The sequence below is a fragment of the Rhyacophila brunnea genome, unplaced genomic scaffold (genome assembly GCF_057557595.1).
Source record: "Rhyacophila brunnea isolate RB1 unplaced genomic scaffold, BYU_Rbru_1.0 scaffold_5, whole genome shotgun sequence".
NCBI classification, from domain to species: domain Eukaryota; kingdom Metazoa; phylum Arthropoda; class Insecta; order Trichoptera; family Rhyacophilidae; genus Rhyacophila; species Rhyacophila brunnea.
This window is the reverse complement of record NW_028233170.1, coordinates 1,476,113-1,537,060: the sequence shown is the minus strand read 5'-3', so window position 1 is coordinate 1,537,060 and position 60,948 is coordinate 1,476,113. Positions and strand designations below refer to the sequence as shown.

Below are 60,948 nucleotides of genomic sequence, written 5' to 3'. Positions count from 1 at the left end.
AGTGTAAAGTAGATAGTAGAATTCTTAGAATTAAATAAAAATACCAACAGCAACAACACATTAATTAATATAATTTGAAATCACTCTTCACGATTAATTCCCAACCCTCTAACTAGAACTTAGAAATCGAAACACCATAGAAACATACATTTTGAAAAATATTGGTGCCGATGTTTTGAATTATATATCTAAATAAAACCTGATACCTAAGTAAATAACTACATTTTTAAATTTTGTGTATTAATCATTGAAAATGGCAAACTGTCACCACCAAATAATTTTAACATAACATGAACTCAATTATAAATTTCTGTACACATACTTGATAATACTCATGACGTAAGTGAAAGCGCAAAGAATTGTTATATGTGATACATGCCAAGTGAAAAATTCAGTTTATTAATTTTATTTTACAACGTTTTTCTTAGCTCGTATTCTTTTTTGTCTGGTGTTCTTTGTCCGGTACAAATCTTGCAATCGATTTTAACTAACTTCCCGACTTGCTAGACATTTGAAACTTTTAGAATATATCAGAACACGATGCCAATGCACTTTTTTAATACTTTTAGCCAACTTTAAGCAGAATTGAATTAATTTTCAGTTAATTCTGTTTTGTATGAAAAGTTATTTCGACACCATTATTGGTTGCTAAGGCTCTGGGGTCCTAGCAACTAAATTATTAATATATACGTGAATTACTATGGAAATCAATATGACATGTCAAGTACAAATTTTTTTGGTCGTTTAAGCTAGTCAAGTCAAGTTTATATGGTTCAACAGAATTTAAAAACGTTGTATGTAAAAAGTTCTTTTTATCTTGTAATTATTTGTACTTTGTCAGGCTCATTAAAACGTTATTTAAAATTGCATTTTAAATAGGTTTTTATAGAAATGGGTATAAATGTTAAATTTAATATTAATAATAAAAATAATTACAAGATAAAAATAAATTTTTATATAGGTAACCACGTTTTTAAATTTTCTGTTGAATCATATAAACTTGACAATTCTATGTATTAATAAATATAGAATACTGAAATGTCATTTTGACATTTCATATTGATGTCTATAGTAACGCACGTATGTATTAATAATTTAGTTGCTAGGACCCTCTTAGCAACCAATAATAGTGAGTAGTAAATATTACCATTAACGATCTTTTTCCGAAACATATAAAACAGAATTAACTGAAAATAAATTCAATTCTGCAGGTGGCCAAAAAATACATTCCCGTCGTGTTCTGATATATTTTAAAAGTTTCAAATGTCTAGCTAGTCGGGAAGTTAGTTAAAAATCTTGGACAAACAAGAAAAAATCTGTACTGTAGCTTATAAAAACATGGTAAAATATACCCTTTTATTCGAACAAGCGTATATCATGTAACATTGAGTAGGTGCCAAGGGTAGAACTTATTTTGGTTTTACATTCATATTCACTTTTCATGCTATATATTATAGTACAGAAAATCTATGCACTTGATTAGATTATTTTATATTAAAAAATCAACCTTTTACTTTTTGTGCACGTATACATCTTTCTACATTATTAATAACATTTAATGATATTTTGATGATGACATTATATTACAGTAAAACCTGTATAACACGAAACATGAATGTGGAAATTTGGATAATATTATGAAAGCATCTTTAATCTAGACCAGCGTTGACATATTGGCGTGTTTCTTACCAGACGTGACGTAGAGACGTAGGTGTCAGAACTCGGTGTCAATATTTTTTTTTATCTTAATAGAAAAATATTTTATTCTAAAAAAGGATTTCAAAAAATCCACTATTAATTACGGAAACAACGGTCCAAAAAATCATCGATGAAATGGTAGACATGCGGCCGCACTCCGAGAAGGCTGTGGGCTTCGTCAGGATAACTCTGTGAACAAAAATATTAAATTATGTACTGTTGTTAACGTATTGGAATTATAGATATGACAAAGGCACTGTATGACAAATTGTAATATTACGTCTAAATATACTAAACAGTTCAGTTGGCTTCTTTTTCAAAGTCCTCTTAAGTCAACACAGATGAAGTTGAAATTATTGGGCAGATGAATAATTTAATATGGTAGTTTGAGTGACGTAACGATGTAGTGCATTCATTAAAGTTAATGCTCTGCCTACCAGACGAACATAGCGGAAAAATGCAACAAGATAATACAATATTTACTGTCTAAAACTCAACTAGTATCAAAGATGTTGAAAAAAAAAATTATATAGCGATTAAATTGAAACAAAAAGATAGTTACGAGTCAAACTCGTAAATTTTGAACAGAGCTGTATTCATTCATAAACGCCCATGATATTGTTTTCGTATTTTTGATACAGAAAATAAAGTAGAAGATAGATTTAGAGATCAATTAAATAGATTAGTACCTATTTAATAATATTTAAAATGAGCGAATTTTCTCTTTTTTAAATGTGAGTTAACTAGTTGACAATGTCCCTCTGAAGTGGAAAACACCGCTCCAAAATATTAAAAAAGTGGAATTACATAGTACTTACTATACATTGTATTTTATTTTTATTAATACATTGCATTCCCACACTGAATTGATAGTTAACACCATAAAAGAAACTTATATTATTGATAAAACAGCTTCATACATGTCACAAATGGCTAAAATATTAAATATAAATTTTAACTATGTATCCTAAACTCTACAGCATCCATAGATATTAATCGCAACATTAATTGACACTGCTAAATAAATTGGAAGAGTTTGTTTTTTGAAAATATTATGTAAACTCACATGTCACGGATAAAATGGTGTATCTTAAAGCGATTTTATAAGGAAAACTGCTTTTATTATGCGGAGATGTTTCAACATTATATTTAAATATAAGTGATATATCAAAAAGTGACAGCAGAGAAAAACAAACGAAATACGAAAAAAAAGAATGCTTATTTGAAAAACAGAACAAAAGAGCGTCGAATTCTCCAGACTGCAGTGTCGCCAACTGTATAACCAAGTGTGATATTATATATAATACATAAATTCAACATATTATTATAACTAAATTTTAGATGACATCACTAGCGATTTATGTTGATATGAAACATAAAATTATTACCATTTGTTCAAAGTCGATTCCAGCCGCTTGCAGCTTGTGGAAGAGTTGTAATAGTTTTCCAAACTGTGAATTTTCATCTGCCACCCCGTGCAGAACGGCAAACTTTTTCCCACGCAATTTAAGCGCGTAATTTAAAATATTACTATTTTCGTATGACTCCATATTGTCCGGCGTTCTTAGGCCCAAATATCTTTCGGATCGCATCGAAACTGAAAACATGGGAAAACATTATTAGTCAACCAGGATAGTGAAAGCATTCATATTATTCATATGAATGCTTTCACTATAGTTGAAGTTATACTTCTTTTGAAGTTATAATTCATTGAATATTGAAGTTATACTTCTTTAGGCGTGTTTGGGAAAACAGATCAGAGTGTATTTTTGGCGTGGGACGAAGTTGAGCGCGCACATATAACGCATTAATTTGGCGTAGGACGGAAGTTTTTCCCGCCGATGCAACATAATTTATTTTGCGCGGCAACGTTCTAAATGCTGGAGGTTTGTAATTTTCAGCTATGCTATTGAGGGCTCTGGCTTGGGCCGGTTGGGTAAAGACTGAATGTTGCAACTTTTATTTATGAGTAAAACTATATATCAATAAATAAATAAATTTTGTGAATGTTGAGTTGGTAAATAATTCAAAAAATATAAGTATTAAAATTTGATTTTTTATTAATTCATCATGGGCACTTCTGAATCGATTATAACCGCTGTATGGCAAAGATGAGTTTTGGTCCAATACAATAATTAAATTATAATTATCATGTGCTATATGAGACACAGATGAATCGCGTACGTTTTCATAAACCTAATCCACTGTAATATTAATAGATAGTACACTTCATCCACAAAATACATATTTTTTACAGTTTATCATAATATTTGTCGTTTTTTTTTTTTTTTTTTTAAATTTATTTATTAGCGGCTTATAATAATTGAAGACAATAATAATTATTATGTTTAATCTCAAAAGCCAATATCACGTTTCAGTTAAACCATTAAATAGGGCTATGTTTTACTTTTGATTTGTAAACGTTGTTAACGAAAATAGTTGTACAGTCATCTGTTTGAGCAAAGATGGTCGAAATAGCGGTTTGCTAAAAATTTTTCAAACACAGGTTTTGAGATTTTTTTCTTCCAAAGTAGGTACATTCTGCAATAATATTTTGTTTTGTTACGCCAAAGAAGTATAACTTTAAACGCGCGTAAATAAGTACACACACCGATTTTTTTAATTATCTCCGTCTATTTTAGTTTCATTGCAAGGCCTTTTTTAAATTTTGATTTTTCTACAACGAATTTTATAGTACCAACGTATCAATTAATGTATTTCTTTACTATTATTTTAAAATGTATACTATCAATATAATTTAATTGTCATTTTAGTTTCACAAAAGATTTGTTACTAAACCAGATAATTAGATTTGTATTAGATCATTTCACGTTGAAGGCCTTTTTTTTGTATAAAAATTTACATTTTGTGGTCTGAGATTGATTTGCTAGCAAAAAATGACCTTGGATTAGTGATATAAGCTTAAAAAAACATTATTTAATTGAAAAATCACGTAGAATTAAAAAAAATACTACGTAGGTAACGAAATCAAGATATCACATGCAGACCGCCATTAAAAAAATACAAACCAAATTTGCAATTATACTAAACCAGTGAATATTCATGTTTTAATAGTTTAGTCAATGCTGTATCATATTGCAGATAAAACAAGACCATATTCTTTCCATATCAGTTCAATAATTTTGATTATCTACCAATCTCCGTAAAATACGATTAGTATATAGATTTTCGTACGAAATTCACCAAGATCTACTATTGGTGCAACTGATAGTCCACATTTGTAGATGTTGTCATGGTCTCTGATCAGTCCTTGCAAATTTCCATAACCTCCATAGCTCCATCCCCATAAGGCAACATTATTTTTATCAATCCATGGATAAGTGTTGAGTAGGTGCCTATAAGTAAAAAAAGTAGTTAGTAAATATGTTGAATATAAAAATATAGGTGGCTCTCGTGGTGCAGTGGGTAAGGCGCTGGTCTTCCATCTGGGAGCTCTAGGCTCGACCCGGTGGCCACAAAATATATATTGGATTTTCTCAAAGCCTGGGTGTTTGTGATTATTCAAAATTACCAACAACTACCTTGTACGATAAAGTAAGGACACAGTTATTAATAATTACAATATATATATATATAAATGTAGTCAAAAGGGTACGAATTTGCGCCGCAGTCAGAGGTTGATATCACATTCTATAAATAATGGCAGGAAATAATAATATACATAAATAATTTGAGAACACACTAGAGAAAAGATATAAACACTAAAAAAAATAAGACGCCCAGCGGTATTCGAGTTCGCGCCACTGGGATTCACGCCCATGTGCTCTTTCAACTAGCTTTGTACATTCTATCGAATTGCGACGGAATTAAGTAGTATTTTTATAATGCTCTCTGTTAAATAAAAAAAATAGTTTATTAAATAAACAAAAAAATGATCAATAAATAAAATTATAATAAAATGTTTTATTTATGCGATATTTAAATACAAAATCGGAACAGTAATTTAAACATCCTATAACGAGTACATAATAACTGTGGTTACGCACTTGTTACTTTAACTAGGGAAACCTTTTATAATAAAATACCTGGTAGCATTGATGACGTCGTCTATCTCAACTGTACCAAGCTTACGATAAGCTGCAAGGAGCAAATTATTTCCTTTTAGTGCTGAACCTCTTCCTTCAATCTTGCAGTATATATAGCTTCGATTTGTGGAGCCAAATACCCCGTAATCTAAAAAAATGTATCTTTGTTATATATATATCTTTTAAGATTTGAGAATGTAAAATTGAAAATACGTAATTTTTTCAAACACTTGTTTCAAATCCTGGGGAAAAAAGTTGGACTGAGCCGGATTCGTACTCACATCATTAAATAAAGTCTAAAATAATATTGTAGAGGAAACAGAACTACTGCTAAAGTTTAGGTGGACGATATATTTACAACGTATGCTGAACATACGGGTACCAAAAAGATTTCTCAGTATTGGTACATCCAGACGAAAGATGAAAGGTGAGAAGCTGCTGTTACCTTGCTGGATCGATGGTAAACCTTAGAGAGAATCTGAGAGTGCAGAACTGGAAGGCAGGTTTTCAAAATGGAAATTAATTGTGTCACTATTATTGTCGATGTTTTGCTTTTTGTCATTTTACAATTACTAGGTAATATTTATTTATTTATTTTTATTAATTAATTAATTTAAAAAAGACACATTGAGCACATAACAAATTATTAATTAAAGACGTTCACAACACGATGAGTTAGAATAAAAAGTACAGGTAAATTAACTTAGTAAAGAAAAAACAACAACAATAATTCGAGAAAAATACAAATTAAACAATAAAATAGAATTTAAAAAACAAAATACATAATACATGCTAAAAATGTCTACATCTCTAAGAAGTGCATTGACCAACCGCACAGCCTTCGCTATTGGTATGTGGTAAGCTTGACATGAGGACACAGCCTTCACCCAAAATAGATGCATAAAAATTAACATTTTCCCAAAATTTCAGGAGCCACAGAGAGCAGGGGAAATGCTTTAAGAGCAGAAGTGACCTACAAGCTTCAAGAGAATGAAAGGTGAGCATGCCTTAAAGAAAGTTAGTCGGAAAATATTCGTTTGGGAAACTGCCAAAAGAAAAATAATTATGTTTATTAAAATTATATTTAATATTGTATTGCAGCCCATATGCCATGTAGTACCTTGTTCACAAATCATATTATTGTTGGAACAGGCAGGGCCAGAGACTCACTATTTACCAATTTACTATTCGATGATTCCGTGTAGCGAGGTTAAACACAGATCACACTAAGAGGTCACTTTATATTCGGGAATTTAAAATGAAGTTTATTATATTCACACAGTGTACCTACGTACCGTATAAAGGTCGAAAATTAAGAATTTGGGGTTTCTTTGGGAGTTAAGCTTGACCAATTTATTTTGTTGAAAATCTGTATAATATGTTATTAAAATTCTTTATTTTTTTTCGTTTATAATATAGAATGGGAGCTAACCAAAGATACCTTTGACTCTTAATTTCCGACAATTATACGGTAGGTGGTCTCATAAGCAATAAACTCTTAATTGCATGGTGTTACCATTCAGATACAAACTGTATCATTCTTTATATTTTTTGTCCGAATGGAATTTTATTTAAAAACACTCGCGAATATCTGCACTGGATAAAGTGTGCTCACCAAATAGTTATAGATTTTATTCCCAGGCGGCACTTTAAATTTATAATAATATTAAACATTAATTATAAGGTAATACGAGGGTTGTCCAAGAATTAAAGACCTTAATTATTTAAAAAATCAGGAAAAATTTATTTTTACAAAAAAATATATGAAATTCTAGGTACATATCTCCACTATTTTTTGACGTAGTTCCTGTTACGATTGATGCATTTGGTGAGTCGTTTCACTAGGTTCTTGATTCCCTTGTAGAACTCCGGCGCCACTGTCCTGAAAAATGTTCTCATCTCTTCCTCCACGTTCTCATCGGTTGTTTTCCGGCCAAATGTTGCTTTAGGTGAATAAAAAGAAGGGAATAACTTGGCGTCAAGCTATAAACAGGATGACGGAGGACATACTATTTGAATGAGTCCAAAAACGCGGTGGTGACGTTGGCTGTGTGGGGCCGAGCGTTGCCGTGCAGCAAACACAAGCTCTAGGTCAGCTTTCTTCGTCACTTATTTTGGATAGCCCTTCAGAGGTTCGAAGTCGTTTGTATGGTAGACTTACTGACGTCTGGGATTAAAATTACGAGCTCATGTACTGTCAGACGGCGATCTTCACGAACTGTATCATTGAATTTCTTTAACAAAACGTCACCAATTGAAGACCTCATTCCTCTCCCCTCCACATCACGAATATTCTTTCTACCACTTGAAAACTCAGCACACCCCTTCCTAACATTTCGCTGATTCATAACATTACCATAAATGGATGTGAGACGACGATTGATTTCAACAGGGTAGACTCCCTCCTGGTTGAGAAAGCGAATGATTCAACGCACTTCGCAGGCGACAGGATTCGACAGCGGAGCATCTATTTAAAACGGACGCAACGGTTACACTGAAGCAGTTATTGAGCCGGTTCACCACTCGTTCTGGAGATGAAAGGCTGCGCTATACGCCAGTGCTGCCATCTTTTGAGAAATAACATCCGCGTCGCCGAAAACGAATAAAGGTCTTTAATTCTTGGACAACCCTTGTATGTACATAATTTAAAGGGCTACCATCGTGCGTTTAAAGGTTAAACGTAAATATGAATTTATTAATGAATTATGGTTCATTTCTGTTTCAATCAAATTATTTCAATGTAAAAGAGTATAAGTCTTACCCAATATTTGTTGTGATAGGACCTTTGCAACGCTTGGCGCAGCATAAATATCGACAACCATAGGATATGTCACATTTGTGTCTTTAGGATCAAATTGTGGAGGTAATGACATTTTAATGAATGTCTGGGATCCTGGTATAGGGAAACGGAAGTATTTTATTTCTGGAAGATGGTAGGCGTCGATGGCCTTTCGAAGAGCTTCATTGTCTTGCCACATAACGACAGGCTTCACCGTCTGTAAAGGTGATAAAAATACAATTGAGAAAAAACTACATGTTCGATATTGACAATTTATGGATACTGATGATATCAGTTGTGTAATTACCTGAGCATTGTAAATAACTGTGTAGGAAGGCGCTCGACTCTCGCAAGTGAGTGTAAAGTATTTGTCACCAGGTGAAAATTGTATTTCCACATAACTGCAGAATTCTCCGTACGGAGATTTCATGTCGCAGGAAACGCACTCGAAGCGGGATCCAGCCACGAACAAATGTTTCTCCCACGGGAGTTTTTCAAGTGTGCCCGAATAGTAGCTGCAATATTATATATTAATATTATTTAGGTAATTTGTGTTTCATTCGAATCGAAAAAAAATTGATAAAAAGCAAATCCAAGGACGGATAACAAAACCATGATCAGCATCTTCTTCGTCTGATGATACTAATAATTTAAAAAAATTAACTTAGATCCTCTGTTCTGTAGGTATTTAGGATTCGAGTCTATGAAGGGACGGGAGAGATGATTCTCGTTTAATTTAGATTGTTTAAAGAAAAGAGCCCCATTGACCCATTGTGGTAAATCATTCTCTTGATGCGCTATAGACGAGTCGCAGGTGTATTGGAATTGTTTGCTGCAATGCCCGTTTCAATGTTAGCAAACGATATCACTACAACCTGCGCTCGAAATGAAAAAGTTTACGAACCGGAACGCTCAATAATTTTCCAAATATATTAACACTACTATCTAATTATATGTACTTAAGTATATTCTATAAAAAAGTGTGTTAAATTTTTTTCTTAGATTATATTTATCTTGGATGGTCAACTGAAATAATAAATAGTCTTTTAACTTGTGACATGCAAATTTTGTCAGCATCGCAGGCGAAAATGGGGTTGATGAATTAAACTTTTTAAATATAGATAATATCGTCTCTGTTCTGGCAGAACACACTAACTGGAGAATACTAGTTTTGAGTAATTTGACTTTGAAGTTGTTAAAATGTTTGAAATGGTCTATCATGTGAGTTTATTAAGTAATCGTAAAAAGGATGACTTTAAAATAAACACTGTTTATTTATTAAAAAGGTTTCTAGACGGTAAAGTTTGAAATAAGGAATAATTTGGTATAACTAACTCAATATGTCATTTTTTCGAATTAGCGTCTTCTGCCAGAACAGTGACGATATGAAGTGAATTTAATTATTTTTTATAATTTATAAACCAGAAAGCAGTATTTAATTCTTCCACGAAACGGAGCGATAATCATGGGGATTTTACGAGCTACACTCTGGTGTGTTCCAGTCCATTTCGATCCCTGAGTCTACAACTGCAAGCTGATTTTACCATAGCCATAGTGCCACTTTATACAGATTTACCTATATATGCCAGTCCATATTGTATTTAAAATGACGATTTATTTTTATTGCGATTGTTAGTTAGTTGATTGAATATACATTTGACTCCCATATGAAATCCTTTATGCCCCATAAACGGGGCATATAACATCATGTAGTATATTTACTTAACCACATAGAGAAAAATATAGTTGTATATGGTACCATATTCAATTATAAAATGTTATTAGATGTTAAATAAGTCTTACATATATATTGGCCTCCGGGGAAGGCGAATCAGAGGAAGAGCGCCTGCGCGATGGAGCGACCAAGTGAAAGAGCTGATTGGGGGCACCATTCATTCTCTCCTGAGAGAAGCGGAAGATCGAGAAGGATGGAAAGTCTTGGTCACTCAAAGGATGGCAAAATTAAAAAGTGGTCACGATCCTCAGCCATAAGTGTACGACCAAGAAGAGAGATAAAATTTTAGTGAAAGAAAATTTTACATCTAATTTTCTAGTTGTAGTTATAATAATATAAAATAACAATACGATACTATAACAAGAAGAAGAATAGGTTAGTAAATAAAATTACAAAAATAATATCACAGAACTAGTCATATAACAAGTAAAAATCCCAGTGCAACCAGAAAGGCATCAATCCATGCAACAGCCACCTTTGGCCTCCTCTGGCGTAAGGCATTCATGACTCCACTATCTGAATAGCAATGATTTGGACATATTCGATCTGAACTTTCACGAAGTTGTTTTGTAGACGTTTACTCAACCCTACAACAGACGCAGTATTGTCTATGCTCATTTATAGAGCATAGATAATAAAACGAACAGGAGATGACAGGAAATAGATTAGTTGCATTCCGGCTCTTCAACTGTACAGTAGAATTATGCGCGCAACTCCGCATAACGTTCAACTTAAAATCAAATTCCAAATTACAATGTAAACATATCAACTCAACGTAAAAACTAATGTTGTCAGTCCTGTATATTGCCGTTTGTATCCAAACTTATTATCTACAATACAAAACCAAGAAATGCAACCACTGTGTATCATTCCTCACTACCCGAAGTACCGTATCACGCACACTCAACGCAACCTTCCAGAACAGATAACATTAACACCGGGGATTACATCAGCATCTCAATAATTGATACCCCCTATAGTTTAAACATGCAATCTACCAGTGGCAAAGGGTGGAAGTTGGCTGTTAAGATCCCACATATTATAGTGCCTATTAATCATTGTCAGTCAAACGTATGTATTTTCAATGAACCAAGACTACAAATGTGTAGACAGTGTTTGTTAGTTTTTAAAATTTAATTAAATCAAAGCCGTAGTAGATATTAATCAAAACTTATACGTTTATCTATAAAATATCTAAAACAATACCACTAAAACATACATCATTTTACATAATTTTATAGATAGAAGAATATTTGTATCGATTATGGTTTGGTTAGGCAGGGATTATTGAATTTAAAAAAAACTTACCAACACCATCTGTAATATATATTCTTAATTCATCGAAAACAAATAAGTATATCTGAAAAAGTGTGCACTATTTTGTAGGATCGCCCATAGCATGCTTATACTATTATGGTTTGTTTTAAGCAGGGTTTATTTGAATTTTAAAAACCAACCAGCGCCATCTGTAAAATGTATTCTTAGTTCAATGAAAACAAATAAGTATGACTGACAAAGTTTAGTGTACACTATTTATAGCCTACCTCCACCCTTCGCCACTGCAATCTACCATAATATTGTAAGATACATGTATTATTTTTCGCCACACTCACATCAAATCAGAGTCCTCGACCCATCCTTCCACTGCGATTACCGTCCGCAGCCCCGAAGTCATAGTTTCAGGATATATTTCTCCGCGAGTGTATTTCGCCAAGTGATACCATTCTCCTTCAGATTCCTCTACCTGGGGCATTGGAATGATGTCAAGAAATGTTTTGCGGTCAATGCGAGAGAAGACAGGTGTCGTTAGTTCAATCCAACCGTCGGACTGCTGACGAAACACCTCCTAGAAAATATTAATTGTAATAATAAAAGCAAAGTGTATTATTCTCTTTTGTAGTGAACACAATATTTATTGTATTGTTTATATAAAACGCACCAAAATCATTAATACTCCACAATTCTATCTGGTTCAATAGATTTGTAGACTTGACATAGTTAAAAGTCGGTTTACAGAAGGTATTCCAAAACCGGTATTTAAGTATTTTTCGATAACGAAATACTGGTTTTCAAAATCAGACAATACCGATATATTCGGTATAGAAACTGGAAGCAAATCTTAACGGTTAAATACTGTTCGTTTGTTATCATTAGTAACCTCAGCCCTAATGGCCAATATTTAATGATGAAATAATAATTACACACTATAATAAACTTGCCTGTGCCTAATTGTGCCTATTTATTAAAGAGTAACTTGTTAATATTGTGTATGGTTTTACTTTTTACGGGATAAAAGTAAATAAATTGCTAAGTGTAAAAAGCAATAAACTAGTAAAACATTGGATGGAATTATCATTGTGGCACATCCGCACATACACATCTAAGAATACTCCATAATATAAATTGATTGAAAAATCATTCGAAGAAAGTGACAATAGTTCAACTACATACTAGGTATTTGTAAGCATCAGCATTTCTACCATATTTAATCTTTGCCTATTTTTAAAGGTTAACATAATATATGTACATTTTTAGATATGTTTTCTATAAAATATTAATATTTTAAAGATGTTTTTGTATCTATATCTATTGGTAAGTTTTTTCCATATTATATTTAACGAATACCGGTATTCAATAGGATATACCGAAATACCGGTTTTGGTATTTCCATTCGGTATTGCAATCCCTAGTTTACAGGAAGCCAAGAGGGAACAGCGCTAATTTTCATGGCCGGTTTTGGCAAAATTTATGAATTCGAGAATGAAAACCTAACTTAACCCAACCTAATAAATTTAATAATCCAGTATATCGGCTATTTTCAAAATTTGTTTGCCGCTGGTTTCCTGTAAACCGACAAGGACCAAATTAGAATAATAAAAATAGAATCAAAGATTAAACGTATTTTAAACGAGTGGTTACGTAAACTGTGGTTAAAATGCTATAAGATATCAATATTTGGTAACGTATTTTTTTCTATTTATACGTGGAAAATGACATGACATTGAAACATGAAAACTCTGCCATTCTTGGTAATATTGACTTGTGTGTCCCTGATAACTACCTTAGAAACCTGGAGCATCAGTTGTTTATTCTCCCGAGGAGCATAACTAACCTGCCATTGGTGATGCCAATTGGGAGGGCAATAACTCTGTTCAAATAGGTGGACGTTGTTTTATGAATTCTTAAAAAAAAATCGGTTAGGTACATGTTCAAACACGCAGTTTGTCAATTTATGGCTACGGCCGTATGTTGTAGCTTAACCACTGGGGAATGCCAAAAGAAATGGCGTATTTCAAAAAAACACTACCTTATTCTTAGGTCAATAATTATTATAAAGCAATCATTATCCGTAGGATGTTTATCACACTTAAATGGTCAAAGACATAGCTTATAATTAGTATCTTTAGAATTATCTTAAAATGTGTTAATCTTGCCAATTTTTTGAATAATAAAATGCCTAATTCTTGTCAAATTTGGGATCACAGAGATTATCAATATATTTTTTTATCGTAAATATTTCACTATAACAATGTCGGTATAAATTATACTGATGGTTTTATAAATGCGTTTAAAAATTAATAAATGTAAAAAATCTTAACACCACTGTACATTTATATACTGAAATATGACTATATTCTAAAACATTAGAGCGAGAGGTTTAAAAGAATACTATTTTATGTAATAAAAATACTTTATGCAGTCATCAAATATTTAAAATAAATATAAAAGATAATAAAGCTTCAAAATTATATAAATAGATTATCTACAACGTTTTAGGTATGTCCAGAATCATGCTTTGAAAATAGAACAAAAGCTCCATTTTGACCTACGCTGAGCATGTCCCGCTCACGGTATGTATGTAAAAAAAAATTAAATTTAAATGAATTTTGATTTTTTTAATATTTACCATAACATTGTAATGTAATTATATTCAAATAAGCTCATTTTAATCAATTTAAATATCTATCTCATGAATAATAAAAATTATCATCTACTTATTTAAAATAAATATCGTAGATTATTTTTATGAGAGTTACTGTAGTCTGTGGAAATTATGCTGTTATTGTAAAACGCACATGCGATAATACGATACATAATCTGAGCATACGATATTTACTTAACTAACAAAATAATTACATTTTATATCGTGATTTTTAACAATAGTAAGACCGACTACATTATGTAATTTTCTACGAAAAAAATCACTAATATTAATTAAATAATGAAACTTGCATTTAAATAAAACAAACGATAATCCATGAAAGTCTATAGCAGTTTGTAGATAGAAAATAAATTATTATATCTATATTTTTCAAAATCACAATAATTAATGAGTTTATCACAAAAATTATAAACTTGACAGTTCAGCTAATTATTATCCACTCCCACTGGCGAAATTGAACTATTTATTGAAAGTAAATTTCACTATTGTAGCGCCTATACACGTGCAAGGATTTACTGGCCGCAATAGTGCGTATTTTAAACTATCGTGACAATAACTGTTTACACATAAAAGTGCTGACTGCATCTCCAATCTCATTCTTCAAGAGTAAGCGAGACGCGATTGTCATTTTATGAACTATTTCAAACTATTTGACGGGTAGTGAAAATCGGTCAACCTAAAAATTCATTCGTTGTTCGTTTTTTTTTTGCCGGCAGGTTCGCGACTATCGTTCTACTGCGCAGGCGCAGATCGAAATAATCTTGCTGTCGCATGAAATTTCAGAAGCTTCCAAAGTTTCTTTGATTTATGAATGCAATCTTGTCAACTGAAAGATAATAAATGTTTATCCATACATTTTATTACTGTCAACAGTAAATTCATGCAAGTGTAAACGGGGTAGGTATTATATTATTATAATTTAATGAACCGTACATTCTCACATTTATGCGTAATCACGTCGCATACAACGAGGACACTCTCATTCTGGGCCCTGTTCATCCAGAGGATAGCCAGCTCATCAGCAGCGGCCCATGTGACTGCTCCCAGGAGCTGTTCATTTGATGAAACTGCCTCAGGTGGTTTGAATGTTATCCATGTTGAATTGGGTACATTGTCCAGGTTTAACACTTTCACTAAAACATTTGGGTTTGTCTTTCCACACTAAAACATAAAGATATGTACTTCTCATATTATTAACTGTTCAAGTTGATAATCACAATATTAACTAGCATACCTTAAAATTTAAAACACATACCTGAAAAGAGAGTTCAAATAAAGAAAGATAAAATATGGCTTACTTCCGGATATCTAACATGGCGGGTTGTAGGATATTGATCGTCAACAGAATTTGGTTTGCCGTAGGTATAAAAAATCAAATCGTCCACATCGGAATCATCAAAATAAGCAATAGCAATCCAATGACCTCCTTCGGAAATCCATGTCACTTTTTTGAGCTTGAAAAATAAATCTAAAACAGGAAAAAAACCATCAAAAATATACACTTGTTTTGAAGTAACATATTATTATGATATCTTTGGAGTGTGGGAAATAAAAATAATGAAGGAAGACAAAGTGTATGTTTCGGTTTTCTTATTTGTCATTATGAAGATATTTCGAAATATCTATCGACTATAGTAACATAAAATGTTTTTTTTCTCGTAGTAGATTTTTGGGTTTCCACAAATGTTTGGGTTGGTGTGTCCTTCCTTCTTTCCTCGACATTTCGGGCTCGTTGCAGATGCCATTATAAAGAGTAGCATGCTGTTTGATGAAATGTAGTGTAGGTATATGCATGTAAACGTTGCTCTAAGAGAGCTCTTAGTTAGTATTGTTATTATAAATGTTTGTAAAAAGTTATTGTATACATTGCTAATTATTGTTGATGGGAAGATAATATAATATCATGGCTCACTAGGCTTTGAACTCTTTGAAAGTTGTGTACATATTTTATATACAGAAACTAACATATTTAAAAATACTAATATTTTATTAAATCTAATAGAGAAATAGTATTGGTTGTTATTGGCTTACTTCCGTACATATAGTCCGCTACTCCATTATAGATCTTTCCTGGTACACCATCAGTTGTAAGCGCAAGTGGTTGCGTCGTTTTGGAGATATCCTCGAGATAAAATATATTGTTATCATCGGCGTATATGATAGAATGATCCCGTGTGAATAAACACAACCGTAGACGACGATGTTCCGCCAATTGAGTTATATTACTAAATTTAAAACAATGATAATATGGTATATTATTTAATAAATAGTGGTTAATTTATAATTTTTTGGGTCTATCTGAACTGAGCGGCTGACACCAACATGCTTAGAAAGAACGTGATATTCAAACTACGGTAGAAGAGAAAACAGAAGAGGCACATTAGTCCATGTGATAATTTTTTATTGTTTTATATTTTATTTTATTTATTAAGGAAACAAACAGTTACATATTGATTACAAAAATTCAAAATAGAATAATGAAAAGTCATTGCAACCAGCATAGTTTCCATGTATAAATTATAATAATATAGTTAAGCCTAACAAGATAGAAAGTAAGAATAACATAAATATAAAAAAAATACATAATAAAATTACATGAGGAAAATGAGGCAGAATAAGCTCTGTTAATTACTAGTTACTTCTGTTGGTCTGTTCGTTACAATTTGTTCGGTTATAACACTTATAACTAAAAAAAAAATTAAGCTAACTTTGATCAAATTTATTCAGCTCACAGACTACATTGATGGTACCAACCTAGTGTATTTTTATCTTCTTCTAATGTCCAAAAATTAGGACCCCAACAGGCCTACAACTATATTATTAAAAAAACCCGACTTTCTAGCCTGAACATTCACCGATAGATCCATTATTATCAGTATATTGACGAAAATGCAATAAAATTGGGTATTGTCGATTTAAACTACACGACTAAAACTAATTGGCAATGAACATTTTTCTATTCGATATTTAAAAAATAAAAAAATAAATTATAAAATAAATCAAAAAGCATATTAAACATGCACCAAAAATCGGATCAGAATAGAGCTGGGCATTTTATATCTGTCAGAATAAAATTGCAACACGTAGGTACATCATGGGCCCCACATCATGATGGTGGCCCCCAGTCTAGGTTCTTTGGCGGGCCCCTCCGGTATTCAGTGTATTATTAGCGATTATTGTAATTTTAATGCACTATCTTGAATTGTGGAGTTGTCTAGTATCGACACACAATAATCAAAAATTAAATCGCACCTTTTTTACTAGTAGGGCAAATTTGTGATGTATGTTTATCTCAGTTATCTGGCTACCCGCCACGCCACGCCACGTCAATTATAATTTTAAATGCTGTATAGATAAAAGTAATTTATATAAAATTTATTGAACATAATAGATTTGTAAATAAACTTACCCATTCTCAATGTCGTATAATACAAATCGCCAGTTAAATGCTTGCACGTGATCCTAAATATAAAAATATATATTATATTTTATCATATATTATATTTTATATGTTGTTAAAAATACAAAGTTATTAACGATAATTTTGCTTTTTTTGGTTCCGACTTTCATCGAAGGTTGTTGACTAAATTGCAGTACGTCACCATATCCTGGTCAAGTCGTATTATATCACAAACGCCTTAGACGTTGCGCCATTTTAGGAGATTGCGAAGCCGAGTGATTTTCTTTCTGCATGTGACTCAGAAAGGTGGAGACTTTTCCTGCAATATGAGTTGAAGTAATGATATAAATATATTTAATATTTACCCTTAGAAAATCACTACGAGCCAGCAAATATTTTCTATCGGGAGATATAATCAAATCTCGAGTGCTTAGTTTTTCCTGAAAATATGTAAAAAAAAAACATCTTTATTTATATTATATCTATAATCTTTGACCATGTCCGATCCTAATAGGATCATATGGGCCTCCACGGAGTGGAGGTTTGTATTAACAGATTTTGTTTTTACAAGAAATGGATGTCAGCCACTTGCTCAACCTATTAGCGCCATGCTCCGACTCATATACAAATTGAAAAACAATATGTGTACTCGTCAGACCCAGATTTCGAACAGGAGCGAGCTCGGAATATTGACTTCATTGGTATGGACTAGGCTTAAGCGACGTTCTAGATAATATGTATATACATATAAATTTATTGATACGCTATCGTTAGTGTATTTATTATAACCAATACTTTTGACAAAAATGAGCAAGATATTTCTTTTATATATCAGGTAGGTACCTACTATAACAAATCCATTATAAATATTTTTCATATTAAGGTCAAATAAATGTTATCATGATCAACTGGGAAACTCAAATTTCCCGCCCTTGAACGTAAATCTCTATTTCCCCAGTCCGAACCTCATTTCCTACAAATTTCTCCACGATTTCACATAATCACAAGTAGTAAATCTATATGTATCAATTCCGTATGTTCACACTATTTATATAGCTTTCTGACGCATTAACCAGGAAATAGAAGTTGAACCGTACATTATAATGCATTGAAATATCCTGGTAACTTTATAATTAACTCAATAATATGATAATATATATATTATATATATTTCTACAATACTTTTTATTTTAATATTATATTTTGTTTCTTACCACAACATATTCAGGAAGGAATAGTGTTGAATTGTGATTCGTCAGATTATAAAGAAAAATTCCACTTTCATCGGTTTTGGAATAGATGAATTCAGTTTCTGAAATCGTTAAAAAAACAGAATGTACAGGTGTATTTACAACATTTATTTTTAAACCAAAAATATAGTTTTATATTCTTCTAGACACGGGCAATTTTTTACAAAGATATTTGCTTCTTCAGAAAGTATTTTTCAAACCGGAGCGTAAAAAACAATCAATGTATAAGAAAATTTTGGCAACACAACACTATTACGGTATCTATGCGTTTTTTTTGAAAGGAAGCCTCCAAATCTGTCAGTTATTTGGACATCCAGGTTTCCCAAATCGGCACTTATACGACGGGATTATTTACTTACAACAAGAAAAAAAAATATGACTTCATTAATATTCTCGGTGTTACTTAGAAATAAATTGACAATAATTTTCGACCGCGTCTCCTTTGAAGTAATTTTGCATTCCACCAGGGGTACGTGGTATACTAGTAAATGGTCTTATAAGACGGACAATAATAAGTACCCGAGTCAAATGTTAATTTTTGAAGAATTGCCTGAAACTTTGTTGGTTGCAATATAATATCACTATTCTTTTAAATACATTGGACGCTAAAGACGCGCCCAGCGCGTAACGATTAAGGTGTCCATTCAATATAATTAGCATGCTATTTAAATGTGGTAATTATAAAGTAATTACCTAATTATCTAGTCAGCAGTCAATGTGCATATTTTTGTATTCAAAATGTAACTGTTTGTTTCCTTAATAAATAAATAAATAAAAAAAAAATTGCTTCGTAAAAAAATATAATTATTATTGTATCCATTCTTACCATATATTTTTGTTCAGATTACAAAGATGGAAAGGTACTAATAAAATACAAACCTGATATCCAAGTTCCATTGAAATTTTTATTTTGAAATTTATCGTTCCCAATCAAATCATCGAGATGGAAGAATTTTTTGTTTGGAAGTGTTTTTAATGACAGACCACCGTTGTTTGTCAAAACCAAGGTCATCACATACCAAGGGACACAAATAACCTGCGAGAGAATTCAAGTATTTAAAAAAAAATAATGATAAGTATATCGTATTTACTGTATTATTTATGAGCAAGAAATATTACACTCACTATTAGTTGACTTATTATAATAGAACTACTGTTTTTTTAATTCAAAATACGTAATTATGTGTTTATTTTCTATATACAGGTAACACTTTACGTAGACAGTGAAATAAAATAATGATTATAATATAAAACAAATCAACATTCATGTATACTGTAATAAATCGTATTTTTTAAATTCATAATAATTAGGATACTACCAGACCAACCCTTGACGTATTTGATTTATTAAATCGCTATCAGAATATTGTTAAAAAAACATTTATGTTTGACGGTTAGACGAGTTGTGGATATATATATTTTTATTATTTTCTCATAATATGCTGAACAAGTTAGTAAAATGAAAACCTTTGGATAAATGCAGTTATACAGTGGTACTCAAGATGCCACAAACGACCTCAAAAACCAACTAGATTCACGAATTCATTAAGTTCAGACTAGGGAATCCAATCCCGGGATCCCGGGATCCCGAGCTATTTTCGATACCTATGAATCCCGGGATTGATAAACATAATCCCGGGATTTCGGGATTGATTTTTTTATCAATTTTTATGGAAAATATAACAGAAAAAATACTTTTAATACAAAATAACTACATTACAAATAAACTGAGTTTGAATGAAGTTTGATGTGTAGGTTGCCGATTCATTTTATTTTTTCACATAGATTATTAAAAATAAGAAATATTGGTAAAAAACAATGCTTCGCACTTTTAACAAAGTAATTCCACCATGATATCATACGTTTTACGGCAGTTTCATATTTGGCTGACTAATTAGATTTATGAAGCGGAAAGGCCATAAGTACGCCATGATTATTTGCTTTACTATTTTAAATCTCGCTGATCTATTCATTCTGTCTTTACTATCAGAAATAGCAATCTCATATTAAATTCACATTATTATTTATATTACAATATTATTTACTCCATTAAACTTGTGTATTTCCAAGATTTAACGTATACAATATTAACAATAAATGTCTTAAATAGTATAAATTATACTAGATTTATTTTTGACCGATTTTATCAATGTTATTTGTAAATATAAAAATTTTATATTAACAATGGAAAAAATCCCAATCCCGGGACCAGTCCCGGGATCCCGGGATTGTCAAATCGTAATCCCGAAATCCCGGGATCAGAATTTTGGCTCGGGATTGGATTCCCTAGTTCAGAATGATAAAAATTGAATGAATTTTGGGGGAGGCATTTATCTAGCAGTGGATTGACACCTGCTAACGATTATAGATTTAACAATAAAATTATCAAACAAACAAATAATTTACATTTAATTCTAATTCCATCAAGTACCTTCGGTCGATAGTATTAATATTATAAATAATTGACAATTAAAAAATAATTTTGGATAGAAAATGTAAAGACGTAAACTCACCATAGATTTTTTTGACGCCATTCTAATCAAAAACCTTATATTTTGTTGTGTTGGTATTTATTTTATGAATTAAAAAACAATTACTATGTGTCGGTTGAAACACGTGTTTCGCAACTGACAAACAGAATATCATTATCATCGCACGAGGAATTGAGGTGTAATACAGGTTTTAAAATCTTATTATAGTTACGTAATAGATAGTCAATAACCTCCAGTAGATCATTGAGAAGATGATTATAAGGAAGTTTTTTTTAAGAGATGGAAGGTTATTTGAATTAACTAACTTTGATTGAGGCACATTATTCATTTATGTGTATAGTATTGCATTATATACGTGTAAACGTTGGTTTCCTTATATTTATCACATTGTATAATATTATGTATTACTATAAATACAGCCCATTTGGTAACTATTCAATATAACGATTCAAACAAAAATTATTATGTTCCACAAAGATAATGTAGCGGTGAAGCATAAACATATAGAAATCCTACTCATTTTTAATTGAAAGTAAATTCGTTTTCCCCATGTATTTCACTCATGATGTTTTTAGAGGCGCCAAGGTGGAGTATTACTAGTGCAAAATACCCGGACGTTAGGATTCAGGAGGGGGGGGGGGGCAAAAAAGTATAAAAACACTTTTAATGATATTATTAAAATATATTATATCTTATTAAATTACACAATCTCAATATTATGATAAAATGTATAAAGTACTTACGTAATTTGCTTACTGGCGAAGGGCGTTACCACAGGGTGGCAAATTGAAGAGTTAAGGTGAACTCGTATATAAATATTATATATAATATTATACCATATTCTTGTATACAACATACCCAAAAGCGTCATAGCAATAAATAAAACAGTTTAACAGAAATTTATAGTTCTTTATAGGTACGACAAATGGTGCCAGGAAACAAAAAATGAGCAATAAAGCTTCATGAAACCACAATTTATTTGTATCATGAGCTCATTTCATGGATAGTAAAAAAGTCGCCTGCGGTGCAATTTTTATCGATATCATTAAGTAGGCATTTCTTTATTTATGGTGCTTTCGTACTCCATCGTTAACATTGACAAAACATATAATTAAACACAAGTTACCAAAAAATTGTAGGTATTGAGTTTATTTTTGAATTAAAACAGATTGGTTTGCTTGTGTTTCATAATGTTTTGAACACTTTGCAGTTATTTATGCAGTAACTCTGTAGTTATTATCATAAAAATAGTCTAGAGTAATTTATAATATCGTAATTATCGTATATTCTGTTGACACTTACTACTCGGATAAAAACTAAATTATAATATTTCTTCGACAAAGACAATGTGATTCGGGTAGTTATTGATAAGTCTCCTAATTCTGTCACTAGATGTCAACAATGACTATAAACGTTCATTTTTGTTCAGTTGGAGTGTACCTAATGGAAATATTATTTCCATGATGGGCGATATTTGAAAGATTTTTATATGGTTAAATTATATTAAACAGTAGATGAAAGAAGGAGAATTTGGAGATTTTTAATAGGTACATTTTTTAAAAATAAATATTAGAATAAACAATATCTCCGAAAAGGCGACATCTAACAATTATGATGAAATGCTTTTGTCGTTCTGTCGATAAAGCTTTTTCATATAACTGTAAACTTGCGGAAAATGTCCTTAGATGTCAATAAAAGAAAATTTTATTGAGTATAATGTCTTATTACAATAATTAATATTTAATTGCTAATATTGTAAAAATCATTATGTACATGTTGAATATAGTTATGTTTGTGAGTAGGATTTTACACTAAATCTGCATCAAAAGCATCTCTGCACATAGTTACACAGAAATCCTCTAGCTGACTCATAGAAATATGAGAAAGTTGACTACGAGACATAGCAATATCTAGCACATAAGCAATATTATATTATTATTATTTTATTATTAATATTATTATTATTTATTAATTATTAATATTATTTTATAGTCATCCTTTGACAACGTATGACATCATAAGTTTAGTAAAATAATGGACCCATTAATGTAGGTATATAAATTCTCGTACTTTTTAATTTTATTCTATTCAATTCTAGAAGCAAATCTAATAAAACCTAGCATAAATATAAATTATAATTAATTATAATTAATAAACAAGCCGTAATTCTAAAACCAATATTATATATAATTTCAAGTAAGCATTTCAGCATAAAACTTTTGATAAAGTATAATAAATAATATCATTTTTTTAATTATCTTATTCAGAAGTTAGTCTAATAGCATTAAAAGCATTAATAAATTTTGGTTGAACCAATATTATGGTCGCCCTCAACCCAATATTTCCCGTCACCTACTTATAATCCAAATTATTGTCACAAGTCCAGGCACAACTTGGTAACGGATCATCAGTCGACCGTAATTGATAAACAGTTAGTTACATCAATACCACGATTGCGTTAAGACTTCGTGACGAACTCCATACAGGGGACTTACAAATGACGGTTCGACCATGTTGCAAAAAGACCGCGAAGCGTCATCATGAATTCATTACCCACCAAGTGTCATCATCAATATAAAGAAATTGCCTGTTGATTTATTTAAGTGTAGAGTGCTATACTTAACAATAATTAGCAACAAGTGTGTGCGTGCAGTATCCGGGAGCAAGAGGACCGCCTCAAGAGCCTGTAGTCCGGACCAGCTTAATATCAAAAATCAGTGCCTGGACATATCCCTGCTTCCGCTGTCCCTTACCGATATCTAAATCCTCAACACACCTTCATACCGTCCACAAAAGGGTAGCCAAGTTTTAATTATTATAAGATTTTATATACATGCAATATGTGGTATTGAGATTTTGTTGTCCACCACCATTAGTCCATCATATAAAAATTACTTCAGAAGCGTATTATTATTAATTTTTAAAATGAATTAAAAATTTAAATTTGGTAGGGTAAATAATTAAAAAAGTAATATATAATTTCCAGAGGGAGGGGCGGCCTCTGGATGTTACTGGGAGCATACGGGATCCCTCCTAAGATCATTGCCATAATCAAAAGCCTGCACGAGAATAGCGAATGCTGTGTCAGAATTGGAGACACTGTCACGGAATGGTTCGGGGTCACGACCGGGGTCAGACAGGGTTGTGTCCTTGCACCGTTTCTCTTTATCATTCTCTTTGACTTCATACTACGGAAATCAATACCACCCGACCGAGGCATACCTGTTACCCCCACGGTGAAGCTATGCGACCTGGAATACGCCGATGATGCTGTCCTATTCGACAACTCAATCGAGGGCATTCAAGAGACAATCAGCAGGTTGCATAACAACTCCTGTTGCGTTGGATTAAAAATCAACGCAAAGAAAACAAACGTCTTGTGCAATAGCACCTGTCCTGATCCAGATTTCCCTCTGATTAGCGATGGACAAAACATCGAGAGCGTCGACAGCTTCAAGTACCTGGGGGTACACATCACGGGAGATGGCATTTTGCATAAAGAGCTCGCTATCCGAATGGGAATGGCTGGAGCAACATTCAACTCGATGCGAAATGTCTGGGACTCACGATTGTACTCGGTCAAAACCAAATGCCGCCTATTCGACGCTTGCATTCTTACAGTGCTGCTTTACGGTAGCGAATCATGGCACCTTACGAAGGCTCAGAGCAACCGTATACTGAGCTTCGAAAACAGATGTTTGCGACGAATACTGGGTGTGCGGTGGTATGACTTTAGGAGCAACGAGGAGATAAGAGAACTTTAACCTGGCTTGCTTGTTCTTCAAGCCGGCCGGATTCCGGCGACCTGGAAGGCCGCTAAATACAATCTACAGAGTGTATATGGCGGGGCTACGGGATGCTGGATTGACCTGGAACGAAGCAAGAAGACTGGCGAGCGACAGGGATTCTTGGAGGCGCCCCGTGGTGTCCATATGCTCCAGCTGAGGGGCGGATATGGCCAAAGAAGAAGAATATAACTTCTAAATTTTTAAGTAGGTCTCTATATGTGATCATTTTGAAAAATAATATCTGGCAGGTTGCCACCTCTAATCGTTGTGCAAAGAAACAACCCTTTTATGTGCATTTTCTAACACTTCCTTCAAGATTCTTAAAATCTTCGTTTATTAAAAAAATGTTATTTTTAAGATTGGATAGGTGACTGCTATAGTAATTGGCCGTGTTATAGTAATTGGCCATTTCAACTTCTAGTTGATAAAATAAGATGTTAGCCATCCTTTTCTCACATTTGTCGCCATGTATAACTCCCCCGTCCTCTTCTTAGTATGCCATATTTCAGAAGTTACCACCAGAAGGTGCTAGTGTCTTCTTGGCTGTCAAACCTCAAAGTCTGTGAATTTGTGTGTCATTTCTTAAGAAATCCTTAAGGTAAGCTGCTTTATATCGGATTATATCTTTATGCCAGTATATCGGCTATTTTCAAAATGTGTTTGCCGCTGTATAGAACAAAAGTTAGTGAGGTGGAAGTTTGTCGAGGCTGTTTTGATCGGGTTAATTTGTCTTTGAATAATATTGTGACTAGAAATTTTAACAATTCTTATTATTTTTAACATTGTATATTGTTCATAATTTTCGCGACTACCACGTGAATAGACGATTTTTTTTTTACTTATAACATTTTAAACACTTAACATAAATATGGATAAATTGTACAGTTACTAGACAAAGATTAAATTTGATGTGTGTCAGAAGTATCTTAGGCATTTTCGCTCGTATGCTTTCTTTATATTATTATGAAACTATATTTATTTTAAAATCGCTTTATAAAAGGTAGGTACGTCAAAACAGTAATAAATATCTGAAATAATTACACAACACTATTTCAGAAAGTGGAGGTTGATATATGTAGTCCATTGACATATGCTCCAATATCGCAAACAAAAATTATTGACAGCAGAATTAACACAGTTTTTGTCTTCGTACCTGGCGAACCTTTATTTTCAATGTATGTGTGTGTGTATGTATTTTTTAATCTATGCAAGTACTGTTTCAAAAATAGTTCGATTTATTTCCGCGTTAGCAGCATATGTCGATAAAGTCTTGTCAAATATTCATTTTATTTACAATCGATTCGTTAATATACAAAAATACAAGATTAAATTTAAATAACTAGCCTAAAAATTATTAAATAATATTTTTAATAGAAACGCTAAGCGTTTTTTGCGATAAATTACATCTGAACCGAGATGTTTCGATTTTAATTGCATGCTTTCTAACCTCTAAATCGATTTTTTTTAAATTTGAAAAAAAAGATATAAGGATATAATAAATTCCAATTAACGTTTAGCGTTTCCCTAGGTAATAGATTTACGTAAATTTTTATCGTAATTTTGATAATAAATCTTATGTCATTCATTCTTACCACCCGATAGAAATGTACCGAATTTGACACGTATTTTTGGTATATAGAACTCCACGATACATCTTAATTTTTTATTTTATTTTTCTCATTACTTTTGAATATATATTTACCGATTAATAAACTTTTCTAGCTATTTTTCGATAACAACTTTACCTAGAGACATCACCTTAATGTCACTTTTCAAGGGTGGCTAATAACTGTATCTGAAAAAGCGTGTTTTACAGTAGTTGGCCAATTATGCCAATAACTGTGTTTTAGAAAAATAAAAATAAATACGATTTTTTTTACATATTCTGATAGAGCTATGAAAATTAGCTAGTCCATATTTTTTTCGTATAATTGTGACACCAATGAACAGTTATTAGCCGGGTGGCCAATTACTATGTTCGTCATATGCCAACTACTGTATTTTTTTTGCAGATTGTACATGATGTCAAAAAAAACCTATATAGTAGCCAGCAGTTAGATAAAGTTCATGAAGAAATTAAAGATAATATATCTGTGAGAGCTACCGCGAAAAAATATTGCATTCCTCGAGCTACTTTGCGATTCAAAATGAAAAATCCTACAAGTCGACCTGAATATGGACCCCATCCATAATTAACCAAAAAAGAAGAAGAATGTGATCTTGCAGAATGGATAATAATATATGCGACCAGGGAAACAAAGGATTTCCCAGAAAGAAGACGATATTGTGAATAGAGTGCAACTTTTTTAATGAAAAATCCACGACCGAACCCTTTTAACAATAATAAGCCAGGGATAAGTTGGTTGAAATCTTGTTTTAAAATGTCATGCAAATAGTCAAAAGAACAAGTGAAGCAAGTTCACGTGTATGCAATTGGTAAAGGAAAGACAAAAGAACGCATTTTTTTGTATTATTTACATTATCAGCAAAATATGGCGACACTCGATTGCCAGTTCCAGATTCCAGTAATTTTATTCGTCGATGTACACAAAACGCATATGACGTACGAACTAAGTGTAATATTATGTAACACATTGCAAATCGACGTAATTGCATTATATCGTAATGCAACGAGAATACTTCAACTAGCAGATGTATCAGTTTTTGGACCGGTGAAGAAAATGTGGAAGAAGGCTGTCCATGAGTGGTCTCCAAAAACAATTTTGTTTCGAACAAGTTGTTATTAAATTAAGCCGGAATATCTAATTAATGGTTTCAGGCATGTGCCCTCTTTCCCTTCAATGCAAACGCTGTTGATTATACAAAATGATTAGCAAAACGAATTTTAACTAACCAAAATTCTAACATTGATATATAAATGAAGTCAAAACTATACCCTTTGATTTTTTCAAAGAGGTTGTTGGCGAAGAGAGAATACAACAATAAATTTGAGAATGGTAAACACCAAATAGGCGGTGAAAAAAGCTCCAAAATTTCAAACGTTTTCTATCAATTGTGGCAATATTTTAAATACATCATAAAGAACATGCCCCAGAATTAGACACTTGTGTTATGTGGTACCAAGTGATGTATCTGCCATGATATGGACATATCGACCAGAGAGAATCTATCAGAAGATTCTGACTTGATGGATACAAAAGAGATGCTTAACTTGTTTCGTAATAGAGATTACTAAAAACTAGATTCTCTTATTAATTACTGACCATATATTTTTTTTGTATTTTTTCATATTTCGTCTATGTTTTTTTCAATTTAATATATTTGTTCTATAAAATTCTCATGGTTTTCTTTATTTACTCTGAATTGCTAATAATCAAAGGTTGTGTTAGCACTTTTATGCACACATTTTGATCAGATTTGAAGTGGCCAATAACTATAGAAAGGGGGGGCCAATAGCTATAAAAAAGTGGCCAATTACTGTATTTTTGATCTCCATCTAGATAAACCGTAATAATCAAAAAATGGTCGAAGGAATGAAATATGTACTAAACAAAATGAAAACGCAAAGCATTGATCAGTACAATTCCATTCTGAAACTTCAAAAATGTTAAATATCAAGAAAGTTATAACCAGCCAAAGTCAAAAAAATCCTTAACCGGTCAATAGCTATATGATTCACCCTATCTTTTTTTTGTATAGAGGTAGTTTTGTTGATTTCTTCTATAGTTATTTTATATAGGTATATTTATATAGACGAAGAAATAAATGTAAATCTTAATTATTTTATTTATTTTATCTACTTATAATATTATTTATGATTATTAGTCCTAATTTATTAAGTTGGGATGGGTTTGGCCGGTTAGGGTTAAGCTATTGTTAACGTCTTTGTTAAATTAAAAATCGCAATCAATTAAATACTACAGAAAGAAATCTGGGGTTGCCGTATCCATACGATAACGATGATTTTTGTAAAATTATTGTTGTGTTTGTACTAGAGATTATTATTTTAACTTTAATGATTTTTTTTCAATTTCAATGTTCATGATAATAATTTATACATAACTAGTATTTTTTTACAAATTGATGCCATGTGAACCATACTATAATGTGTTTATATTTGAACGAATATGAAGTAAATCATCATCATCATCATCAGCCTGAATCTATCCACTGCTGGATGAAGGCCGGTTAAAGCTGATTCCACTTCTCTCGGTCCTGTGCGTTGCATTGTCATGTACTTCCGTAGAACTTTAGCATTTCATTGATCCAGCGGCCTCTTGGTCTACCTTGCGGACGTTTTGTACCTCTTGGATACCACTGGATGACTAAATTTGTCCAACGATAGTTTTTTCTTCGAGCTATGTGTCCAACCCATCTCTATTTGAGGCTTTTAATGTAAATATAAATCACAAATTGAGTAGGCTAAATTTCATATAAGTAATATAATAATATACTTAGGTACATAATGTAATTTTTATCCTAAAGCACTAAATACGAATAAATTGTCTGTAAGGTGGCAGGGATGCGTGAGTTAACTCTTAACTGATATTGGTTCCTTTTTCCGAGAGCTTTTAACGAACTTTCATTAGCTTCCCCTTCCGTTTCCTCTCTCGCAACGCGTGCTTTAAATTCACGCAACGGCACCGTTACGTTGCACTGAGTTGTTAACGAAATTTCGTTAGGGAGAAAATTTCGTTACTAGCGCCAATTACGTCGCCTTCGATACGAACGTACGTATTTACCTTATGAAAACAGCCTTTTATGCATGACGTAGCTGGAAATTGATACGGCAGCTGTGAAATATTTATTTTAAAAGTCATTATGTAGATACGCAGGAAGTAAATTTGGTTTTTATTCTGATACGAAAAAATATAAATTATCATGATGTTGATGAAAACATTCTTCTCTGGAGACGAAGCCTAAATATCGTCTCTCTTCTGGCAGAATACACTAACTGGAGAATACTAGTTTTAAGTAATTTGACTTTGAAGTTGTTAACATGTTTGAAATGGTCTATCATGTGAGTTTATTAAGTAATCGTAAAAAGGATGACTTTAAAATAAAGACTGTTCATTTGTTAAGAAGGTTTCCAGACGGTAAAGTTTGAAATAAGGAACATTTTGGTATAACTAACTCAATATGTCATTTTTCCGAATTAGTGTCTTCTGCCAGAACAGTGATGAATAATATGGAAGCCAAGCTGAAAAGGTGTTAATTAATTAGGCTGAAAATTATTTTGCATTGTAGGTTCATTTGTATGAAAAATCACACTATTGTCTTCCAATATTTATTATTTATTCCAAGGTTTTTTTAAAATATATTGAAGTTAATGGATCCACCAAACCACAACCGCCCCCACACATATAATAAAATAAATAAAAAGCCTTTTTATTTCATAAAAACAAAAGTTAAATCACTATATCTAATGAATATATATATATATATATATATATATATATATATAACCTATGATTATATCATCTATTATGTATATATATATATATATATATATATATATCTATCTATGGTTGTATTATCTACTTATTTTCTAGTTTATATAATATTAATTGTTATTATTTTTTTGTATAATACATATATTAGGATTTTTTTTTGTATATACTTAATAATATTAGATAATGTTTATAAATTGAACAATGGTATATAATTAGTTTGTTTGGTTACCCTCTTCGGGTGAAGGCCTCCTCCAAAGTGTTAATCTTTGGCCTCTCTGGTTTCTTTCTCCATATCCGTTTGATTTCGTAGCTAAGTATTCGTCTTGTCTGGGTTGGCCTCACACATACCTGGTATTAATCGGGCATATTACGGGACCCGCGTTTGTAGGAAGTGTCGCGGTATTATGGATCATCAGTATTTTTAATGGCAGGGAATATCTCAGGAGCAATTATCAAAGACTCTAGTATCCTTTGACTGAATTTATATGGATTTAAATTAGTAGTGTCAATGGGAGAAAGGTGAATGTGACAAAATCTAATACAGTACTACTGAACAATCTAAGTGAAAAGATCTTCACGTTGGTAGTATAGCGACGAAATCTTTATAAGTAAATGAAATAAAATTTACCTTTGTGGCGACCACGTTCGACGGTACAATGGGCCTACTACCCAGTTGGATATTTAGAGCCGTTTCACACGAGGCACCAGTGTCCTCACACAGGTATCTCGAGAGGCTGCATTTACACATAAATGAATGGGCGCGTTCAGACGGAGACACACGTGTGTTGCGTTCATTTATATATGTATATTTATATGCAGTGTCCAGAGACGCCGGTGTCAAATAATGTGGTTGGCATGTTGAACGTGTCACAAGACCGAGACCATAGAGCCTACCAGCGAAGCCAATAAGTCCTGTCAAGAATTGAATTTAATTGTGAATTTTGGTTTTATGCCATGAAATATTTAGATAGATACGCCATAATAAAAAAATCGCAAATAACAATACGTCATACGGTTAATAAATAAAAATTCAAAAGAAGTCGCCATCTTCCAAGGCATGCAATATGTATTTTTTATCTGTGGGAACAACTTCGATACTAAAATGCATATAAATTCCTCGAGGTATAGTAACAGATTATTTAGATAATTATAATATTTTTAATTCTGTCATGTTCATAGATAAAAGATGCCAGAATTTATCAAAATTTAAGTTTGGATATCTTTGCACTGATTTGAATTCGCTCAAAAATTTATAATTCTGAATATTTATGAGCCTATTTTAAGTTCTGTATTTAAGTATTATGTATGTTTCTCGTTATTGCTATGCTACGTTATTATATATGCATTATGTTCGTTTGCTCTAAAGTATAAATAATCCGTTAGAGTTGCTAATGATTAAACAATAAAGGTAAATAATATGTAGTTCACAAAACGTTTTAAAACGGGGTGAATTTGTAATCTGAATTTGCATTAAGAGTGCATTTCCGGCGGGGAAATTTATTTGTACGGGAGCGAAATAAACATCCGGTTAGCCAAGGCAACCCAGGAACTGACCAGATTCAATTATTGCCATTGCATAAAGATAAATTTCCACAGTTGGCATGGAAAGAGATACCTAACATTCTTCTGTTTACTTATAAAAGTATGGTTTATAATCAATCCATATTGACCGGAACAATCCGAGAATGGAAATCCATTGCCGGATATCTATAAAAAATGTTGCGCACTGGAAATTAATAACATTTAAAAACTTGTAATTTTCAAAAAAAAAAAACATCTAAGTATAAAACAATTCTGGTAAAATAACTTTGGATACATTTTAACACTTTGGATAAAGAATAATCCCTACCTTAATAACTAAGAAATTAACACTAAACATTTTATAAAATAAAAAATTACATCTACTTACGTCTTTCTTTCGTTTTTAGGAAATGAATCAAATCTGATAACTCTTACAAAAAATATTTTACAACCCCCTAGGGTGCAAATCAGAACTGAGTATTTATTTTTGATAGTAAAAAAGTATATTAATTACACCTGTACACTTAATAATAGTAATTATTTTTATTTTTCTATTACTCACGTGTTTAATTTTGAAGGAATCCTTTTCGTGTAAAGAATTTGAAAGGCAAGGTCATTTGATAAAAGATTGGAGATATAAATAAAGTAACAGCTAGATTCGTAGTAATTCTGTTGACGGCTCACGCAACAGTTCGAGGATATTATTTAAAAAAATATTTAGGTACCTACTTCAGCTTTAAAACAAAACAATAAAAACATAGTTGCTACAATGACACCCACATCGTGAAGAGGACACCCAGGTCATGATGTTTAGATCGCTAAGGTTAGGGGGCAGTGTAAATTGTCTATAGCAGCGTTCCCGAATGGTATTCCGCGGAGCTCCTGGATTCCACGAGGCAACATTGAGGATATTCCGTGTATTTTTAATAATTAAGTCCACTTAAATTATTGAGTTATCAGCACTCGGCATCGTATGAAACACTGATCATGAATGACCACCTTTTGTGGTAACCGAGTAACATGTGACTAGAGAATACAAACCCGAGCCAAAATTTTAATCCCGGGATAGGCGTTTTTTCGATAGTTAATAATATTATTTTTTATTTATTCAAATAGTATTGATGAAATCGGTCAAAAAAGTTTAGTATAATTTATACTATTTAATACATTTAATGTTAATATTGTGTACGTTCAATCTTGGAAATACATATGTTTAATGGAGTAAATAATATTTTAATATAGATAATAGTGTGAAAGTAAAACAGTTTTTTTTAATTTATTTAAGAAAGGATAACATTCATAAAGTTCGACATAGAAACAGGTTCCTGTCTGCACGTCCGTAGCACTGGCGCTTATAACCGCGTGCCAGAACGTCAGTGACGTCTAGCTGGTGAAATGAACGAATTTATTTATTTATTCTCACCAGTGCGTATGACAACAAAAATGGTTATTTATTATCTGTGAGCATCAGGCGCTTCCCTCTGTGACATGTGCAGGTACATAGGTACACTTCTCTAACATAATTTTGTACACGTACTAATTGATTGTGATTGATAAAAAAGCAATCCAGAAGGTTTCGGGATTATGTTTACTAATCCCGGGATTCATATGTATCGAAAATTGTCTGGGATCCCGGGATTGGATTCCCTACATGTGACTCCTCGACATATTGGAGCCATTTTTATTAGACTCAAAAGTTAGAGGAAGCATACTAATAATTATTATAAAAAAAAATTTACACTCGAATTATCATTTAATTACTTATAATATAATCAAATGATAATTCTATTGTATCAAATATCACTTCAAATTGTATCGCACAACTACATATTTTTAATGTAAGTATTTTTGAAGCAAAAAAGGCCGCAGGCGACCTTTTTCTATCTTAGAAAAATTGTGATTTGTGTTTATCTCATTTAGCTGATCGATCCGCCACGCCGCCCCCTTTCTTATTGTCGCTACATTTCCTTCGATAAAATACCAACTACATCCTGTTTCTCTTGTTGTATAATCAACATTGTAGTATGTACATGCCGTAAATGATTCTCGATGCACCTTTACAGATCGGTATTGAGAGGATGGAGCATCGGTTAGTGAATTTTTACATATTGTTCTAATACTGATGCTATAGGGAAAAAATCGGTGTGTGTGTACTTATGTACGCGCGTTAGAAGTTATACTTCTAACGCGCGTAACAAAACAAAATAAGCCGTTATCTTAGTCTATTAATATTAGAGTGGATTAGGTTGATGAAAACGTACGCGATTAAAGTGTGTCTCATATAGCACATGATAATTGTAATTTAATTATTGTATTTGACCCAAACTCATCTTTGCCATACAGCGGTTATAATCAATTCGGAAGTGTCCATGATAAATTAATAAAAAAATCAAATTTAAATATTTTTTTTTATATATTTACCAACTCAACATTCACAAAATTTATTTATTTATTGATATATAATTTTACTCATAAATAATGCTTACATAATTAATATAGCCTCAATTTTTGATACACAATCTTTACAATGAAAAATAATTATACACTCCAATATAAATAAAGTTTTATGAATACAAATTATTAACTGTGTAAAATGTTAGTCTCCAGAAATTTGTTTATAAACATATACCTATATTTATTATGACACAATATTGGTTATGTTTACAACACGTGCTGTTTACTTGGTTGTATTGAACGACTAACTAAATGACACTATGCGCATGCGCATGTACCGAAATGAATATAATCATAATAATAAATTCTGTTGCATCGGTGCGCGCAACTTCCTCAGTCGCCAAAAATACACTCTGATCTGTTTTCCCAAACGCGCCAAAAGAAGTATAATTTCAACAATAAACCCATGACAATGCTATACTTACAACCCCGCGTGTCATACAATAAAAACATTAGACAGATATACCTATCGATATTGCAAATAATATACCCGCGCACCACCTGATATTGTAGACAAAAAATGTCCGATTTATTACATACTAGCTGACCCGGCGCCTAAGAATCAAGAAATATTTTGTTATCTTATTAGCTGAATTAAATTCAGTTTTTTATTAAGTTAAAATGAATACTCAAAATGAATTAAGTTCAATAAATGTGCAAAACTAAAATCAAAATGAAAAGTATTGTAATTACATTGAAATGAATGTAATTCACGTGGCAGCAAGTGATTTGCTTTATTGAAGCGAATCGAAATCATTGTTGCACTACTTTCTGTTAAACTATTTACTGGATGGGTTGCACTCGGGTCGATTCCCTTGAATGAAGCACCTTGTGATACACGACATTTTTCGTTTTGTTGTCAGGTGCGAGAACGAACAAAGCGGATTGTTTGCCGACACGTGAACATGCTACGTACAATCATTTTCTAGATTCGAGAGAAAAAATCATTTTCTAGATTCAGGCCACAAACACTCAAGGATTGGCCTTGTGATTTGTTGATCGTCATGGCGAATGCTAGACGAATCGGAAATTGAATTCGTTTAAATTCGAATAGCATATCGGTTGGGATCATCGGGATTCTCAGAATGAGAACTTCCTCACCTTTGAACATTCCTTTGATTATCGTTGCGTGAATCACATTGCCCATGAGTTTTCTCACTACCAAACGCGTTCCGTTACATCGTTTTGGTTGGTTCAGATTTCAAAGCATGATGACTACCGAGCCAACCTTCAGGTGTAAATTGTGCGGTGGCAAGCCAGGCAGATCCAATGAGTTTAAAAAGTCAGTTGATATTTGGTTGCTTCGTCTTCGTTTGTTACACAGTCGATAGATTTGAAGGAATGCAGTGGACCAACGATTTGATTTTGAATTGTGAAGTTTAAGTGACCAACATCTTCGTTCTTTGCCGCTAAAATTGCTTGTTCACTCAACCAATTGTGATTTTTGTGGTTAGCAATGATGTTCGGGAACACTTTGTTGATGAGGTCGTCCTTCGTTGAGAAGAAATTGCAAAAATTCAACGAAAACGAAATCAATCTGTTCGAGTCGTTGACAGTATCACAGCCGTTACCGATAGTCAGCAATTGCTTAGAGAAATCTTTGGCAGATGAATCGATTAGCAATGCAACTCCGATGTTTGTCGTCAGCTGAAGTTTCTTTACATAGCGCCACAAATTCGATGATTTGAGGCAAGCGTTTATTTCATCGGCAGCGGTCGATCTTGGAATGCCAGATAATAGAATTATTGCGCCTCCAAAACATCTTGAGTCATTGCGCAGATCTTTCATAGTTCGATTGAGTGCTTCCAATACGCGTTTGTGCGCCATTGTGCATTCATCCCAGGTGATGATTTTACTTGCTACCAAAACGTTGGCCATTGCTGAGTGTTTCGCAATGTTGCATGTCGGTCAGTCATTTGAAGGTTTAACGGCAATTTCAACGCTAAATGAGCCGTTCGGCATCCTTCTAGCAACGTGGCCTCTCTCCCAGAAGAGGTAACTGCTACAGCAATTTCGGATCTCACACAAACAGTGGCCAAAATCAATGACATGAGGAATGCCTTCCCAGTTCCACCGGGCGCATTGAAGAAAAATAAGCCACAATTTCCATCATCGAATTGCCTTCATTAACGTGTCGTACACTTCCTTCTGTTGGGGGTTCAACAGTGGTATATTCATTCAAACTGATTGGTTCAATGCATCTCGATCATATTCACGTTCACGTTCCAATTCTCGATTGACAGCGTCGTTCATTCCACGATGTGGCGTTGGAATTCCTAACTTGACTAACAAACTGCCGCACGCGAGGTAACACATGTCTTCGATCAAATGCAAAGCCTGGTTATGTATCTCCTCATTCACCTCGAGATCGGGATTCCATGAACTGACACTAATTCGATGTCAAATGTCTTCTGACATGTCATCCGTGTACTTGTTCAACAGTTCAGGTGGATTCGATGGAAAGCATGTCGAAATAATGATGGCAAATAATGTGCGTATCTGCCTTGGATATGCAGAAACAATTGCTTCAGCGATTGTCATGTCCCAATGAGTATCGTTTTTAACCAAATTGAGCTGTTGGCATGCAGCACGAAGTGTTGGGCATACTACACCATTGACAGTTCGAAGTAATTCAAATGATGTCGACCCACGAACATTCACCAGCAACAACCGCAAGTAGAAGCATTCATCATTTTTCGATTGAACTGTGTAAATGCGACCAAGAGCATCAGTAGAACGCACATCCGGGTGATCAGGAACCGCATCGCCTTGCTTCCGACGTTGAAATTTCTTCCATGATGCGTACCCAGTGTAATAACGTGGCATTTAAGAGTAAAGCAACGTTCGTGCAAACGGATCGCTTTGGCAAATCGAAAAGAAACTGGCCAATGTTATCGCTGGAGGTGTTTCAGCACGTTGAGCAACATTCGATGCGTTGAAATAAACTCGTTGACCATTCTCCAGATGCACCGCCAAATGTACAACAGTGGGATGACGTTCATGAATGGGGAATGAGAAAATACGCCAAATCGCTTCACTGCAGCTTACATATTGACCAACTTGATAGTGTGTGATTTCATCGTTGGTATTGGGAGTTTGAACGTCAAAAACCGCCATATCGCTGTCTTTGGTGACATATATGCAAATTTATTTGATGGACTTCACTGAATTGCAATACTCCACGTTGCAATGCGCCTTGAATATTTTGGATTTTTTTTTTTTGATTTTCTTACTTTTCCAATTCGCGAAGAAACTTCTCAAGGCCAAGACGAACAAAAAAAATCATCGAAATCAGTCAATCAGTTCTCGAGATATCATCAAAAAAGCCGTTCCATATGCAACGTGTGAGATAATGAATGTGCTTCATATTTTTTTTTCCAATGTTTTAATAGTTATTCCGCTATTCGTTGTGGAGACAAATAATCTAACAAATCAAAGATCATACAAATCGGTCCAGCCGTTCTTGAGTTATAAATGGTGTAATTAACCCGACTTTGTTTTATAGAATATACAGATTAAATATATTTATTTATTTGAGAAAACAAAACATTATGGACATAACAAAACAAAATTCAGGACGTCCACAACATGAGATTTACATTATAATACATATTACCCTCACAAGAGAGAAGAAGAAGAAGAATAGTAATAAAAATTTATACAATAAATTAAGTTTAAAAAATAAATAGGTACATCGTTGAAAATGTCTATGTCTTTAGGGAGCGTATTTACTAATCTTGCACCCGTCGCTAATGGTGACTGATAGGCTTGACTCGAGGAGATAGTTCTGACCAAGATTATTCATGGCTGTGACCACCTAGGTAATTGACAGGCGCATAACAATTTAAATTCTTTAGGACACCAGGATTAGAAACCATTCCTCGTGATAGCAGGCAAAAATGTTTCAAGAGCAGAAGTGACCTAGCGGATTCAAGAGAGGGAAAAGTGAGCATGCGTTGTAGAAAGACAGTCGGAAAGTAATCGTTTGACGAATTATTAAAAGGAAAATAGTTATATGTCTTAAAATAAAGACATCGAAAAAATTTCTTTTGGACGCGCTCTAAAATGAGCTCCTAGGAAACTTTATAAGGACTCCAGATTATAGACTCATATTCAAGAATACTACGCACTAACGAGACGTAGAGTGTACGTATAACATTCGGATTCTTAAATGGTTTGGTTTGTCGCATGATGAATCCTAGAAGTTTTATAGGTGTGCAGAAATGTTGAGAATTGAGATGAAGTATATTGAAAGTCTACTAAATTAGTATCTACTAACAATAAGCTTTGCAAGTCTTATCAATATCGGTGGTATCGACTGGTTTTTGCGTTAAAACCGGACAAACGGATTGACAGATAGAGATTCCAAGTATACATTATGGGCCAAACATAAATATACGTCAGTGGATTTGTATCTTAATCTAGATTCAATTTACTCGGGTCTCGGACGATTTGGCACCGGACAACTGGACGCCACGGAATTTGAAAATAAATAGACGTTAGGTACTTATAGGTACTTTAAAAAAATATTCAATATTATTATTTATATTTCAATGATTATATTATGATTTAATAGTTGGTGAGAATGTAAATATGCAGACGTAAACAATGATTTATTCGTGCATTTTATGTTTAAGTTCCAACGAAAAAAGAGTTTTTCATTTTATATCAAGCCTTAGGCATGGTAAATCCGCGATAAAGAATACATTATGTTAAGAGTGAAATGAATTCAAACTACTAAGTGGTAGATAGAAAATGATTAAAATACCTCGTCTACACGTGTCTACGACAGTGCGGCGTCCAATTGTCCGGAGGCCAGTCGTCCCATTCCCATTTACTCTGTGACCATAATCGTGCTTATTGATTTAATAAGTATTTGTCGTACTGTATATTTTTATCTTTTGAAACTTTTCGTGCGCCATTTTTTTTGATCTAAATAATATTGTGTAAATTATCATTTTCGTTGTGTCATCTTAACTGATTTACAAAGAAATAATTATTCACCATTCGCTTGACTCCAGATCATATATAAAATTAAAACACTCATGAATCCACGAGGTATTACAAAAAAAAATAATTCAATGTGACTTTCAACAGATGGCACACCGATCAGGAATCAAATGTACTAACCATACGTACTCTGCTCTGAGACATTCGCAGCAGAGAGGTTAAAATGGAATATAACACGTCATAACATTTATCCTATGAAAATAAGTATACCTTAGGTCGAGAGTTCTTATTTTGAATATTTATATTTTGTTTACTAGATTTTTCAAATGTCAAATGAATACTAAACAAAACACAATCGGATTGGTGAAAAAGTGTGTGATTGAAATCTACTAAAACGTGTGTGAAATGAAATACTTTTCTTAGTAATAATTGACTAGTGTACTATATTTTATTTTAAAAATCTTTAAAGTATTACTAAAAAGGATATACTACAAGTTTTGGTTAATTAAATTCGGTGTGTGATAATATTTTATTGTTTGCATTGTGAGTATAATAAATAAATTCTTATATAATTAAAAAACTGCTATACATTTTCTGTTTAGATAAAGTTAAACGTTAAAATTATTAAAGATAAAGTATGTTTATTAAAATTGTTTCTTAGATAATGGATGCAGATTATTCGTACCCGAAAACAAAAAGTGTAAACGCTCCAGTACGATACAAGAGTCTTTACACTGCTCATTCTTATGATCGTGTAAGTTATCCAACAATATATTATAATATAATAGGTGAATTATCTCTAAGATAATAATAATTCATAAAATAACATACTTATACTATGTGATAATTCTCCCGTTTTGTTCAGGATGGTCAGAATCTGTCGTCCCATCGTAACAATTCACAGTTTTTGGAGGGTGGGTTGGGCAATACGGACTATTTTCCAGCCAACTGGCAACCGTGGTGGGCAGGAAATAATCAAAGATTGGTACCCTACTATCCTGGAGATGATATCTTTCAATCGGACACTTGGAGAGATTTAGAGGTATGGTTTAATAAATTAATTACTATTATTAGAAAGACAATTTGGAATCTTTATACACAACTTTGTGAAAATGTACTATTTGTAATAATTTCCCAGCGTTAAATATTATTTAAGTACTATAGATTGCATTTGATTGAGTCCCAGTATCTCCGAAGGTCTGCCGCGGAAACACCGGGTGGGGGATCCTCCGCAGATGACGACGTCTAGGATCCTAGTTTCGCCCGCGGGCATCCTGACATTTTCTCTTTGGTTTTCTCTACAAAACCATACCTTAAACCAGTGGTTTCCAAACTTTACGTTACTACGCTTCCCTTTTTAAAAAATCGAACCTTATTTCATTGAATACATTTTTAGACAAAGTGCTTTTGTTCTACTAAACGGGCTCAATATTTCATTGCATCTAATGCAGAAAATTCCGTTTCGCATAAATATGATGTTATGAACGGTAGCAGTACCTACTTGCATTGCTTTTCTTGACAAAGTATTATATTATTGTTCAGTTCGATTCAACCAAAATTGAACAAAGGTTTTTGTTTCCATATACCAAGCCAATTTTATTAGTTAGGAAATACACTACAAATAATTATAAAATAAAATTCTACATGTGAATTATCATCAATCACACACATCACACAATCACGTCAAATTGTATCTCACAGACACATATATTATAAAATGTTAATATTCTGCAACCGAAACACCGACTTTTCGAAACCGACTTTTTTACTAATAGAACGAATTTGTGGTGTATATATCTCACTTCACTGATCGATACGCAACGCCGGGCCCCCAGGCTGGAGCCCTGTCAGCCCCCCTCTTGCAGGAACCATGCACAATAGTATAGAAATGAGGTATAATAAAATTAGTCTCCATTTTCAAACAACCTAACTTTTATAGGACTGTTTTTTATGTAGTTTATAACTAGCTGCCGTTTTATGAACTATGCACTTATAAATTGCAAACCTGTGGCTACATTATTGTGTTTAACTTTTCGCGCCTCACTTTGCAACAGTCCGCGCCCCTCAGATTGGAAATCGCTGCCTTAAACTAACATTTATTTTATTCGATCTTAATGCCCTTTGTCTCTAAAGATTTTTTCACGGCGCCTTAAACATACTAATAAGTGGGATGGACAAGCCTGCTCCTCTTCGATTTTTATATACTTTTAAACGAGGAATGGTTGTTAGGCATTAACTCAATATAGTACATCTTATTCCTTGATCAAACAAACATATAAATACATAGATTATTCCAGATCCAGCATTTGAATCAGCGACCAATGCCGTTAGAAAATGATAGAGGATATATGAGTCGCTTACAGTCATAACTCACATTTTGCAATAATTATGTCATTATTGTGTTAAATATACCAAGTGATTCTAAAAGCAAGAAAAATAGTTGGCTATCAAAAGTCACTATGTGAAAATCGTTGACATCGCTGACTGTTGGTTCAATAAATAATGTGAGTTCTGTCATTAAAGCCTTTCTAACCAACCAGTGAGCTCTATTTCTCATAGTGTGCTGTGTGTCTGCAGCCAGGAGTATTATATATATAATATATATATATATATATTGTAAATCGACTCACTCACTCATTAATATTCAATGGAGTTCAATACTTTTCTTCCAATCACAAAAACAGTGCTCTGGTGGTTTTTTACGATTATCTCAAAACTCGATTTTTGGAAAAAAATATGTGAATTATAACTCTAGGCAACTCATATATAAAAAATACTATAATATTAAAAAATTCTTGAAAAATATACTCGGTTGGCTTTTCAGATAACAAATGTTGGAAGCGGGGCTTATAATGCATCCGCTACACCTCATGGTACAATTTGCCTCAGACTGAGAGAAGGTATCAAGTGAGTACCTAATTAAAATATCAATATATAATTTATTAATATTTCTCTGATTTTGCTGGTAATCCAAAATTAAATAAAAAAAATGGAGTGATGCTAGTTATATGTATAAATAAGATTATATTATATTCTATTTTGTAGATGGAATTCTTTGTAAGGTACGGTTACATTATTATGTTTTAGAATTGACATGACCATTGATGGTGCTATTAGAGTGATCAATCAAAAAAGGAACATAGTTCTAGGACTTTCAATGTCAGGAGCGGCTTCCGCCCTCATCCACCCTAAAGGAAGAGTGTATCACTATGGATCCAGAGTTGAAATACAAGCCCGAGATAGAAAAGGATTTAACAAGTAAACAATTAATTATTTGATGTTATTGACTATCATATTATTTAAAATAGTCGAGGAAATACTTACTTTAATATTATTTCTATAATACAGCCAAAAATATATTGAAAATTAGGTTCTTGCTTTTCATCACTCCACCCGACCCATCTGCATGCCTGCTATGCGAGCGTCTACAATGGCGTAATGAATGAGAGTATCTCAAAAGTAACCTCAAAGAACCTTAGTTGATGTAAACTATAAAATACACTGAACTAATTTGTTATGGTTGAACCTTAATGCGAATATACCTTCTCGCTCGCCTAAGATGCCACAAATTTATTGAAACATGATAAAATTTTTCTCTTAGAAACCAAGTCGCATTAGCTGACCAGTTCAACCGAGGGTCAGACTGAATTAAGAAGGTCTTACATTCCAACCAGCATTTAGAGACACTTCTATAAGATACGATTGGCGTCCTGAAATCCACCACATAAGCAAGTAGAAGATTCTATTAAATCAAGCTGACAGACTACTCTAGCAGGGTAGTCGTGGTACAACAGACCTGACTGTGCAAGTCGAGCAGGAGTACTCCAGATAGGACAGGCAACGCGTCCATGGAAGTAGTACTATAGGTCTTATGGGGCAGCAATGCCAAGCGTTGAGCGCTGAAAAGAGTTTTCCAGATATATTCCACTGTAGCATTATATCGTCTGTAATATTTATGTCAACAGGTATGCAAAGATATGGTACAAAGGAGTATCTTTTACTACTGAACAATGCGCTGTCGTTTATCTGGTGGATGCGGCGGGAACTAGAACAACCACTGACACTTTCCTTGATATGAGACAAGATTTGACACTCAACGTGTTTTATAGGTGAGTTTCTCGTTTTTGTTGTGATATTAATTAATGTGACGATGTTATCACGAAGACGCGCTTCATGTAGCTCGGAAATTTACTTCATATATTAATCTAGTGTGGGACGACTTCAGAGTATTGACCGATCCTGCTTTAGCATGCGCCATCGCTATAAAAAAGCCTACGTACAGCATGGACATGGCAAGGGGCACAGGACATTACCGTGTAATTTTGTATTTAACTTATGCTCAGATATTGGAGCGTGATGACGTCTCTGCTTTCCAATTAATTTTATTTCATTTTCAGTGAATCGCGGCATGGACAAGCTCACGTTGACGAGGCTGTGGGAATTTTGCAAGACGCTCAATACTGGTACACCGATGATGGGACAGATAACTGGAAGATCAATAATGTTAGAATTAGTCAAACTGCCGATGGTTTAGTCAGGTAACCTAACAATAATAATATATACCATAAATCAAAGCAATACTAACGAATTTGAAGGAAATTATTTCAATGCATCCTTCATACATACATTTAATAATAACTATAAAATAGTTGTATTGTACTTATATGTAATATTATTTTATGTATATATTATTATTTTCATTTTTATAGGATTCACAGAAATAACTACAAGTATCAAATTCGCACAAGTCCAACAAATGGTTCAGCATCTATTACGACCCCCTTCTTCTACTGCACTGCTTCTTTGGGAGTCACTGAACATCTTTTTGTCAGGTAAATAGCACCTGCGAGTATTTATGAATTAACATTAAGAATCTGAGTAGGATATGAAATAGGTAAATTAGTTTTGACGTTATAAAGAAAGAGAAGTTATTTATAAACTTAAATGCTTTTTGGAGAGCTGGTTTGGATTTTCATGATAGAATGTTTTTTATTATCACCTATGTGGCATTTTATGTGTTTTTCAGACGGGGAGAGCGGCGAATGCATTTCGACGGCAGCACCTTTATTGTCCGCAACGCTGGCTACTCCGCCGGATTCGATTACAAAAACCAACTAAAAGTTTATTGAGTTTTAATCTATTTAAGCTATTTACTTATTCACTAGTGAGTTTTGTGAAAGATGCAATGCACCTTAAGTCTGTTTCAGTTTTATTATTTTTTACACACAGTGAAATAATTAACTTCTTATGTCTTACTTAATTTTACCATTTTATCTTAGTTGTGTTATTTGAAGTGAATAAAGCTTACTCATTAATTAAAGTGACCAAAAGTTTTTGTATAAATATTACGTATACTTACTTCTATTGAAATAATTTATAATGTTGTGAAAAAATCATCGACGTAACCGCGCATATACCTAAGCATCAAAACATGACATAAAATAATAAACTACACACATACAATTTAAGAGTACTTATATATAATATGTTTTGCTTCTTACTGTAATCTATAGTCTTTACTGAAAGATCAGTTGACATAATTCAATTAGTAAATTGTTTATCCAAAACATTGATCCTTATTTATTTACTTATGAATAGAGCGCGATGAAAACATTATGATAACATTGAAAAATACGCTCTCTCGAGTTGCTTCCAGAGATTACTTCCATAAAATATTTTTATTTATTTCATACGCAGTTACACACCGAAGAGATCATAAGAAGGTAAAATTAATGCGGTGGATTTTCTACCCTTTATATTTGAGGTGAACACAAAAGAAATATAATCGTTGTTGTACGTTTAAAAGAAAATGGCAGTCTTCAAAAGAAGAGTTTATCTCGATTGAGATGACATCAAAGCGTTCTTGAACCTTTTCCTGCAGGAACTTCTCAGGCGTAGTATCTTATTCCTATGAAAGCCTTTATATTTTTTGGACCTATGTGGATTTCCGCTTAATAGTTTCAGTTTAAGAAATAATATTAATCGGTTCTTTCCGTCAGTTATATACATGCAAATTAATATATCACCATCCTCCATAAGAACAGTTATGCAAATGTATATTTAAAACAAATAAGCTTGTTATGTATGATTAAGATTCAGAATGAAAAAACATTATAATATTGGTATTACCTATTTTAATATTGGTACTTTTCATTAGCAACCATGCATCCATTTTTCAGTATCTCGTATATGCATCTACCCAAACTGATATTAAATTGGGAAATTCATATCATTATTTTGCATTGCTTCTAATCAAATCTCAGAAGATCTGATATTCCATTACTTTCCGACCATGTCCGATCCTATTAAGATCATAATATGGGGGAATGGGACGACTGGCCTCCGGACAATTGGACGCCGCACTGTCGTAGACACGTGTAGACGAGGTATTTTAATCAGTTTTTATCTATTACTTAGTAGTTTAAATTCATTTTACTCTTAACATAATGTATTCTTTATCGCGGATTGTTAATTACCATGCCTAAGGCTTTATATAAATAAAATACTCTTTTTTCGTTGGAACTCAAACAAATGCACGATTAAATCATTGTTTAAGTCTGCATATTTACATTCTTACCAACTATTAAATCATAATATAATCATTGAAGTATAAATAATAATATTGAATATTTTTTTAAAGTACCTATAAGTACCTAACGTCTATTTATTTTCGAATTCCGTGGCGTCCAGTTGTCCGGTGCCAAATCGTCCTAGACCCTAATATGGGCCTCTACAGAGTGGAGGTTTGTATTAAAAGATTTTGTTTTTATAAGAAATGGATGTCAGCCACTTGCTCAATCTATTAGATCCATACTCTGACTCATACATAAATTGAAAAATAATATGTGCACTTGCCATAACCAGGATTCGAACCTGGGACCCACGACACTTAAGCCGCGCAGCCATCGTGGGTTTTTACTTACATGCGAATAAAATAAAATTAACCATTTTAGTGTTAACTGTATCTAGGTTAATTAATTTGTTTATTATTACTATTTTGCAGTATTATTATTGCAATAAGTACATAATTATAGTTTTACGTTAATATCTCTGAAATATTATTTTATCGAGGTGATATAATATGTACCGATTTCAATTGTAGTTAATACCCGAAACGAAGGATAAATAAGTTATAATAAGGCCGTTTCCGGTAAAAGGCTTGCGACAGTGTCGCATCCGTTCGCCCGGCAGGATGACTTTGACAAGACTCGGGGCAGTGAGCTTTCCTCTCCGCCGCAGAGTCTCATCTCGCGTCGGAAGCCTCCAGCGCACGCACCTCCTTACGCAGTCCCCCCTTCCCGGAGCGCCCCCCTTCCAGGGGCGGCAGCGTCGCGGCGTCGCCGGGCAGCGCAGCCCCAGTCCTCAGTCATGAGCTGGCGCCCCGCACCGCCACACGTCCGCGGTCCATCGCTTTTTCCCAAGAACGCGGCCCTCGAATTAACATTCGCGGAACCGACACTCGCCGTCAGAGACGACGCCCGGTCCAACCGGCGATCGCAAATAAACGTATACAATTAAAAAATAAAGTATTTAGTAAAATAATATTTTTAAATAAAATGTGTTAGTATTTATCTTAGTTAAGTGTAATAACTTTGCATGCCGGGAAAAAGTACTACTTATCACAATATATCCCCATCAAAGTCTGTTTTATTTGATTTCTTCCTTATTTTTTACGATGTGCTTTTTTCTTTAGGATCGTATCGGGATGACAATAAAGTTATAGGCATTACGGAAAGTGCGTGTTGCTTTATTGCTACGGATCAGTAAGTCGCAAATAAGTTGGATTTGAGGGGTCCCCGCAGAAGTCAATATAAAAAAAATACTTACTTTCCTGCGGTTTATAGCGCCATTTGAAGTTTTATTCATATCCACTGAAATTCATAGCTTAATTCAATGATATCCACTTCAGAATAAGTTATCCATATATATAAGTGTTAAATTTAACCCATACCTACTTATGGCATTATTATAGAATTAAAATTCAAATCGACATTCAATTATTTATGAAAATATCACATTTCGATTGATGTCTTATCTGTCGACGCTAATATGTTATGTCAAGCTATTGTACGCCAATTTACACCGTAATAGGATTTGTCTCACAATAAAATATTCACCATAGATTCACATTTAACGATTAAATACACTATTAAAATATACCGGAGTAACAAAAAGACACGGTTTGCTATGAAATAAAATCAAAAGAAAGATTATGTTATGATACGGCCGTCAAGTAAAGACTTTTTAATAAAATGGATGTTATTTTCTAAATATCGTTAACTTATAATGATTTTGATTAAACGGTTTTATTAATTTAATTGTTTTCACCATGTTCTTAGTTTTTTAAAAGAAAATATAGTATTATATTTAAATAATAAATGTTTATATTCAATAGCGTGATTCATGAAATCAATCGCAGTAGGTATGTAGCGAAATAAGCTTAGATAATTTTTGGTGATGGAAAGTGATAGAAAAAATAAAAAAAAACCCTCTTCTCTATAGAGAGTATTATTAAGAGTAATTAATTTGTCAAAAATCGCGTGTTGATATTTTCTATATAAAAAAATATATCAGATTAACAAGGTATTTGCGGATTTTTGCTAAATCATCTTAGTTTTGGTATTACTTTGAGTTTTTCAGCATTTTTCTGATTAGTAAAGTAACTATGCTTTAATATAATCAATGTTGCATAAGTGCTATTATGTAAGAAAAGAAGATCAATTAATTAGAGATAGGAAGCGCTGTCAAAAATGTGATTAACTGCTGATTTTCTTATATCCTCTGGGATGCAGAGCGCGGAAGTCAGAAAATTACTTTTCCCTTTCGTTTCATCTTCCTTTATTTATGATAGCACGCTAAAAAAATATGTAACTAAAATTTCTCGATATAATATTATAGTGCATTAGAGAGATTAATAAACGATAGGCCCAGTATTATAAGTATACTATCAAATCTAATTACTTAATGGAAAATTCTAAAATAAATTATCTATAAGTAATGATATTAAGCCATATTTTTTATGTATTTTTTACATACCTAATCTGGAAGTTACGAAACAAGTGGATTAAATTCTTTTTGTTTAGTAATTCCACACAAAAAAAATATATTGAATATGGTCACTAAATTCGTAACCAAATACATTATGTATCTGTCAACATTTTTATGAGAGGATGAGAATTAAACGAATACACGTACATTACTCACGAACTTAAGTAAATCGGTCTTTCAGTTACATATTTGATATTCAACTTGTTCTACAAACCTATTAATTGTTTTCAACATTTTGTAAAATCTTAAATGATCCAAGGAAAATGATATTTCTTAAAGTTTATTAATGTTATAAATAATTAGTGGAGGATAAGTCCGGCCCAAGAAATCAAATTAAACACGTTGCCATGAAAATAATGAAGGCATTTTAATATCATTAATAATATATAATATTTATAACTTTTCATATAAAACAGTTATATGTTTGAATTCTTTTTCATGTCCCATTTGCATAATGTGGTGATATGAAAACTGCTCCCAAATATTTTTGAATTACATGTCGCTTCAATTCCGTTAATCCTCGGATCATTATTGCATACAACAAATATTATTATATAATGTTGAAACATTTGTTTTTCTTGTATATTAAACGATAAAATGTACTGTTTACGATTTATCAAATAGATACCAAAGCCAGTAAGTATTAAATAATAATGATATTAAACCAGATAATGAGATAATATGAAGATTTTTATTTCAGAAAACCGTGCATCTGATGTGAGTTGATGTAGATGGAGTGGATGTTGTCGTACGCGTGTATTTCTCACGCAAATGAAAACAACCCCTTCCCGCTAAATCATCCGCGTCCGCATTAGCAATCTATTTTGTTACACCAATTCATAACACGTGTCTCATTTAAATTACCCGTTTCGTGTATTTATTTCCCTAGTTGCCACATTCTTGGAAATTGCGAAACAGAAGTTTAAACTAAAGCAACACTCCTAAATGCCTTTGTACTTGTACTGGAATCATTCAATGTCAGATTATTTTGGTGCGGCAAACTCTTGAATGTTTTCAACGTCGCTTTATATTGTTATATAAATTGCACAGGAGTAAAAGCAATGCCGTAATTTTAACCTCTTTGATGAAAAATACTCGTAATTACTCTTAACAACACGGATTTGTATGCCACAAGAAAACCACGCAAATAATAAATATACTGGGAAGCCTAGTAATATAGAAAACACACCACCAAGATAAATAACATATATTGTGTTGTAGAAAACACTGAATAATTTAAGATGTTCAAATTTCATAATAATGATAAGTAATACTTTATTTTAGTTGAAGATTTATATTGTCTTCCTAAGTTTTTTTTATTCGTTTGATTATGCACGGTTGAGAAATTCTCGGTAAATCTTATATTATTATCTCGTGCATTGTTGAAATTTTTATATTATATTCTGAATCAGAATTCGTCAATAGGTATATTATTTTATCATAAGCTGGTTTTTCGGATTTATTTGCTATATAAACATTTTGCACTGACCTTTTAATATGATAATTCTCAATTCTTTTCAATATCATTAAAAAATAATGCATATGAATGTATTAAAAGTTGATATAGGTATTTAATTATTAACATTAAAAGTATAATTCAATAAGAAATTATAAATTAAACTTATCACATTTTAAAAATTGATAATGAATAATTTTAAGAAGCTTAGAAAATGATAGTCTTGTAAATCAATCAGAATGTTGTCACTATATTTTAGACTATTATATTATTACTTTTGTAATCATTTATTATTGTGGTAATAATAGTTCTGAGATTATTTATATGCAATACCCACGCTAGATAAAAAATCGAATGACAGTTATCTGGTTTCGATCAAATTAAAGTTATTTTAAGACATGTAAAGTTACTTCAGTAAACCTGTAGGGTCCAATTGTGTTTTGGTACTCGTAACATTACCATAACAGCTTGAAATGTGTTGCCTACTATCTCGATCCTTCCAACCTGCTTTCCGCTAATTTATTTTCTTTTTAATGCGTTACCGCGATCTTATCTAACCCTGAGGTCATTTTTCAAGATTTTACCCACTGCAAACCAGCTGATACCGTTTTGAAGGTTTACACATAAAAACGTAAGCTTTATTCTTGTTTATGAGTAGCCGTTAAGTATTTTTGGACCAGCTGATAAACCGCTAAGTGAAGGACGTTTGAAACGGCTTACAGGCTTATAAGGTGACATTTTGACTGCTGTAAAGGCTCGAGTATCTGGTGATAAGAAACAAAATTAAATTGTTAGGCGTTTAGATAATCTTTGTAAACTTCTATGGCGTGTAGTTGTTTATAACTTATTTATTCATTTCTTTAAAATGTGTGGATAATGTTAAAGCTTAGCGTACTTTAATGGACATTTTTTTTTAATTTGACAAAAAAATACGTTGATTATAGTAGAACGTAGAAGGCAATTTGCTCAAATAACACTAATTGAAAGAAAGAAAAAATGTGTTTCACGAAATAAAGTCACGAGTTTTGCTAGTAAGTACCGGTGTAGATAAAATCTCGGTTTTTTTGTTATTGTTTTGAAATGTACTTTTTAAATATAATATGCAAAATGAAATATTGTCACCTTAAATTCAAGGTTTATTATATTATTAGATAATACCTTAACCGTATTTCTAAATAATTAGACCTATTAGAAGAATCTTTATGAATCATATTATGTATTTCTATTTTTTTTTAAAGTTTAAGTTATTCAATAAATATAGTATTCTAAAAGTAAAATATAGCGAATGTAGTAAATTTAGATTTCCGAATAATAAAAATAAATAAAAGAGTATAATTTAGAATACCACCTTGTGGATATAATAGCATTACGTAAGTAACTAAAGAATGTTATTAGCCATGCATTTAACCGATTGGGACATCGCGTTGTATCCATGGACACATAGCAATGATAAAATATGGCGAAATTGGGATAGTTAAAGACAAGGTTTTGCAGATGATTTACTGAATATACAATATTACCTGGAATAACATTATATTATTATCTCTATTCTCTATGATAATTTAATTTTTAGTATATGTAGGTATGTCCTTATGATAGTATGATCAAAGAAAAATTATCATATGAGCACCCCAAGTCAAAGCGTTTCATTATTGTAAGATTAATTTTATTATTATATTTAAATCCACCACCATAATATAGTTAGGACTTCGAAATATCACTTAATTCTAATATTTAGTGAGACAGCTGGCCCCGTTAGGTTATAATAATTAAAATTAAACCAAAGAATACTGAAAACAATTAAGTATTAATGTTGCTCTTTTACTAATACAGAATTACACTTTTAGGGAAAATGTTTTTTCGTCCAGTTGACAATACTCTTTTAAGAGGGGGAAAATTGGTCCTGAGCATTATTACCTTCTGTGGATTAATTATTATATATAATAAATTCTTACTTCTTCTCGGTTATTCTTTTATTAGTTAACAATTATTGTAATCACCCTAAACTGTAGCCATCTTCTGTGTGACCAAGATTCTCCACCCCTAATAGTCCTCTGCTTCTCCAAGGAAGATTGAAGGCTGCTCCTTTACTTAGTCGCAATCTGTGTACGCCTTCTTAATTCTAATTCAAATCCGCCTTTTTTACTAATATTCGATACCAGATATACAAACTCGTCCGCTGTTTCTAGATCTCGGAGTGTACTTTCTGCAGGTAGAAGGTTTGCCCGGTCGATATCCACTAACTTAGTATTATTCATATTACTAAGGAGGTTGTACGTGTGACTCTCTTTCTCTACCCGGTGTAGCATCTCAGAGTGTTCTAATTAAAGTCTATATCTAGTCTAGATCTTAGAGTGCATTTTGTTGTGGGTGAGTTCGATCGATAACCATTCACTTTGTCTGATTCCTTTTAATAAGAACCCCTACTTAGTAATGAAAATAGTAATTGAATATAAATAACTTGAAAACATCTCATATATATATATATATATACCCACTAGAAAAAATCATATTTAAAATAAAGCTCGACGGGATTTGAACCCATATAACCACTGGTATCGCGCCAACTGTTGCGTTAACCAATTATGCTACGAGCGTCCTGTCTAATTACGACAATTTAAACTAGTAAGTCATACATTAAATTCTTATCAAATTTCGTTATTATTTTTATTTTTATTATCGGTTTTGGTGTATTAAATCATGGAATATTAATTACCTTAATAATTATTAACCGTCGCCCGGCTCTCGCCATTGTTTTAGTTATAAGGTCTACTTAAACTTGCTAACAATTTTTAATAAACTATTTCTTATATTCAACGAATAATCTATCTAAGTTATGTACATTCAATATATGGAATGTAACATTTTCAAAATCTTGTGAATTATTTGTTGAATATATGAAATAGTTTATTGAAAACAGTTATCATCATAAACGACATCGATGATACTGTAAGATGAAACCGTATCACAATAATTATTATTGATGATTCTTGAAGGGTTTTCAAATTATTTATGAAGAATTTGCGTTGGATAGTATTTTAATTTTTTTTTAATGAAATGCGGATTAGCAATAGCATTATTCATTTTGCTTAGTTAACTTTCATTATAAGATAATATCGCTATATTATAGTAAACAACCTTTGGTTGTGAATGTGCGTAAGATCAAAATTCTTATGGGTTAGGCTTAGTAGAATATATCTTCGTTATACTCACACACAAATTGCAGAGAAACAAACGAGAATTAACTGAGAAGCGGACAGTCCTTGAAGAGAAACTCTCGGCATATAAGTTTAGTATGCATATAAATCTATTTCCTGTTACATAACGGCGCGAATTGTAATGTTTACGAGAGCTTTTTTCGTTTTTTTCGCGAATTGATATTTATTATTTGAATAATAATCGGTTATTAAGTGTAGAATGACAAAAGTTTGACAAAAAATAAGGCGATTATTTAGACTCGGATATATTCATTTTTAATATTCAATCATTTTTGTAGAAGTATAACAATCTTATATAGGCATTTAATTGATCTTAAAATAGTTGAAAAAGTCATTTTCCCAAAAAATTCAATGTTATTCCTTTTTTGGAGTTTAGAATGTCTGTAGGTACTTTGATAAATTCTTATAAATATTATTTTCATATAGAAAATTCGAAACAAATGTAATGATTAATGAATTAATTATAATACAAATAGTTATATCTATAAGGTGCGTTAATATTATACCCCGTTTACACATGCATGGATTTACTGCTGATAATTTGTATTATCGCGGCCATAACAGATTAAAATTTCTGTATTATCGTGCAAGTTGCAAGATTGCATGCATGAATCAAAACAGTTCAGCAGCTTCTTAATTTTCACGCGACAGCTGGACTGTGCGATATCTGCAACTGTTTGAAAACAATTTGAAAAAAATACGAACTACACCGCGCAAATTTATTTTGGACGTTTACCGATTTTTTAGACTTGTCCGAATCTGTCAAATAGCACCACACAACGACAACAACGCGTCTCGCTTACGATTAAAGTATGAGATTGCGAGACAGTCAGGACTTTTCCATCTAAATAGCTATTATCGCGTGAGTTTAAAATACACACTATTGGTGCAATTATTGGTAAATCCATGTAGTGTACAGGCGCTTTTATTCGATGTGACAATTTTCTAGTTCTTAAAAAAATTAGAAGATAATATTCTTAAAATTATTAGGGTCTATTAGTTATTTGCTTTTTAAAATTTATAAATTTTATGAGATCTACCTTACTTTATAATATAGCCTACTATCGCTATCAGTTAAACTGAATATTTTTCGACACACTTAAAGCATTACTTGTTTACGCATTGATGTAAATATATAAAATGTACTATAACTACGGCAGTAAATAAATTATAAACCTATATATATAAATTTAATAATACTTTGGTTGACGAATATAGATTTATTAAAATTCGCCGATATTAATAATATAGAAACACTTGTTAGCTTTCATGTGTGGAAACACGTAAAATGTTAATACTATTTGCAGCCTTCGTCTATTTATGTTTGTGTCACTCAGGGCATGCAAAGGAGAAAGGCGAGGATAGATGTTTATCTTTGGACGTGGGTATCTTTAAAGTTTCTGCGAAAGTTAGTTCTAAGTGTTCAGATACACGCAACTCAAGTTAACTTGAGCTGGAACAACAGAATAAAACAAAAGCATTATCTCTGAAAAAATAAAAACCCCGAGGCGCCGTAAGTTCTCGCACGGCTACCGCTTATTAATCACGTGATTAGGTCAGCGTTTCTCAAACGTTACACTACCACAAAATTTTCAAATCTATTTTATTTGAAGATTAATTTTATTGAGCTTTATTCCTTCTTAAAATATGCATATTGGTTTTCGAAGTAATCCGACATATCTACTTACGTGTTTTTATAATAATATTTTCATTAAATATACGACAAAGATATTGAAAAACATACCATTTTATGTAGAGATGGATTAAATTTTAAAAACGGTTTACAGTACACCAAAGGAATGTAACTAGATTCATATATTTTTTGTATTAAAACACCCGATGGCGCTCCATGGAGCCATACGTACAAAATGTAACATGTTTTGACATTAATTATACTTTACGAATTAATATAATGATAATATTTTGAAATTTTTGTAGTTTTTCATATTATAATTAATTGTATAAAGACATATTTTAGGCTTGAAACATTATATACGACATTTTTATCTAAATATGGCTCCGGTCAATAAATCTAAGAGAATAAAGTGTGAGACATAATATTACATTATATAAACTAACACTTCAAAACCAGTAGAAGTTAATATATTAATTAGCACTATTCATATTTTTTGTAGTATCACTTTCATACATAAAAGCTGTCTACTTCGAAGAAAGCTAAATTTATCTAAGTATATAAATTTATGTATTTTGTAGGTATGGGCTTGAAAGCTTTTTGAATGGCTCTCTGTACTTTTTCTCCAAAAATAACTGTCGTAAATAGTCTGCCTAAATAATAACAAGGCGAGGGTTGTTGTTAATCGTTCGATTGATGACCATTAATTGGATTAAATCTAGGGCCACATCCGTTGGAGCTTTCCTAACTAGGGTGTCTGTGGTTATTTGCTGTAAGATGCAATACAACATTTAAGACTACAATATGGTCATCTGATTTAGGATATCTTTGAGAATATTACTAAATCTAATGTTTTCTTTCTTGAGTAATGCAATCAGGTATAACTTATAACTAAATATGACTTGTTCTTATAAGGCTTTGAAGAACTAATACATCTTTATAATCCAGAATAATCAAGTTTTATAACAAGATACTTACAATATTATGTATCTAGAGCATGGTTTCCCAAACTATGGGTCGCGACCCACCAGTGGGTCGCGAGCGAATATTGAGTGGGCGGAAGGGCGGTGGAATATTGAGTACGTCACTGAAAAATAGTTTCAATCGTAAACAGTTAACGAAATTCTGGCTCTCAGTTGCTGATAATTATACTTGCCTGTTCGATGAAGCTATGAAAGTCCTCCTCCTTTTTACTACCTCATATCTATGTGAGGTTGGATTTTTGGCCATGGTTAACATTAAAACTAAATGCCGAAATAAATTGGATATATCAAATTCACTGCGATTAAAAGTAACTAAAGTTGAAGTTGATGCTAAAACTGTAATGAAGAAAAATAAGAAACAAATAAGTACATCCTTCCCATTGAAATAACGTGTATAATAACGTAAATAATATGTAAAAAAACCTTGCAGGTGTAGGTATTTAAGTAATATTTTTTTTTTATTTAAGTTGTGTTTCTTATTTCAACAGTCTTTCATTAATATTGGTAACACTTATAAAAAATATTTTTTTTATTTCAATTAGAACAATTAGACAGCATTAAGTACTTCCACGACTCGCCACTAGGGAATCTGAGCATTACCAATATCTATGCCCTCTTTTCTCTAAGACAGCTAAGAGGTGGGTCCCAAGATTGGAAATTTTTGCTAGATGGGTCGGAGCCCAGTCAACTTTGGGAGCTACTGATCTAGAGAGTGGTATACTTTTATGAACTAATACATACTTATATCAATCAACGCATTTATTTAAAAAAAAAAAAACAAAAAATATGTCGCTTCCATTAACCGGATAACTATTTAATTCAATCTAGTTATAAAACACTGTCAAAGTCATGGTTAGTTCTAGTATTGAGATGACTGGGAGAAGTAACATTTTTTTAAAACATCCATAAAACCTCTTTGTAAACAACCTATACAATATAATATTAGTATGTACGTACTTTTAAATAAAGAAAATTATGTTGATAGCATATCCTGAAAAAAATGATTTATAATATACATCAATCGATATACATATTATGTAGATACTATTATATTACGGAGACAGAAAATTTACGAAGTCATTATATAAAATTGATTTAATAGTAAAGTTATATTATATAATGCCAATAAATATGTTATTTGCATTAAATATTAAAGAAAACGAGTTTATTTTATTTTTAAGTACCTATTGTTTATTGGGAATGGTTAATATATTTTTGTTGTCAGAGTGATTATTACACGATAAATCAAATAAATGTATACAGTTTTGCTAACTAAAGTTTTTTGTAATAAAATAGGTAATCAATCGAACATTTCTAAAATCGATCCATCGTTAAATTTTAGCCGTCGTGGGAAAATGAAATATATTGTAAACACGATGTCGTAGTATTTAATACAATTACTGTTTTATTGGTAAAGGGGAAATACCTACTTACTACCTACTTATAAAAGCTTAGAAACAATCAAAAAAAATCTGTGTTTGCCTAAAATATTTTTTTTGTAGAATTAATGAAAAAGTACCTGCAGAGTTATTTGTAAATGAATATTATACTAAAAAAGGTGTAGTAATAAACATATCGTGTGGAGCCGCTAACGCTAAGGGAAAGGAAACCGTCGTAAATAGTTATGGTCATATTAATATTGATTTTCAATATACTTACAAGTGTAGTAATTTTGGTATATTATCATTTATATAATATCGTATATTTAACATAATTTGAATACATGCATATTGTGTAGGTACATATTTTTTACACGTAAAGTGAGAATATGTTTTGAAGTGTGAAAAGTGTTAATTTTTAATATTATTAACCATTAAAATTCATACTCTCTTCACAGTCCATAGTAATTTTGAAGTTGTTACATATTACATACCTATATTAAAATGCATATGAAAAAAATACTAGGTCGCAGAGATAGCACATTATAATACATAGGTACTATAAAAAATATTAAATTTCATAGGACGATGAAACTATTTTGGTAGGTAGCTTTGATTTGCCCCACGAATTCTTTATGTAGACAAGTGGTCTCCAAAATTTTGGATTCCGATTTCCCAAGACAGAAAAAATAAATAGCGTGAACTCCCAATATGTGTATTTTCGATTGAATTGATTGTGTAGAAATCTACAGAGAATCAGTTTGTTGTAAACCCACGAAATAACTCGCGTACTCCACTTTGGTGACTACTAATGTGAATATACGTAAGGCGATGTGACGAACGTTAGACGTTTCAAAAATCTGTGCATAATAAATGAATGAAGATTTTTTTATGTTTCTGGAAATATTCATAAATAATGTATGACGACTGAAACGGTCCGGTTTCAGCTCCGACCGGTTGAAGTCATTGTCAATTAATGAATATTCATAGGTACTTCTGTGACAGGGTTTTTTGTATGATTTAATAATTTGCATCAAATCATCTTTTATCCCACTGTAGTAACCGTTTAAAAATATATAAATAGTAAAGTTAAAGACGGGTCTTCAGGAAGTTTTGATGTCACGTGACATTATTATATTGCATGCACAATATCACATTGAGTGCTGACTAGATAATTATTTTTTAATTACCACATTTAAATAACATGCTAATTATATCGAATGGCTAATCTTTAGCGTCCAATGCATTTTAATAGATCAACTAGTTGTATATATATAATTTATTTTGTAAACCATCATCAAAGTCATCAGCCTGGATCTATTCACTGGTAGGCGAAGACCTCCCTAAGCTTTTTAAATTTCTGTCATTCGTTGATTTGGCACGTGCTTCAACAGAAGTTAACTATTTCGTTAACTCAGCCATCTCTAAATTTACTTTTGAATGACTACATTATTTTGTCAAACGATTAACTCGTCTTACACACTTGCGTTTAGCTCACTTCAATTTAATATTTATCCACGTTACTACCCTTATTCGTTACGAGTTATATCCCCCCATTCCACGCTGTATATCTAGATATTTATTTTACTACTAATGATTGAATGACTACTTTTTTACTAATGATGTGTAACTATTAAAATACCTCATTGGTTGACGACTTTGAGTTTTATACAAAATGCAATATCTATATTATATAGGTTCCTACCTATTAATCAATTATCTACTTAACCCAATATAATATTAACATTAATTGTTAATATATTTTATCGATTGATTAGGTATTAAATTGATTATGAAATGTTAAATCAACAAATTGATGTAACATGAAGCTTAGTGTACCAGATTTTATAGTTGTTTTTGTCACCCTTTTTATGAATCTCATTTAAAATCTTAAATGCAGCAGTGAAACAACAACAGATAAGCCAACTCTGACTGAATTTGCTGTGGACTATTAAAAATAAACCGGTGAGCCAGAATTGGATTGTTTCAACAGAATTTATGGACTGTTAACTTAATCATCGTGGAATTCACACCCGATGACGGACAAGTATTATTTATAATTTAATTTGTGGTGTTTCAAAGTGCCTATCTTAAAATATATATTTCGCTGTCGGTGTGCTTTCCGCGCCATCTTTAATCTTAACAATTATTTAAAAAGTAAAGTTGTTGTTTAATAATATTGTAATAGCTTCAAATAAAATAAAGCATTTATGTGCTTTTGACAGCAAGCCTTGTTTAAAATTTTAACTAATATCTATTAATAATAAGATAATTTTGAATTCATAAAATATATTTAATACATTAGATAAATAAATTTAAAGACTTTGTCCGGAAATAAAGTAAACTTTTTCTTATAAAAAAAATAAAATAATATTGGTTTATCATATCTTCAAACCATAAATTTATATAAAAAGACATCTGTGAATGAAAATTGTAATTACATAAAATAAAAAGAAAATGATTTGTGAGAGAAAAATGCAAAGCTCTCCCGGGAGCCTTATGATCCTACTACGCCTCTAAAAATAGTATCGTTTCAAGGCGGAATGTTGTACGAGAGTTGACTCAGCCAACTAAAATAGTTTCCCCTGGTGGGGGAAAGAGACGAGCGTAGGGAAACACGCAGAGGAACGAGGAGGAAGAGTATAGAGGCTGTATCGGCAATGGGGAGTCCCGGATTACAGAAGCCGTTGTGATTAATTCAGGTATGTAACATTTATATGACTTTATATGCGCCGACTCTGGCATGAATATAAAATATCAATCCCGGCTTACATTTAATACATTTCAGACTGAATAATTGATCATCATCATCATGGATGCCCTTACACTATACGTCTGTATTGCCTTTTGACGTATATGTTTTATTACAGGAGTGTGAATGTTTGGTAATGATGAATGTACATACAGGAATAGTTTTGTAAACCTTTATATTATATTGGTAATATATTATAATCCTTATAATCGGCTCTACGATCGGACGTGGAAACTCTAAATTCTGATGCTTCACGGTGATATTTATTATGATTTTTTTTGTTGTTGTATGAAATTTATAATAAAATTCAAATTAATTAATTTTAGATAATATTGTGAACTTTACAAATTATAAATTCAAGAGGCTCACAGTGTGACAGTATTAATAATATTTATAAAAAAACAGAGTGATTAAAAGAGTAAATAGAAACATCAAGCTGTATGGATATTATCCGTGGCTCTATCCGACTGACTTTATCTTAGGTATGCTTACATACTGTAGATTAAAATTTAGAAGGAATCTTTATTTAGCTACATATTTTTTCAGACTTATACGCGGCGTAAATGTGAACTCTGCCATTCTTGGTGGTGTTGGCTTGTGTGTCTCTGATAATTACCTAAGGAATCGAGGGCATCCATTGTTTGTTCTCCCAAGGTGCAGAACTAACCTGCCATTATTGATGCCAATTGGGAGGGCAATAACCATGTTTAATGAAATCGCTTCGGATATTGATATATTCCACTTACGTTGAGGGTGAATTTAGGCGGACGTTGTTTTATATGTTTTTAAGATAGGGTATATCAATAGTTCAATCTGTGTGCTTCCATCTATTTTTATTTTTGTTGCTTTATTTATTACTTTTCTTATTTTGTTTCTAATTTTATTACTTATTGTATTATTAAGTCACATTTCTCTGTATTTTTATTTTAAAAATTGTTAACACTTGTTTTATGTCATGTCGTGAACGCTTTGAATTTGTAATTTGTTATGTTCATTATAATGTAAAATA

The 60,948-nt window shown here is 32.2% G+C and overlaps 2 protein-coding genes and 1 long non-coding RNA gene across 3 annotated transcripts; 1 reads left to right on the top strand and 2 right to left on the bottom strand.

Annotated features, from left to right (window-relative positions):
* Positions 1-1,636: 1,636 nt before the first annotated feature.
* LOC147065877 (venom dipeptidyl peptidase 4-like) lies at positions 1,637-12,030 on the bottom strand. The gene is made up of 7 exons (XM_085955622.1): positions 11,872-12,030; positions 8,831-9,038; positions 8,506-8,740; positions 5,745-5,892; positions 4,894-5,054; positions 3,087-3,295; positions 1,637-1,887 (listed from the first exon to the last, which is right to left on the bottom strand). The coding sequence occupies exons 1-7, from the start codon at positions 12,009-12,011 to the stop codon at positions 1,795-1,797; spliced, it is 1,194 nt and encodes a 397-aa protein (XP_085811748.1). The 5' UTR covers positions 12,012-12,030; the 3' UTR covers positions 1,637-1,794.
* A 6,781-nt stretch (positions 12,031-18,811) lies between these two features.
* On the bottom strand, positions 18,812-21,479 carry LOC147065876 (uncharacterized). Its single transcript, XR_015071584.1, has 3 exons — positions 21,365-21,479; positions 19,731-19,887; positions 18,812-18,913 (listed from the first exon to the last, which is right to left on the bottom strand). It is a non-coding gene; the product is annotated as an uncharacterized LOC147065876 (long non-coding RNA).
* An 18,655-nt stretch (positions 21,480-40,134) lies between these two features.
* Positions 40,135-44,599, top strand: fest (wurstfest). Its single transcript, XM_085955677.1, has 8 exons — positions 40,135-40,224; positions 40,336-40,512; positions 42,295-42,377; positions 42,558-42,728; positions 43,436-43,579; positions 43,868-44,008; positions 44,180-44,302; positions 44,497-44,599. Exons 1-8 carry the CDS (start codon positions 40,135-40,137, stop codon positions 44,597-44,599), a joined length of 1,032 nt encoding a protein of 343 aa, XP_085811803.1.
* Positions 44,600-60,948: the final 16,349 nt, after the last annotated feature.

Bases quoted from the DNA above. Each gene is read 5' to 3' on its own strand.
- LOC147065877 (XM_085955622.1), bottom strand. From the start codon at position 12,011: ATGCCCCAGGTAGAGGAATCTGAAGGAGAATGGTATCACTTGGCGAAA. The intron at 9,039-11,871 runs GTGAGTGTGGCG...ATAATATTGCAG, and splicing joins GTCGAGGACTCTGATTTGAT to CTACTATTCGGGCACACTTG. The intron at 5,055-5,744 runs GTATTTTATTAT...TTTTACTTATAG, and splicing joins GACGTCATCAATGCTACCAG to GCACCTACTCAACACTTATC.
- fest (XM_085955677.1), top strand. From the start codon at position 40,135: ATGGATGCAGATTATTCGTACCCGAAAACAAAAAGTGTAAACGCTCCA. The intron at 40,225-40,335 runs GTAAGTTATCCA...CGTTTTGTTCAG, and splicing joins CTGCTCATTCTTATGATCGT to GATGGTCAGAATCTGTCGTC. The intron at 42,378-42,557 runs GTGAGTACCTAA...ATTATGTTTTAG, and splicing joins AGACTGAGAGAAGGTATCAA to AATTGACATGACCATTGATG.